The following is a 72,089-nucleotide window of genomic DNA, read 5'->3' as shown; positions in this document are numbered from 1 at the left end:
ATGCGCAAGGAACGTTTTCCACAGCAGAGGCGTTCCAAGTTGCTTCCTCGGGGAGATGGGCCATTTCAAGTATTGGAACGGATCAATGATAATGCATACAAACTCGATTTACCAGGTGAGTATAATGTGAGCGCTACATTCAATGTCACTGATTTAAGCCCCTTTGATGTAGGTGATGTTGTGGATTTGAGGACAAATCCTTTTCAAGAGAGGGGGAATGATGCAGTTCAGAGCAGTGGTCAGGATGCAACGCAGAGCCGAGTTTCGGAGGCTGCACCGAGTGAAGATTGGGTACGTGTGCCCGTTGGTCCAGTGACGAGAGCTAGAGCCAAGACGTTCAAGGCTAATTTGATGACGCTGGTGGAAGAAATCTGGAGGCAAGAGCTGAAAAGACCAATTGGAGAAGGACTGACAAATCAGAGCTCAAAGGTAGTAAACCTTGTTACTTACAGAGCGGAGCCGGACACCAGAACAGCGAAATCGCCAGAGCCGCGTAATCGCGAGAGCAGACTCGATTTCTCTGGCCTTGCCAGCGCAGCGGAATCGGAGCACCCGAGAAGCCTCGATTCCTCTGGCTTTGCCAGAGCAGCGAATTCGAGCCACCAGAGAAGTCTCGATTCCTCTGGCTTTGCCAGAGCAGCAAATTCGAGCCGCCAGAGAAGTCTCGATCCCTCTGGCTCTGCCAGAGCAGCGGGTTCGAACCGCCAGAGATGCGTCGATTCCTCTGGCGTTGCCAGAGCAGCGGAATCTAGCCGCCAGAGAAGATTTGATTCCTCTGACTTTGCCAGAGCAGAGGAATCGTTCCGCCAGGGCAGATTTGATTCCTCTGCACTTTTCCAGAGCCGATGGATTTTCCTGCTAGGGTTTTCTTTTGACTTATTGAACAAGTTTCGTTGTTTCGTTGTTTACGTTTGTTTCCTTATTTATATTAGGGTTTCATGTTCCCTATAAATAGGGTTGTTTTGTGTTGGACGAAGATAGACGATTTTTGATATTATATTGTGAGTTTATTCTCTCTCAAGTTTCGAATTCTTCTTGATTATACAAACAAGAATTCAACCTATCGACGAATCGACGAGTTCTTCATCCCTCGCCGTGTGTCATTCAGCGTCTCCGAGTTGCTGCATCATTCATACGTTGGGGTTAGGGATCCGCTCTCTAGAAACGACGTAGAATAGATTCAGGGGTTTTGAGACAAACTTCCACCCTTTATCATTTACTTTATTTATCATTCAAGTCTTCCGCGCATAGTTATTTATTCGTTCCGGTGAAATTTAAAGGTTACCGGCGAGGTTCATATCAGATTCCTAAACATTCACCATTAAGAGAAATCCGTAGGCAACAATAACGAACTAACGAATCACGTAAATTATCAAGATTCAACGAAAATAATCTCAAATCATCACATTCATCAAAAGCATAAAACAAAGGATTCAAATAACCAAAGGGTTCAAATAAACTAAGAGAATCAAGTGAGTTCTTACAAAACGTAGTGATCCAAGAAAGTAATCCGATGGAATGTTGATTGACATCAATAGTGATCCAATGAATCCAAAAGCAAATGTTAATGTTTTGAAACTCCAAAAACCATGGAAAAAGTGTGGAATTCGCCCTAGAGGCAGCTGGGATCGAGTGTGGGTGAGAAAACCCTAAAAATCGGCTTTATATGGCAGAAAACTTAACTGCCGAAACGCCCGGCACGGCGGCCGCCGTGGGACGGCGCCGCCATGGGTGGCCTTCGCTGATCTTCTCCAAGTATTGCACGGCCCGCGCCGTGGGGCCACGGCCGCCGTCTCGATGGCGGCCGTGAGCCTAACTCCAAAGCTGCTCCAAACGATGCCGAAAACGCTGGACAACTCACGAATCCTGCACACAACAATAGGACACCCAAAAAGATCATCGAGCACGTGAAAGATAGGGCAAAAGGATATGAAACATGCTCGAATGCACAGCAGAAACATACGCAAAAACTACCCAAAAATGAGGTAAACAAGTCAGAAAATACATAGATTTTTTTTTCTAGTTTATATCATGATCTTCTAATTTAACTTCCAAATACACCAATTTGTAAATGGTTCGCAATTTTCCCTTAAAGGTAACTTCGCCCGAATTAAAATTGATGTGGACGTCGAAAATGACAGCGTGCATTAACCGACAATATTACTAAATGACATCACTCTAAACTAATTGCAAAGACGTCTTTTCACTGAAATAAACATTCAAAAGCTTGATTGACTGAAAATTAGGTTCTCTCAATCGTGCTTTGGACAGCGTTCTCCCGTACCAGCAGAGCCCCCCTCCGCCACCAGCAAAGCTGTTGCCCTTCCCCACCAGCAGACCCTCATCTGCCTTTGTTGCCTCAGTCGTGCCCTCTGTCAATTTCGACCAATTTCAAGAGCATAGAATAACTAGGATTTTAAGAAATCAAAGAGAAATTGAATTATAATTTTTTGATTTTGACTCTTGTTCGCAAGTTGTTCCCTGCTTTACAAAATGGTGTTCGACGATGGCTGTTGTTTGCATTGAGAGCATTGGCAATGGCGACGGCTTTCTTGGGTGGGTTGACGATGGGGGATGATGGTGGGGTGTAGTTGTAGAGATCGGAAAGGGATCTAGTGCTCGACTTTAGGGAAAGCGGGAGGGTTCGACAAATGAGGGGGAAAGGCCGAACGGGGAAGGTGTAACACCCCGCACTTTTCCTTATTTAGAAATAGTGTCTTAACACTATTGAGAGTACTGAGATGTCGAGATGCGAGATTACTGTTTTTTATGACCAGATAAGACAAATGGTCTTTTAAATAGAGATATGAGTGGACAAACCAATGATAGAGTTAGAGTGATGAGATTTGAGAAATGAGTTGAGTTAGAGATGCTGATTGAATTGAGTTGAGATTCTATTTTATTTCTGACTACCGGGAATAGAGTTACCGGATACCGAGTTATCAGAGAGATTGACTGTCCTATTAAGAAAATAGGAATATTGAGTTGGAAATAGAGTCAAGAAAGAAAGAGTGAGAACCCTTGATGATAAGAGTCGGTCTGAGAGACGTTTAGTTTGCTCGTGTGTTGCCGATTGCTTTGACGTGATGATATGTGAATTTACGTGACTGATTGATTATGTGATTTTTGTTACGTGTGCCATCATGAGCGAGTTATTATGATTTTTATTTGAGAACTTTAGCGCTTGGAATTTTAATTAAGTTTTCAAAGCAAGTGCGATTTATTTTTACCGAGAAATCAAAGAATGCCGATTTATAAAATTTTCTCCAAACAAAATATTTTCAAATTATTTTTTTCTATGATGAGGAATATTATAATTGAGTGAGTGCACTAATATTAGTGCTATAATTATTTTATTTTGGTCACATGAATAATTATGCTATGACATTTTATTATTGAGTAACATTTCCATGATTATTATTGTTATTATACAATCACCCCTCTCACATAGATGCAGTTCAGAGTAGAGCCCAGTTTCAGAGGCTACACACAGTGAAGATCCGGTACACGTGCCCGTTGGTCCGGTGACGAGAGCTAGAGCCAAGACGTTCAAGGCTAATTTAATGACGTTGGTGGAAGAAATCTGGAGGCAAGAGCTGAAAAGACCAATTGGAGGAGGACTGACAAATCAGAGCTCAAAGGTAGTAAACCTTATTACGTACAGAGCAGAGCCGCACAGCAGAGCCGAACCACCCGAGCAGCGAAATCGTCTCGCCAAGAGCAGACTTGATTCCTCTGCACTTTGCCAGAGCAGAGGAATCGTCCCCTCAGAGAAGACTTGATTCCTCTGCGCTTTGCCAGAGCAGAGGAATCATCCCGCCAGAGGAATCTTGATTTCGCTGCGCTTTGCCCAGAGCAGGGGAATCGTCCCGCCAGAGGAATCTTAATTTCGCTGCGCTTTGCCAGAGCAGAGGAATCGTCCCGCCAGAGGAATCTTGATTTCGCTGCGCTTTACCAGAGCAGAGGAATCGTTCCGCCAGAGCAGACTTGATTCCTCTGCACTTTTCCAGAGCAGATGAATTTTCTCGCTAGGGTTTTTTTTGACATACTGAACAAGTTTCTTTGTTTCTTTGTTTACGTTTGTTTCCTTCTTTACGTTAGGGTTTCATGTTCCCTATAAATAGGGTTGCTATGTGTTGGACGAAGGTTAGACGATTTTTGATAATAATATTGTGAGTTTATTCTCTCTCAAGTTTTGAATTCTTCTTGATTATTCCAAACAAGAATTCAACCTATCGACAAATCGACGAGTTCATCATCCCTCGTCGTGTGTCATTCAACGTCTCCGAGTTGCTGCACCGATCACATCGTTGGGGTCTAGAGATCCGTTCTCTAGGAAACTTCGTAGATTAGGTCAGGGGTTTTGGGATAAACTTCCACCCTTTATCTTTACTTTATTTCTCGTTTCCAGTCTTCCGCGAGTATTTATTGTTCTTTCCGGTGACGTTCAAGAGGTTATCGACGAGGTTCATATCATCTGGTATCAGCTTTTCCAGGTTTCGTAAGGGTTGCAATTTTAGGGTTTGTTATACGTGTTCTTTTACGTTCCATATTCCATAAGCTTTAAAAAAAAAGTACAAAAGAAAAAGGACGCAGAAAGCATCAAATTTGTGTTTGCAAATCTCGAAACTTCTTGTCTCTTAATCCTTCGTGTGTTCTTTAATTCTTTGGGTAATATAGCTAGTTGCGGCGTTTGTTTTCTGCGCAGCACTGACTTTGGGGTTCCAGTCTGCGTTTAGGAGTCTTTCTTTTCTTTTGTCGAGTCCTATCAATTCTGTGTGTTTGCTGTGGTTCTTGTGAGGCGTGACATCGAGTGCTCTCGTCGAGTGCGCTTGTTGATCTCGTTGTGCAGTTAGTACGTTGACTTCACGTGGTAGATCATGGGAGTTTGATTTTCTTGAGGCGAGAAATAGAGCGGAAAAAGGCAAGGGTGGTGAGATCAATAGAGGCTAAAAGCCGAGTTTTGTGTGATACACGAGCGTTGAGTGATCCATCGTTGTGCGATATACACGAGTGTTTGTGAGGCGGTGAGGTTTTCTATGTTTTTCTTTTAATACTATCCTTTTCTGTTTCAGGTTACAATGTCTGGACACGATGAGCAGGAGTCACCGTCGGCGGAGCATCCTACCCTGGATCCGAACACAAAGTTCATCATGGAAGCCTTACGTTCGGAGTTTGGCAGGATCATGCGATCTGAATTCGAAGGCATGCATGAAAGGATGGACCAATTTGAGCAAACTCATTCCAATCCCACTCGTGGTGAGTTTGGTGGACATAGAGGCCGAGGAGGTGGCCGTGGTCCGGGAGGTTGGTGCATGCCAATCCCTAATGTGCACCATCGTGACGAGCACGCCGAAGAGTCCGAATATGAGGAAGATGGAAAGGGGCGTTGGCGTCGAGTGAATGGTCCAAACCATCAAGATGATAACATTAACAATATCAAGATGAATATCCCATCATTCCAAGGGAAGAATGACCCTGAATTGTACCTTGAATGGGAAAAGAAAGTGGAGTTCTTGTTCGATTGCCACAACTATTCAGAGCTCAAAAAGGTGAAACTGGCAGCCATCGAATTTTCGGAGTACGCGCTCGAATTGCCACAACGGTGACTAGTCGGAGATGGCAGGGCAAACCGCCTATCCAAACTTGGCATGAGATGAAAGCAGTGATGAGGAAGCGGTTTGTACCAAACCATTATTACCGGGAACTCTTCAACAAGTTGCAAACATTGAAGCAGGGAAGTAGGAGTGTCGATGAGTACTTCAAGGAGATGGAGATGGCTATGATACGAGCTAATGTTGTGGAAGACAGGGAGGCTACCATGGCTCGTTTCTTGGCTGGATTGCAGTGGGATATCCGCGACAAAGTGGAACTCCAACACTACGTTGAGTTGGAAGACATGGTTCATATGGCAATCAAGATTGAGAGTCAACTCAAGAGGCGAAGTAATTATAGCGGTGGTCAGCGAAGTCCCTTCAGCACTGGAAAGCAGCAGCGGGGTGTCTTCAACCCTGGCGGAGGGCAAAGCAGCAGTGGCAGCGTTGGCAACAACCAGCGCGACACTTCCAGCGCTGGCGGCAACGTAGAGCAGAGCGGACGCACGAGCAGAGCCCGCGACAGAGCACTTTCAGCTCTGGCGGCAGTAAAAGCCACGGTCAGCGCTCTTCCAGCTCTGCAACACAGCCCCGACAGAATCAGATTGGCGGAGGTCCGAGGACCACAAATTCCAGCCCCGCCACCGAGTTCGAGGGAAGATACCGTGACAAGAAATGTTTCCGTTGTCAGGGATTCGGCCACATCATGAGCGAGTGTCCGAATCGGCGCATTATGATCCTCCGAGACGATGGAGATGTTGTCACCGATGGGGAAGAGACAGACCCCGAGATGCCTGAATTGGAAGAACCCGAGGAAGAGGAAGAGCTGGATGCACTCAAGGGACACTTCCTAGTAGCCCGGCGAGCTTTGACCATGCAACCGCAAACGGATGAAATGGAGCAGCAGAAAAACCTTTTTCACAAGCGGTGTTTGGTCCGTGACAAGCTCTGCAGCGTGATTATTGACGGCGGGAGTTGCACGAACGTGGCAAGTAAGCATATGGTGGAGAAACTAGGGTTGACCGCAGTGAAACATCCGAAACCATATCGCTTGCAATGGTTGAGTGACGCCGGTAATGTGAGAGTCACAAGACAAGTCCGTGTGCCGATTCAACTTGGCAGGTATGAGGACGAAGTTTTGTGTGATGTGATTCCAATGCAAGCGTGCCACATCTTGTTGGGTCGCCCTTGGCAGTTCGATCGGCGTGTGACCCATGACGACTTCACCAACAAGTACTCCTTCGAGTTTCAGCATAAGAGAATGTCCCTGGTTCCTCTCAGTCCCCAACAAGTGTACGAGGACCAAGTGCAATTACTCAAGGGGGCAACCACGACCCAAAACAAAGCACAACAAGTGGAGGCCAAGCCGATGGGTGTGACACATAAATCTTTCCTTGCGAGACCGTGTGATATCAAGCTGTGTGTTAAGGAGAAACGACCGATGGTGTTGTTGTGGTTTCGAGAAACCTTGTTTACTGCTAACGATATCTCCTCCCTACCCCCATCTATTCACTCGGTTTTCCAGGACTATGTAGAAGTTTTTCCCGATGAGACACCGCATGGCCTGCCACCACTCAGGGGGATTGAGCACCAGATTGACTTCATGCCCGGCGCTATGCTCCCGAACCGACCAGCCTATCGCACCAACCCGGAGGAGACAACGGAGTTGGAACGGCAAATCGGCGAGCTTCTAGCTAAGGGGCACGTACGGGAGAGCTTGAGTCCTTGTGCGGTACCTATTCTTCTCGTACCAAAGAAGGATTCAACCATGAGGATGTGCTGCGATTGCCGCGCCATCAATAATATCACGGTAAAGTATCGTCACCCCATACCTCGCTTAGATGACATGCTTGATGAGTTACATGGTGCTTGTGTGTTTTCCAAAATTGATTTGCGTAACGGATATCATCAAATCCGAATTAAGGAAGGTGACGAATGGAAGACTGCGTTCAAAACAAAACTTGGTTTGTACGAGTGGTTAGTTATGCCTTTTGGCTTGACTAATGCTCCGAGTACGTTTATGCGTCTCATGAACCATGTCTTACGTGCTTTCATTGGTCGTTTTGTCGTAGTCTATTTCGATGATATCCTAATTTATAGCAAGCATCCTGATGACCATGTTGAGCATTTACGATCTGTTATGGACGTACTTCGCAAAGAGAAGCTATTTGCTAATCTTAAGAAGTGCACGTTCTGCACGGATAGAGTCGTGTTTCTCGGGTTTGTTGTTAGTGCGCAGGGTGTCCAGGTGGATGAAGAGAAGATCCGCGCCATTCAGGAGTGGCCGACACCAACGAGCATTGGTGAGGTACGAAGTTTCCACGGACTCGCTAGCTTCTATAGGCGGTTCGTACCTCACTTTAGCAGCGTGGCCGCACCACTCACCGAAGTGATCAAGAAAAACGTGGAGTTCAATTAGGGCAAAGCGCAAGAGGAGGCCTTCGCGCTATTGAAGTACAAGCTCACTCACGCCCCGGTATTATCTCTCCCTAACTTTTTGAAAACGTTTGAAATAGAATGTGATGCTTCTGGTCTCGAAATTGGTGCAGTGTTGATGCAAGAGAAGCGCCCCATCGCATATTTCAGCGAGAAGTTGAGTGGAGCGACGTCGAACTACCCTACATATGACAAGGAGCTCTACGCGCTCGTGAGGGCCTTACAGACGTGGCAGCATTATTTGTGGCCCAACGAGTTCATCATTCACACCGATCATGAGTCGTTGAAGCACTTGAAGGGGCAGCATAAACTGAACAAACGACATGCCCGGTGGATGGAGTTCATTGAGACGTTTCCATACGTCATCAAGTACAAGCAAGGTAAGGAGAATGTGGTTGCCGATGCCCTTTCTCGCAGGTACACTCTGATCTCTACTCTCGATGCTAAATTACTTGGGTTTGAGTGTATCAAGAGTGTTTATGAGTATGATGAGGATTTCGGTGAGATCTATAGAGCTTGTGCACAGTCTGCTAGTGGTGAATACTTTCGACATGATGACTATCTTTTTCGAAAGAATAAGTTATGTGTTCCTAGGTGTTCTCTACGCAATCTGTTGTTACTTGAGTCACATGGTGGGGGATTAATGGGACATTTTGGTATTGCTAAGACTTTGGCGGTGTTACAAGAGCATTTTTTTGGCCTCATATGAAACGTGACGTCGAACGCATCTGTGGTCGTTGCATTACATGCAAACAAGCCAAGTCTCGAGACAATTCACATGGTTTGTACACACCCCTTCCTATCCCACACACACCTTGGATAGATCTCTCCATGGACTTTGTATTAGGCTTGCCTCGAACCAAGCTTGGGCGAGATTCGATTTTTGTGGTCGTCGATCGATTTTCTAAAATGGCACACTTTATCCCATGTCATAAAACTGATGATGCATCACATATAGCCAATTTGTTCTTTAGAGAAGTCGTTAGGTTGCATGGTATGCCTAGGACCATTGTTTTTGATAGGGATGCAAAGTTCTTGAGCTATTTTTGAAAGACCTTGTGGTGTAAGTTAGGCACGAAACTTTTATTTTCTACTACTTGTCACCCACAAACTGATGGTCAAACCGAAGTAGTAAATAGGACTTTGTCTACGTTGCTTAGGGCCATAATTCAAAAGAATATCAAGTCTTGGGAAGAGTGTCTTCCTCATGTTGAGTTTGCTTATAACCGTGTTGTTTACTCTGCTACTAAATATTCTCATTTTGAAATTGTGTATGGCTTCAATCCCTTGACACCTCTGGAATTGGCACCCCTACCCGAGTCCGAGCACGTCAACATGGATGGTCAGTGCAGAGCAGACTTTGTACGACACATACATGAGAAAGCCAGAGCTAACATAGAGCGCCGCACACGGCAGTATGCAGAGCAGGCTAATCAAGGTCGCCGCAAGGTAGTGTTCGAGCCCGACTATTGGGTGAGGCTTCATATGCGTAAGGAACGTTTTCCAGCGCAGAGGCGTTCCAAGTTGCTCCCTCGGGGCGATGGTCCATTTCAAGTATTGGAACTGATCAATGATAATGCCTACAAACTCGATTTACCAGGTGAGTATAATGTGAGCGCTACATTCAATGTTACTGATTTAAGTCCCTTTGATGTAGGCGATGCTGTGGATTTGAGGACAAATCCTTTTCAAGAGAGGGGGAATGATGCAGTTCAGAGCAGAGCTCAGGATGCAAAGCAGAGCCGAGTTTTAGAGGCTGCACACAGTGAAGATCCGGTACACGTGCCCGTTGGTCCGGTGACGAGAGCTAGAGCCAAGACGTTCAAGGCTAATTTAATGACGTTGGTGGAAGAAATCTGGAGGCAAGAGCTGAAAAGACCAATTGGAGGAGGACTGACAGATCAGAGCTCAAAGGTAGTAAACCTTATTAAGTACAGAGCAGAGCCGCACAGCAGAGCCGAACCACCGAGCAGCGAAATCGTCTCGCCAAAAGCAGACTTGATTCCTCTGCACTTTGCCAGAGCAGAGGAATCGTCCCCTCAGAGAAGACTTGATTCCTCTGCGCTTTGCCAGAGCAGAGGAATCGTCCCGCCAGAGGAATCTTGATTTCGCTGCGCTTTGCCATAGCAGAGGATTCGTCCCGCCAGAGGAATCTTGATTTCGCTGCGCTTTGCCAGAGCAGAGGAATCGTCCCGCCAGAGGAATCTTGATTTCACTGCGCTTTGCCAGAGCAGAGGAATCGTCCCGCCAGAGGAATCTTGATTTCGCTGCGCTTTGCCAGAGCAGAGGAATCGTTCCGCCAGAGCAGACTTGATTCCTCTGCACTTTTCCAGAGCAGATGGATTTTCTCGCTAGGGTTTTTTTTTACTTACTGAACAAGTTTCTTTGTTTCTTTGTTTTCGTTTGTTTCCTTCTTTACGTTAGGGTTTCCTATTCCCTATAAATAGGGTTGCTATGTGTTGGACGAAGGTTAGACGATTTTTGAAAATAATATTGTGAGTTTATTCTCTCTCAAGTTTCGAATTCTTCTTGATTATTCAAAACAAGAATTCAACCTATCGACGAATCGACGAGTTCATCATCCCTCGCCGTGTGTCATTCAACGTCTCCGAGTTGCTGCACCGATCACATCGTTGGGGTCTAGAGATCCGTTCTCTAGGAAACTTCATAGATTAGGTCAGGGGTTTTGGGACAAACTTCCACCCTTTATCTTTACTTTATTTCTCGTTTCCAGTCTTCCGCGAGTATTTATTGTTCTTTCCGGTGACGTTCAAGAGGTTACCGGCGAGGTTCATATCACACATTATTATTTTAATTCCTTAAGCATGTGCCTAAATACCAAAAATTGCCAAGTGGATTTAAGAGTGTAGATATTAGGGGATCAAGGCATTAAATGCCAAATCTCTTCTAAGATTTGCAAATCTTCTCAAAGATCATCCAAATCAAATTCAATCTTGCAAAATTCTCTCTCACTCCTTCACCATCATTTTCGACCACCCCTCTTTCTCCCTCATCTCTCTCTTTTCCTCCATTAACAACCATAGATGAAGACCTTCGAAGCTTCATAGATTCATACCAAAAACAAATCCACCTCTAGATCTAACCTTAAACCCCCTCTATCTCCTAGAATTCAAGAAAATCCTTGGAGTTTGATTTCAAAGTTAGAAAGAGAAAGTTTGATTTTTGGTGTAAGCTTGGGTAAGTGATCTTTAATTTCATAGATCTAGCTTCTATGATGTTATATGTGAGCATATTTGGAAGATTGAAGCAAGAAATCACCCCCTTCTTTTTTTTAGAATTTTCGAAAATATGGGTTTCTACCCTTCAAAAATTTTTCTTTTTCTTTCCTTGAATTAGGGTGAGAAATGTGATCTATGATATGATTGGTGATGATTGATGTGTGTTTTGAAAAGCTATGCCTTGAGATGTAAAAATTGAATGAGTTTAGTTTACCCAAAATTTGGGAAATTTTGAGTTGATGCTTTAAATGATGAATTGATGATGAGAATGAGACTATGAGATGTCTAAGATGATGATTGATGGAGTAGATTGAGGATATGATGTTAATTGATGACTTTGATGTGAGTTAGTTTGATAAAATTAGGGATATGTGTATCTATGCCCTAAATTGTTAATTGATGGTTTATATGCGAGATTAAATGGTTAAAATTGATAGATCTATGATTGGATTAAAGTTTCATGTGTGTTTGTGGAATTTCAAAAAGTTTAGTTTAATAAAAATTAGGACTTTCATGCCTATGTGTTACTTAAGTGATTTGGCTTAGGATAATTGAAATTGAGCATGGTATTAGTGTCTAATTATGTTTGGTTAAGTCAATTGTTAGTTATATAAAATTTTGACTTAGTTTAGTTTATATAAGTTTTTGAGTTCTCATATATTGAGAGGTCGATGATTGGTATAATGAGGTCTAATTGATTTACGATCATTATGTGAACGTTTGTCATGCTTTAATTAAGAGTCTACGTTGATACGTGAGTTTTTCTTCTAGTTTAGTTTGCATGATATAAGAGAATTTGTGACAACCCGCTCTTTTAGTGGCATATAATTCCAGAATTTCGTGTTTAGTTATCTATCTACCAGTAAATGAAGCACCTTATGATTTCAGTTATGTAGCTGAATTACGTATTTTGGAGACAGAGTCACTACACTAGTAGTATGCATGCCTAATTACCTTCGCGTGTTTAAGACCGCGACGAGAATCTTTGAGTCGATGAACTATTAGTACTCAGTTATAACCAACTTAGCAAAGTTGTGTTATTTATCAAGATGGAGTTTATTTCATGATGTTACTAAGTCGTGAATTATTTCCGACTTTGAAGCTAATTAAATCTACGGATTTAATTTGAGTATTAGGATGGCGAACGAATTAAATCTACGAATTTAATTTAGCAAGTATCGATTTTATCAGAAACGCGAAACCAGTATTTCTAATACCGAGAGAGAGCAACACTGAAGGATTTTACTTAGATCTTTTTAGATCACATCACCACCCTATCCGCCGCCTGCTAACGCCACATGTAAGGAAAAGAAGGAAAAAGGGGAGAAAAGAAAAGGTGGATAAGGTGCTCCAGCAGCAGCTCCTCCCATTGGCCGGGCAGCCGAAAGACCTCACGCAAGCTGCAGCGAGCAGCAGCTCTCTTCCCATTGGCTGGGCAGCCGAAAGGCCGCACGTCAAGACTGCAGCAGCAGCTCCTTCCATTGGCCGGGAAATCGAAAGGCCTCACGCTATGCAGTACCAACCAATGCCCCCTCCCCCCCTTCGGCACTCAAGTGCACATCAGCCGAGCTCCAACTATAAATTCACCCTTCAATCCTTGAGCCACCCCTTTCTCCTTTCAACACTTAGAATTTTTCCGCAGCAACAGTAAGAAGTTCATCTCTCTCGACGCCTTGCACGAAGGGGAGTAGAGCGAGATTCTTGCTACCGCCTTGAACAAGGTAAAGACTCGGCTTAATTTGCCACCCTTCGCCATGTTTCTTTCCACCTGTTTTCGGCCTAAGAACAGCAACCAATTCATTTTCAGTTTGCACCTCGACGCTCGAAAAAGTGAGAGAGAAACCATCGTTCTTTACCTAACCAAAGCACGCGAGATACCAAGGTAACCTTCGACCTCTGTTGCTACTCCAATCGACATGCATCACACTCACAGAAATCATGTTTTATAGGCTGTAAACGAATGAACAAAAAGCATGTTAAGTCACGATTTAGTGGAACCTACGACTTGAACCTTGATGAACGACGAGAACTTTAGCTTTAAAACATAGACGAACTTGAATAATCACAGCATGCTCACATAGGTAGAGATTAAGGTCTGTATACGAGTGAGAATCGAGACGAGATAAGGACGGAGATGTCTGGTTTTGAAAACTGGAGTCCCCGTCGCTCTTCCCAGACCAACGAGGACAAGTCCAGAGGGGACAAGTCCAGCAGGGACGAGTCCATCGAGGACAAGTCCAGAGGGGACGAGTTCAGCGAGGACAAGTCCAGAGGGGACAAGTCCAGCAGGGACGAGTCCAGCGAGGACAAGTCCAGAGGGGACAAGTCCAGCGAGGACAAGTCCAGAGGGGACGAGTCCAGCGAGGACAAGTCCAGAGGGGACGAGTCCAGCGGGGACGAGTCCAGCGGGGCCGAGACCAGAGGGGACGAGGCCAGCGGGGACAAGTCCAGCAGGGACTAGGCCAGCGGGGCCGAGTCGCCCAGTCTAGCGAAATCGCCTCGCCAGAGGAAACGCTTCGCCAGAGGAATCGCCTCGCCAGAGGAATCGCTTCGCCAGAGGAATCACCCCGCCAGAGGAATGGCCAGAGGAATCACTTCGCCAGAGGAATCGCCTCGCCAGATGAATCGTTCCTCACTAGAGGAATCACCTCGCCACAGAACTAACTCAGCCAACGCGGACTTAGAGGCCAGAGCGGACCTCCGAGAGAGAGAGAGAGAGAAGAGAACCTGGGGTGTTTAAACCTTTATTATTTCCTTTCCCTTGCTTACACGAAGGGAGATTATTATGTTTTACGGACAGTTTAGAACGCCCTAAGGAGAACGAATCAATGTAGTTAATTACTTGACTTCGTGGGACGGGACCTAGTTGGGTTAATTGGCTAATAAAAAGGAATATGAGCCATGCATAATTGCATTACGCATCCTCATTTATTTTAGAATTTCCGCGGACTAAGACCATACGTTATTTCTTTTCCGAATCAAGGTTGAACGCAAGAGTTTAAGGCTTAGCCGTGAGTCACCACAACCAGGTGAGCTTTCTTACGTATAAACTAAAACCATATTATAAGATTGTTACGACTAGATGCTTATGATTTTGAATGATTTTGTCAATGCCTAAATGCTTTATGTCCTGTTATTAATTGCCTATCTGATGTTAATCGAATTCGGGTCCTGAGCAGTTGATAGTTATCCTGCCAGGACTAGTGTACACCCTTATGATCGTGAGTCATCTAGCGGGTTGGCCGATCATAGTGTCCGTAGAGGGAGGCCTACCTCTCGGCACGAGTTACTGATATGGTGATTAATGATGTTAAGATGCCTGCGCGGGATATTTATGAAAGAAATGATATTTTTGTAGTAAATACGAGTCTTTAAAGGAAAACCCTCATATCTTACTACCGATGAAAGGCTTGACAATAAAATATTATGCATGTATGTATATTTCGGCATGTGTCCACTAAGTACTCCCGTACTTAGCCCTGCATGTATTTCTAAATGTGCAGGTTGAGCTGTGATCGGGGATGTGGTGTGCAAGCGAGTTGTTGCTTTTCCGCTGCGAACACTGATTTTGCTAAGATGTTATGTCATTTGTCAAACAATATGTATCTTTTAACCATGTATTCGAACTCCTTGGGTACCCTTTTTGGATCATATTTTATGCACGGTCCCCTTGTGGCCTTCGTTAATATCTAGTTATTTCAAGAGTTTCCCTTATACAAAGTCGAGTCATCAAGAAGTCAAGTATGCCCCTTTTCTAATCCCGCTCCTAAATCCCCTCCCCTTGTCGCGGTTTCCCCGAGTTTGCTATCCTTAGCAAGCGCGGCCGTGACATAATCTATGTATGTGTAATGAGTTATGTGATGTATGAGGTCATATATGAATAATTGAGTAATTTTGAGCATGAAAATGAGATGAGAATTGAAACGATGCGTTCTTTGAAACGTTTTCTTTGAGATTTGAGTTTGAGATGTAAGAGAAGAGTCAAGTTTGAGTTGTGATGAGTAATATGTTGTGCTTGAATGTTTTTGAGTGCTATAAGTGTTTAAGATGTGTTTTGGGAAGTTTTTATCGAAGAAGTGTAGAGTTGAACATGTTTGCTTGTGAGTTTGAGTTGGGAGTTATTTTCGAGACGCACTGACCTACTGATTTCGAAAGGTTTTTGTTACCCAAAAACCTTGAAAATTTTATGATACGTTTATACGAGTGTGTTGAACATATTGGAAAAAGTTTAAGTCATTTGGACTTCTTTTACTATTTTTATAAAATGGAAAACCAAAACTGTTATGTTCTGCCGAAATGTTCGATGAGTAGCCAATAGAGTCACCTTTTCCAGTATCTTTACCTAACGTTTTGGAGCCCAAATGTTTATTGTTTTTCAAAAATCATTGTCTTAGATATGTACCCACAAAATTTCAGACCTTTTCAGCAATGTTTACTATTTTTCAAAAATCAAAGTTTTCGATTGCTCAAAATTGCCGTATATGGTAGACTGTAGTAAAACAGTCATATCTCCTAAACTAATTGGAGTTTTTAATCCTACTTTTTTTTTAATGAAACTAGACTCAAAGAGGTTTCAAATAGCATAGGTTATGACTCCAGTGGAGTTCTGTTCCGAGTCGGGTGACATTTATAAGTCATGTCAGTGCAGAATGAAGTTTGTTTGTGACATGTCTATGTGTGATTTGATATGCTTACGTGTTTATGCTTGTTTATGTGCTTGATTTCTACGAGTTTGATCCGAGTTGAGAGTTAGGTCAAGAGTAGGACTTGTGAATCCTTAGAAGTTAAGTATACTTAGGGATCAAGATTTAATTGGGTAAATAAACGTTGAGTGAGAAGTTATAGTTTGAGACGAGATTGATTTTAGTAAATGAGTTTCTGACTAAGGTTTGTTTTATCACATGAACCTTCGATGACGATGATTATGATTTATGAAGGCCCGAGCGAGACGAAGAAGTAAGTCGCTTGTTTTCCTTTCCAAGTTGAGCGAAGGACTTCAGGTGGGCAATATTTTGAGTATACGTATATCATACGAGCTTTCTAAAATGATTTGATGATGTTATGAGTTTATCAAATGTTTTGAGATAAATGATGTTTAAGAACTGTTTGAGTTGCCGATTTTTGCTGATAATGACTCGTGTGTTACCCTCTACTGATGAGACGAATTCGGTCCTGCCACAAGCGGGATTTTGTGCACAGAGGTGACTGTGAGCCGTCTTCGGGTCGGCCGGTCACGGTACTTGAGAGGGAGGCCTACTTCTCAGTACCTTTGATGATGATGAGTTGTAGATGTGGTACATACACGATGAGTACTTTGATAGCGCTATCGTTTCTTTATGATGTTTATTTTTAAAACTGCATGCACAGATTCATTTACGCTAACTTATTCCTGTGTATTGCTGAGATGTGGCAAGTTTCAAACCTATAGCTCTAAGAGCACCTTTCTTGTTTTTCGGCGTTTGCCCACTGAGTATTATGTACTCACGTCCTGCATGTATTTCTAAATGTGCAGGCTAAGCAAGGAGCGAGATTGGTCTGGAGCTGGTGGGGGAACGTTTCAATCGACGTGTTTATATTTTCGTATTGCCTTTATGTTAATAGAGTCTTGACATTTGAGATACTTTGCTTTCTTTTGAAATCAAGCAATTTACTCTCGATTTTGTGTCTTCATACATATAATCGGTTCGCCTTTTGCTGCGATACTCTGAATATTATGCTTCCTTATGAAAAATAAGCTATACCTGCTTTGTTTTTTATCTTAAAATTCCTGATATTTATGGAGTTATGACGATGTTGACGTTTATACCCCTGGAGTTGATTTATGATGATTTCCTTAATGCTTTTACATGCGAGCTTCCGCTTGATGTTCAATCTATTCTTCTTGTCTTTTATTATTTTAAAATAGTCGTATCGATACTCGTACCCCGCTATCACTAGCGTCGGGATCGGGCTGCGACAGATGGTCTGCAGGGGGTGGGGGAAGTGGCGGTAGCGGTGGTTCGGCGGAGGTTAGGGAAGGGGAAGGTCTAGGGAGAAGAGATGAGGGATGAGGGAGGAGGAAGGTGACGTGTGATAATTTTAGAGATTTTAATTTATGTTTATTCTTAATTATTCTTTATTATTTCTGATTAAATATAATATGTTACTAATTCTTAATGAAACGACATTGTTTCGTCTAATAAATTGACACGTCAGTTTTAATTTTGCCATGTACGTGCAATGTCAGTTCCGATTTTACCGGAGACCTTCGCCGTGGGAAAAATCAATTATAAGTTGGTGTCAGTTCTTGGTTGTAAAGGGCATCTTCGATATCCGGTGTGGATTCGAATTTTCGTATTCCTCTTTTCTCGTTGTCAGGGCAATTGGTAGAAATATGTCCTTTTGCACCGCACGTCCATCAGTTACAATCTTTAAAACTTTCATTTGTTTTGGCTTGGGTACGCCTGAAAGTTTTCCTTGCCGGGGTTCTCTTTTGAGATGAAAACCGGCTCCTCAATGGTCCGCTCCGTTGACCTGATTTGTAGGAACGGGCCTTCTGTCTGGTCCACATTGTTTTGGGCCTCCAAGATCTTTGCCTTGTTCTTGGTTTTCTTTCATAGGGTTGATACCTATGTTTCTTCCTACTCCTTCGTTGATACAGCAACTCAGCTCCAATCTCTGTTGGAAGATCTAGGTTGTCGCACATCAATGGAGATATTTTGTTGAGCCTTCTCAATTTCTTGAGATTTCTCTGGCCCGCTGCCTTCTGGCGCCATTCGGACAACTTCTTGTGGACATATGACATCCTTCTTAATGCACTATCAAGTGGATAATCTCCCGGTGACACGTACTCGTTGATGAGCATTTCCCTCTATTGACTTGGAAACTTTGTAAAAAATAGGTCCCTGGCTGTCTGATCATCAACTAACCCCACATGGATATATAGGGCATAAAGGCGCAAAAATTCGTCAAGAGCTTTTGGCACCAGCACTACCAATCTTAGATTGTAAAGTGCCTATCGATATTTTTGACGCTTTTCTTCTCCCGATTCTTCGAAAAAACCCATTCCAAGAAAATGGATTTTAATATGATGGGCGACATACTCAAGGATTTCTAGTGTCGCAGCCCGCCCTAGCTAGGCCGAGTGATCCACGACTAGGGATGGGGTTAAAGAAGAAGGGGTAGAAAGGAGGCGTCATTTATAACCGTAAAACTTACTCATTTTAATAAAACTCGTTGTAATTACTCATTAATGCTCAATTGAAAACATTACTCAAACAAGACATAAAACTTAATTAAAACATTAATCAAGTTAATACATCAACAAAATCATCCTTTTAAACTTAAAGTACGACATAACAGTACTAAAAGTGTTCTGCAGCGGAAATGTAGCTAGACATATGTATGAAGACATATTCTAGACAGGTTACATATTTATTAACAACCCTGTAACTTCGCTCATTGCAGCACCATCATCACACCGGCTCAACCTGCACATTTTTAGAAAAACATATGCAAGGCTGAGTACAAAAGCACTCAGTGAACACATACCAAAACATCACATCTCATGCTTATAAAGCTATAAATATTGTCATTGCCATACTTTAAACAAAGCATAAGGGATTTATCTAAAGCCTTATGTTTGCTAAACTTATTTTCGTTTCTCAAAGTTGACTGGCCAGTCTATGTTCTCAAGTAAGTACCATATCTGTTAATTTGTGTACTGAGATGGAGGCCTCCCTCTGCAGCACTGCAATCGGCCAACCTGGAAGCTGACTCACGATCACTGTGTACACTAATTCTACCTCACGTAGAACCGATATCATTATGCTCAGACAGATAGATAACATACTAAAATCTCCAATATTTGGCAATGCAATAACTTCAAAAATATATTTTCAGTTCATGCTTTGAAAGGAAAATAAAATATCAATGCATTTAATATCCATTCAATCATGCATCATACATCAATACATTAATACATAAAACGCGTAAACATCTTGATTTTAGCGTAGAAAAGCCGACCTCGTTGCGTCTCTGCAAAAGGTAACGTTACTATCTCTCTCTCTTCGTCACTTCCCACACGGACCTTCATTGTTATGAAGAATCGATGAGAAGAAAAGTCATCATAACAAAAACTCACTTCCTAACTTAAGCTCAACTAAGGAAAATAAAACTTAACACTTAAACACTTAGCTCCTCTGCCCTGCAGAGTCGAAACTCCCTCTGCAGAGCTGACTCGGCAGAGCTGAACTCTCTCTGCAGAGCTCACTCGGCAGAGCTGAAACTCTCTCTGCAGAGCTGACTCTCTCTGCAGAGCTGACTCGGCAAAGCTGACCACTCGCAGAGCTAACTATGCAGAGCTAATCTGCAGAGCTGACTATGCAGAGCTGAACTGCAGAGCTGACCACTCACAGAGCTAACTATGCAGAGCTGACTATGCAGAGCTGACCACTCGCAGAGCTAACTATGCAGAGCTGACTATGCAGAGCTAAACTGCAGAGCTAACTATGCAGAGCTAAACTGCAGAGCTGACTATGCAGAGCTGACTATGCAGAGCTAAACTGCAGAGCTAACTATGCAGAGCTAAACTGCAGAGCTGACTATACCCGACAGAGCTGAACTTCATCAGTCAGAGCTGAACTCAACAGCACTACAACTGCCAGAGCTAACTCGCCCGGCAGAGCTGAAATCCATACGTCAGAGCTGACCAACCCGGCAGAGCTGAACTGCAGAGCTGACCACCCATCAGAGCTGGATTTCACGCAACAAACTCACAAAGTTCAAACTCACACATGCTCTGCAAAACTCAGGCAAACATCCTACACATTTCTCCAAACATCAAACTAACTCTATCATGCTTAACTCTAACTTAGAACACAAAACTCAAGAAAAACCTTAACATGCATTTCTAAGTTCACGCAAAGTACACCCATCTCTACAAAACATACAACTTAACATGCTTGGTAAATACAATATTAACAAAGAACAAACCTAGCATGCTCCTAAAACACAATCACAAGTTACAACGATTGACTCATCCAAAACACCTAGCGGATGGACTCGAATTTATACGAGGTCGTTCTAGGGCAGTAAGGTGACTCAAGTCGTCTCACACGGAAGGCTTAGCAGGGCTTTAATTGTGTTACTCACAAGAAATGGAAGGAAAACCTAAACACTCTAATCGGGTTGTTGGGTCTGGCACTATCTCGCTCTTCTATTCACCAAAACATAATTGAAAGGAAGCATATAACATTAACTAGGCAGTAGATAAGTAGAAACGAAGAACATAGTGATAAGACATTAAAACTATCAAACTAGGGTTGTAATCTAAAACTCCAAACCAAACGATCATAAAACCATGAACAACAATTAACCACTACCTAGGCATGAGAACAAAATCAATCCTCAAATTCAAATCTAAAGAGAACTTTAATTACCATTAGGGAGATTCCTAAACACACACAATCAAAGAGAAATCCGCAGGAAAACAACGACGAACTAACGAAGCACTTAAATTATCAAGAATCAACCACATCAAGGAAAGTAATCTAAGATCATCTCATTCATCAAGAACATAAGTGAACAAGGAAGTAAAACCAAAGGAAATAATAATCTTCAAATGAGAAAACAAATGAGTTCTTACAAAAGAGTATGAACTAGAAATCCAATTCAACGGAATGTAAACTGCTGTAAACTTTGATCCAATTATTCCACAAAGTGTTGTTGATGTTTAAATCACTCAAAGACTAAGGAAATAAGGTGGAAATCCCCTAGGAGGCTGCTGGGGTCGAGGATGGATCCAAAAACCCTAAAAATCGGCTTTTATATGGAAAACACGTAACTGCCGAAACGCCTAGGGACGGCGGCCGCCGTGGGACGGCGGCGCCGTGCCTTCGCTGATTACTCCAAAAGATGCACGGCGCGCGCCGTGGGGCCGCGGCCGGCGTCTTGACGGCGGCGGCCTTGAGCTTTGCTTCGAAAAACGCTCCCAGCGATGCAAAAAGCTCGACAACTCCCGATTCCTGCACACGACAGTAACACACCCAAATAGTCATCGAGCAAGTGAAGAATAGAGCAACAAAACATGAAGCATGCTCGAATGCACAGCAGTAAAACTCACAAATACTACCCAAAAACGAGGTAAACAACCCCCCATACTTAAATCCTTGCTTGTCCTCAAGCAACAATCACAACATCGAAAGAAAATCCACATGCGATTCTCCTCACCAAGCAAAACACCAACCAGTCCAAGTCTCTCTAGACATCTATGTCCCCAATCAAGTGTTCAAAGCTAAGGTTTAAAATGCAACAACAAGATGATACGACTCAATCCGATCAGACCCAATTCTCCGCTAGGGGTGAATTTCCTAATGTAATTTCCTTTATAATATTCATATCTCATTCCTTTTTCACATTTTTTTTTCATCTTTTCACATTTCACTTCTCTTTTCTGGGGTCAAGTTATTTTCACTCTTAATAGATAGGCCATAATTCACGAGATTGACATTTTTGGAGGTGATCCAAAATGTTCTCGTGTGGTTTCCCATGCTCATAATGATGCCATTAGAGGAACAGAGACCCAGAGCTATCAGAAACTCAACAACCAACCAAACATGTCAACACAGAGAAAGATATTAGGATATTGCAATGAAAACACTCCCCCTAGCATCTACTGGACAAATCACGTCAAGAGTCGCTCATCAAGGTGTTGCATCCAATATTAAACTAATTACACAGCATTGGGAACATATCTGACACAAGAGACACGGACAACAATCAACATAAATCACAAACCAGAATCGCTAGTGAACCACCATCAACGTGCGAGGCGTACTTTAAAAACTAACAAGAAATCAAGACAAGGGGACCATTTGCCCCACACCAATCAAGCAAGCCACAACAATCAAGCATGCAACGTAGCAATTGGGCAAAATAAACCGCATGCACCACAATCAATAGCACGACCCATGATCATCTACACTACACCCCCAAAAACAAAAAAACACCCCTCCCCCATAGAGAAAAACATGCACTGTCCTCAGGGCACAACCAAGAGAAAGTTAGAGAACGTCCCTGAATAGGAGTGCATCCAAACACGGCAGTGGCGGTAAGGAGGTAGGCGACCAAGATCCTGCAAAATAAGCAACCACAAAACCCAACATAAGAAAACAGCATGAAATGAGAAGGCAAAGAAGGGAAAGACTATGTACAAAAGGAAAAAGAGTAAAGGGTAGCTCAGTAGGGGCCCGGGGGATGCCGGAACTGGTTCTGATTCTGCAAGGAGAAAGCGGCCCACTGCTTCTCGAGGTCGGCAATGTAGTCGTTATTGTCGGTGAGGCCCTGGTTGTATTGGGCAAACCGAGCATCATACGCCGACACTTGTTCACGCAAACGCGTTACCTCCCCGCTCATGGTGTTCACACGGCCGTAGACAGCACCCAACTGTTCCTGCATGGGAGTCACTTGGCTACCAAGATTGTCCAGATGACCATAAATGTCATCAATCCTGTCATAGATGCCACCCACCGAGTCCTGCACCGTATCAAAACGAGAGTAGACCTCCTGGCGAAACTGGCCAAAGGACTCGTCGAAGTGAGCCTCGAACTACTGAAAAGCAGCGGAGGAGCCGGCATCAGGATTGTTTAGCCCTATTTTGTGATGAATTTGTGGGTGTTTACGTCTTATATTGACTTTTATTTTGGTCTCTTTCATTCAAGAGTTGATTGATTTGAGCTTTTGCGCTAATTATGTTGTCTCAGGATTTTATGCTCAAATTGATTGATATGTGGACAAAAATAAAGTCATAATTTAGTTGAATGATCTTCAAATGAATCTAATTTCGTCCCGATACGAGTTCGTAGGCGAAAACGGATCTAAAATCTGACTTGAAACGAGGGAGAACGCACCAAAACAAAAACGCTGCGCATTGCAGTGCCCATTCTGCGAAGGGCGTCCACGGCGCCGCCGTCCCTGGGCGTGTTTTTCCATTTAAAAGTCGAATTTTAGGGTTTTGGCCCCCATTCTCGACCCCAGCAGCCTCGAAGGTGATTTCCACCCTTATTCCCTTAGTTTTTTAGCACTTTAAACATCAACAATATCTTGTGGATTCATTGGATTACAATTCATGTCAGTTTACATTCCGTTGGATTAGATTATTTGGATCGTACTCTTTTGTAAGAACTCACTTGCTTTCTCTTTAGTTTATTGAATCTTTTGGTTTGTTTTTCGAATTCCTTTATGTTCTTGGTGAATGATAGATCTTAGATTAATTTCTGTGATGTGGATGATCCTTGATAATTCCAGTACTTAGTTTGCTCGTTGTTGATTGCTGCCGATTTCTCTTTGATTGTATGTTAAGGAATCTTCCTAATAGCAATTAAAGTTCATTTTGAGTTTGATTTTGATGCTTGATTTTGTTTTCATGCCTAGGTAGTGGTTAATTGTTATTTATGGTTTTATGATCGTTCGGTTTGGAGTGCTAGATTACAACCCTAGTTTGATAGGTTTAATGTTTAATCTCTACGTTCTTAGTTGCTACATATCTACTGCCTAGTTAATGCTTTATACTTTCTTTCAATTATGTCTTGGTGAATAGAAGAGTGAGATAGTGCCAGACCCAACTTTCCGATTAGAATGTTTAGGTTTTCTTTCCGTTCCTTGTGAGTAGCTCAATTAAAGCCCTGTTAAGCCTTCCGTGTGAGACGACTTGAGTCACCTTACTGCCCTAGGACGAGTCAAATTTTGGCGCCGTTGCCGGGGAAGGCTTTAGGCGTTTGGTTGTGCTACTTTGTTTTCCGTGTTTATTTTATTTTTATTTTTGCTCGGTTATTTTCTTTCTCCCATTGGTGCGTTTGATCTGTTTTGTTGAGTGTTGTGTTGCTAGGGAGTTGAAGTCTTAACAGGAATTTGACATTCTACTTGACAACATTCACCGTGCACGTGAGATGCTTGAAGCCTAGGAGAGAGTACCGAGTCTCTTTTGTCTAGTGTTGGAGTTGAGGAGATGGCAGGAAGAAATTTGCAGTACATGGGGGATTTTACCCGGCCTGTCATAGAGGCCACGAACTCAGCTATTGTGCTCCCCACTGCAGTCAGTTGTTACAACCTGAAGCCCAATGATTCAAGTCTGCTCCCCCTCTTTTATGGGCTGCCGAATGAAGATGCCCTGCAGTTTATCCGGGACTTCTGCACCCAAGTGCAAACTTTTCCACTGTTGGAGATCACAGAAGATCAGCTGAAGCTTAAATGTTTTCAGTATGCACTTAAGGATCGGGCAAGGACTTGGCTTCTCTCCTTACAGCCTAGTTCTATCACTACTTGGGGAGAGGCCTGTGAGAAGTTTATGTTGAAGTTCTACCCAAATCACAAGACACAAGAGATTAGAACTCAAATCATGAACTTTGTTCAAGGAGCCGAAGAGCCACTTCATGAGGCTTGGGAGAGATTCCAGGAGCTCCTCCGCCAATGCCCGCAGCATCAGTTAACCCCAGTGATGTTGATGTAACTCTTTTATGATGGGTTGCTGCAGAATTTTCAATTTATGGTGGATAGCACGGAAGGAGGCAACATTGCCCAGAAGACAGCTGATGAACTCAAGGAGATCTTCAACATACTTGCCGAGAGTTCCCAACAAAAATCGGTAAGAGGAAGGAGGGTTGAAGCTATTGTAGTAGCTCCAAACAATGAGCTTCAGAAGCAAGTAGCGTACTTGATGAGGCAAGTACAACACCTCAGGATGAACTAGGTGGAGGCTCCCCCCGCTCACGCGCCACCAGCAGAAGGTTGTGGCATATGTGGTGAATATGGCCATGGAGCCAACGAGTGCCATAGGATGGGCGAGCGCACTTATAAAAGTGATGCAGCCCGAACAGAGCCAAGCTCGCGCCAGTGCAGAGCTGAATCCCGCACCAAACCAGAGAGCCAAGGACGCCAGAGGAATCGTCCCGCCAGCGGAATCAGCATCGCCAGTGGAATCGAGCTCGCCAGCGGAATCGAGCTCGCCAAGGACGCCAGCGGAATCAGCTCGCCAGCGGATTCAAGCTCGCCAGCGGAATCGAGCTCGCCAAGGACTCAAGTTCGCCAGTGGAGTCATCTCGCCAGAGGATTCCTTCCGCCAGAGGAATCCTCCCGCCAGAGCCCGCCAGAGGAGTCCTTCCGCCAGAGGCACTACTACAAAAATTAGATATGACAACACACATACGACACTGATTTTGGTCAAAGTCTGTGGTTATGTATTTTGTCTGTGGTCTTATGTTTGTCTGTGGTCTTTTAACATAAAAATACTTTTATAGACACTAGATTTATGTGTCAGTTGTTATAGATGGGATGTTAAAAACAATCTATGACACTAGCCTAAAAGTCCAGGATTATAAGTGTGATCTTATTTTAAAAGGTAAAAATAGGTCTTAAACAAAACTGTAGAAACTTATTAATTCTCTAGAGAATAATGTTGTGAAATAAAAGCCCTTCCCAAAAAAAAACTATAAGTCTATCACGTCGTTAACTCCCTCTTCCACTCCCATAAATTGAAGTCGTCGTCGGACCAGCGCATCACCTTCTTGCTCTGCTGCTGCCGCTGACTAACTTCAACTCTATCGTCGATCACTCTCGCTCACTCCGCCGCCCCTCGCCCCTAATCCCATAAATCTCTCTCCCACCGGCCACACCCTCTCGCAGCCGCCGGTAGACTAGCGCCTGTCAATCGTTGCGAGAGGTAAGGGACTTTGATCTATTTCTATCTTGATATCTCTCTTTCCCTCACCATTTATCGCATAGATTCAGCAGCGCCATCGCCCAGATTTGTGTTGCCGCCACTGTGCCCGAGCCGCCGTCACCGCGCTCTGCCGCCGCCGCCACTGCTGTCGAGCCCTACTGTCGCCGCTGTCATGCTTATAAGGTGAGTTCTCTGCCTCATTTATGATCGGATATATGTCTGGAAACTGTTTGATGAGTTGTTTGAAAGAACAATCTATTAGTTGTGTCCATTATTTGATTATAACTTTGTAATGTCGATGTTATGTGATTATTATCTTTGTCATGCCATTCTGGTTGTCACTTTTTCAATCCTATACAAATTTCTTTGAGTAAACATGAGGGTCTATCATTGAGAAATTTTAAACTAATTTTAGATTTTGATGTAACCATGGGAAAAGCTACAGTACAAACTTGGCATGAATCTGTAACATTTTTTAATAGGTCTGCTTCGCCCGATGCACGGCAGTTCATGGTGAGAAGAGACTCCCCCTTCATGGAGTTTTTTATTTATGCTGCTCATTTTAGCTGATTGGTGAATCTATACCCTTTGTGTTGTTTGATTATAGTAGAGATGGAGAGGTTTATACGTAAGCAAACACAAGAGATGGCAGGAAAAGTAGGGCCAGTGGCAGATTTTGTGGAAAGAGCTCTAGCTTATGAATCAATCGAGGTTGGGAACTATTTGAAGACGGTCGAACTATTGAGCTCACATCAGTTTGGATTCAAGGATGTTGTTGCTCAAACCAAAGCTTAATGTACTTCTTAGCTTGGTCGGCTTGCATTACAGTATCATTTGCTTGAAATCCCGGTAACTTGCTATCCCTATTGAGTCATTTGATTTAGTTAAGTGGAAAGAACATAAATAATGATTTTTTATCGTGCAATTAATTTACCAATGGGATGACTATAGATGGTTGGCATATTAATGCTTCTGTGGTTGTGGTTTAATGATTACTGGGGCAATAATTCATTTTTTTGAACTTGGATGGAAGTGGTATGTGAAAGTTGTGTTTATGCATGGTATGAATAGTTTAAAAATAAAAGGGTGTGAGTCTTGCAGATTTTCTGATATTTTCGTACATTAATTAATGCCGGGTAGGAAAAATTACTTATGTGTTTTGATTGTTGCTTATTTAACATATTTGTAAATTTAAGATGGATGATTCTGTGCCAGAACAATGCAGTAGTGCTTGCTCATGTTAATTGATTTAATGATTTTAATATTTCCAGCAGCGGCTTGTGTTTGATTTTTTTTTTGCTGCAAATGACTTTGCGTCGTTTCTCTCATCATGTGTTGGTCTCCTTTCCCTAGTCTTAATAAATTTTATTTATGGCTTTGCTCTATAATGCATGTGTCTTTACCATCCTGGTTAATTAACATGAAAGATCACTCGCAGGTTCCTACCTACTTTAGTTTCTTTTACATTCTTGATTTTTTTTTTTTTTGTGGCTTAGAATTAAGCGTTCAGGCTTGCCTTACGACATGAGATATGTGTCTCTTGATGCACACTAGAATAAGTTGCTTGAATGGAAATCGAGGAAGAATAAATGCCTATTACTTGAGTTTGATTGATTGTTGTTCATGAGTAGGTAACACATGTATTATTATAATGTATTATTTGTGTATTAATGGAATGGCAACATGTGGTTAATTGGTTTATGATGGTTTTGATTGTGTGAAGTATATATGGTGAAGGTAAAGAAGACAACATTGGACATATTGGTTGATGCATCACATATTGAAGGAACGAAGGAGCAACAAGTGTTAACTCATTTGAATGTTAGGATTGGACTTATTTGGTAATGGATCGACAAATGTTAACTCATTTTAATTATAGTTATTGTTAGGATTTAACTTATTTTGTAATGGATGTGGTAGAATTGATTGAATTGAATTTGAGTTGTAATGAATGTTGAAATTTTAATCATGATTATGTTATAAATGAAAATAATTTTATCTTATTTTTAAATAAATATTTAATTTTAGAAAAAATATTCTTAGAAAAATATAAATATTATAAAAGGGTATGGATTTTTTTGGACTTACGACACCGATCAAAAATTGAGGTAATTTATAATAATTAAAAATAGGATTTTCTACTACAACATCAGACAAAAACTAGTGTGGTATACAGAAAAGACTATAGACAATCGGCACCTAAGACACTACTCGAAAACCATAGTGATACTAATGATACAACAACAGACTATATGCTTTTAAAGACCACATACAATGTCTGTAGTCATAGATATTTATGACAACAGGCAATGCCTGTGGTCTATGAGCACCTTTTTTCAGGCACCTACGACACTACCACTTTCAACAACAGACAATTTCTCTAATAGACAATAGACAATGTCCATTGTCTATTAGCTTTTCTGTAGTAGTGAGGAGTCCTTCTGCCAGAGGATTCCTTCCGCCAGAGGAATCCTCCCGCCAGAGGAATCCTCCCGCCAGAGGAGTCCTTCCGCCAGAGGAATCTTTCCGCCAAAGGAATCCCGGCTTTCCAGAGCAGAGGAGCGGACGTGCGGAGCAGAGCGTACGGAGCTGGTTTTTCTCACTAGGGTTTATTTTAGCTTGCTGATCAAGTTTCTTTTATTTCCTTGTTTTTACGATTATGTCCTTCTTTAAATTAGGGTTTTATTTTGCCTATATATATGGCGGCTGTATGGAACAAACAAGGATAACTTTGATGATATATGAAATTTGTGAGATTATTCTCTCTTGAGAACTTCGAGTTCTTCCTGGATTTTGCCCAAGCAAATCCAACCTATCGGCGTATCGGCAGGTTCATCATCCCTCGTCGTGTGTCATTCAGCGTCTCCGAGTTGCTGCGTCAAATGCACGTTGGGGTCTAGGGATTCGTTCGCCTAGATCATTTCGTGGTTTAGATTCAGAGGTTTTGAGGCTTCCATCTCTTATCTGTAATTTCAATTTGTTCCGTTCAATTTCAGTCTTCCGCGTACAAATCAATTAGATCGGTGAATTCCATACCTTTCACGTTATTATTGTAAATTCCATCGATCTTTTTGTTCACATCAGAAAGGGGAGTAGAAGTCTTCGCTGCACAAGGGTATGTGAGTAGGCAACTCCCGGGTCACATGCAAGGACATAGGCAGAGTTCTCAATACTGTCAATTCCAGCAGCCTATGGGTTATCAGAACCAGCAGTAGTTCTACCCACCTCAGCAGCACCAACCTCCAGGCCCCTTATTTGAGGATCAGATGCAAGCTTTCATGCAAGCTAGCAAACAGGCGATGGAGGCTCAGAGTACTACCATCAAGCGCCTCGAGACTACAGTTGAGCAACTAACGGGGGCCTTGAATCAGTTACAGCAACAACAACCAACTGGGAAGTTTCCAAATCAAGACGAACATCCGCATCAAGCTCATGCCGTGGCGGTAGTCAAGGAAAATGCCCCAATAACCATGGGAAAATGGAGAAGCAAAACCGTGGAAGCAATCAAGGCTATCCAATGCCCCAGTGAGCCACTGCCACCTGTCACTGTTGCACCAGACCAACCACCACCCAAGCAAGGAGATCCAGGTAGCTTTACTTTTTATATTAGTTTAGGTGGGGTTGAAAAGGTTTTGGGAATGCTTGATTTGGGCGCGGCAGTCAATTTGATGCCACTTTATATTTTTGAGAAATTGGGTAATAAAGAGCTTAAATGCACAAATATGAAGATAGAGCTAGCTGACGGCTCTATTAGTAGCCCACGGGGCCTTGTTGAGGATGTTGAGGTTGTTGTGAGGGGGATTAGTATTTTGGCTGATTTTGTTGTTCTTGATGTGGGAAAAGGGATTAGAGGCGAGAATGGGCATCTCGTGCTGCTTGGCCGACCTTTTATGGCCACCACCCATACTCGCATCGATGTGAGTACGGGAACTGTGAGTATGGCAGGGGCAGGTAGAGCTGTAACATTCTCAGCTTTTGATAAAAAAATCTACTACCCCAACTTCCTTAATTCAAAACTGCTCTTATGTTGAAACATTTGATGCTTTGGATGAGGATTGTATTGTGCAGGAATTCCTTAATAAGCTACAGGAGGAGGATGAGATCGTGGAAGAATTTCTTGCTAACTTGCAAGATGAAAGTGAGATTGAGCAAGAATTCCTGGATAAGCTGCAAGAGGAAGATGATAAAGAGCAAGGCCTTCTGTGTGCCTTGCTACTGGAAGAGAAGCTTGATGAGGTTGTGTCACTCGATCTCCTTGGATGTGTGGATAGAAGACCATCTCATGATATGAGCATGGAGCGCTCATTTGGAGGACCCGCAGCTGCAATTCAAGAAGATGTGTTTACAAGGGCGTTAAGGCAGCTAGAGTTTCAATCGGATTTTGGTTAAGGGGTTCTCTTAGTCGGGCTGGCGACTTAAAAACTACCGCTGCATGGGAGGCAACCCATGTTTTCTTGCTTTTTCTTGTTTTCGTTTTTCTTTCGTTTTATTTGTGTTTGTGTTTTGTTGCTTCTGTTGTTTGGTGCAGGTCGATGCGTTGGAGATTATTTATTTTATGGATGAGAGATAGGCAGACATCGTAGGAAACTACGGGCTCGCCACTTGGATCGATATTCAGGGAAGTTTTTCTCTTTCACCCCTCTTTTTGCGAGCACTGAGGACAGTGCTAGACTTTAAGTGTGGGGGGTGTTTGTTGATCCTGTGAGTGCCTTTTTGTTGTGATTTTGGGCTTTCTTGTGTGGGGCAAACGGTCTCCTTTATCTTGATTGTTGCTTGGCTTCAAGTAATAATGCACACTTTGATGATTTGTTCACAAGTAAATTTCATGAATTGTGTTGGCTTGGTTGCTATGTTTGTCTCTCAGGCTATGCATATTCCTCTCTTGATGTAAGTTGTTTAATGTTTTGGATGCATAACCCTTATGAGCTATTCTTGACGTGATTTGTCCGGTAGATGCTAGAGGGAGTGTTTTCATTGTGATAGCCTACGATCTTATCCCTTGAGTTGAATGTTGGTTTGTTGTGAAGTTTTTGATAGCTTTGGGTCTCTGCTCCTCTGACGGTAGTGTTATGAGCATGGAAAACCACGTGAGAACATTTTGGATTACCTCCAAAAGTGTTGATCTCATGAAAGTTGGCCCATCTATTGAGAATGGAATAACATCACCTTTCAAAGAAAGATGTATAAAATTATATTTGGTTTGATTGTTTATCATCTTCAAGGAAAATGGGATTTGATTATAAAGGCAATCACATTAGGAAATTCACCTCTAGCGGAGAATCGGGTCTGATCGAAATGAATTGTATCATGTGGTTGTTGCTTCTGAAAATATTAACAATAAACATCCCGTGAGGAATGTAAATGGCTAAGAGACTTAGATTGGTTGGAGATGTGAATGGTGAGGAAGTTTTCTTGTGAACTATCATTTTGTGTCGTGACTTTGCTTGAGGACAAGCAAAGAATCAAGTGTGGGGGGGTTGTTTAGCCCTATTTTGTGATGAATTTGTGGGTGTTTACGTCTTATATTGACTTTTATTTTGGTCTCTTTCATTCAAGAGTTGATTGATTTGAGCTTTTGTGCTAATTTTGTTGTCTCATGATTTTATGCTCAAATTGATTGATATGTGGACAAAAATAAAGTCAGAATTTAGTTGAATGATCTTCAAATGAATCGAAGTTCGTCTCGATACGAGTCCGTAAGCAAAAACGGATCTAAAATCCGACTTGAAACGAGGGAGAACGGACCAAAATAAAAACACTGCGCATTGCAGTGCCCATTCTGCGAAGGGCGTCCACAGCGCCGCCGTCCCACGGCGGCCGCCATCCCTGGGCGTGTTTTTCCATTTAAAAGCCGAATTTTAGGGTTTTGGCCCCCATTCTCGACCCCAGCAGCCTCGAAGGCGATTTCCACCCTTATTCCCTTAGTTTTTAAGCACTTTAAACATCAACAATATCTTGTGGATTCATTGGATTACAGTTCATGTCAGTTTACATTCCGTTGGATTAGATTATTTGGATCGTACTCTTTTGTAAGAACTCACTTGCTTTCTCTTTAGTTTATTGAATCTTTTGGTTTGTTTTTCGAATTCCTTTATGTTCTTGGTGAATGATAGATCTTAGATTAATTTCTATGATGTGGATGATCCTTGATAATTCAAGTACTTAGTTTGCTCGTTGTTGATTGCTGCCGATTTCTCTTTGATTGTATGTTAAGGAATCTTCCTAATAGCAATTAAAGTTCGTTTTGAGTTTGATTTTGATACTTGATTTTGTTTTCATGCCTAGGTAGTGGTTAATCGTTATTTATGGTTTTATGACCGTTCGGTTTGGAGTGCTAGATTACAACCCTAGTTTGATAGGTTTAATGTTTAATCTCTACGTTCTTAGTTGCTACATATCTACTGCCTAGTTAATGCTTTATACTTTCTTTCAATTATGTCTTGGTGAATAGAAGAGCGAGATAGTGCTAGACCCAACTTCACGATTAGAATGTTTAGGTTTTCTTTCTGTTCCTTGTAAGTAGCTCAATTAAAGCCCTGTTAAGCCTTCCGTGTGAGACGACTTGAGTCACCTTACTGCCCTACGACGACCTCGTTTAAATTCGAGTCCATCCGCTAGGTGTTTTGGATGAGTCAAGGATCATAAGTGAAAGACGGTGGTGGCGCAGGCTCCTCCTCCGCGTCATCATCATCCTCATCGTCGTCATCTAAGATATGGCGCGCCGAGGATGAAGTGCCTTCGCCCCGGTTGAGTTGCTACAAGATGGAACGAACATTGGGGCGTTGGGCCTATGGAATGATTGTGAAATCAGAGGCCACAAACATCTTGAGCTCTGAGCGATCTATCGGCCTTGTAACAACGGCGCAGGTGCGGGGGGACTTCGGTCGGCGGAAAGAGACGGAAGTGGAGGGCCAGGGCGGTCGAAATGGGGCTCAGAGAGGGCTTGAACCCTCCGTGCCGGGCCATGGTGTGAAGCTGGTTCCAAATGAGGGTGGTGGCATCAATCTTCTTCTTACGTTTGGCACACCATAACATATATACTTCCGACGCGTTAACTTGGTTCGCCTGTTCCTTGCCCACAACACAGAAAGACAAGAACTTGTGTAGCACGCCCATGTCGACATCCCGGAGCTGGTTACTCGGGGCACCCTGGCCAGTCCAAGTGGGCAAACCCGTTAACTCCTTCCAAGCATTAGCGGCCATCCAATTATCCGGGAAGCCCTTTAATGGCTTCGGGTGAAAACTAAAGACCTCATGCATCACCCGGTAATCAATCACGAATGGCCTATTAAGCATGCGACAATGGAGCTCGGACTTGTCGGCGGTGAAGTTGAGGGTGCATAAGAACTCCAAGTGCAACGGAAGCAAGCCCGACGGTGAGGTGGTGGCGTACTTGTAGAGGCCCAGATTTTGCAGATGTTTCTCTATGGATTTGTCCAGTTTTAACTTTTTAAGCAATGGCCAAGACAAACAGCGGGGTTGAGTGACTTGCTTCTCTTTGAGGGCCTTCCACCGAGTGCCCTCCCACGCTTCATAGATAGCGAAATGAGCATTGTAGAGGTGGCGGATGTCCGTCGGTGGAGTGGGAGGGCGGTTAGAATGGGCAGGAGAGGTTCGAGGGCTAGGTGGGGCCTCGTCCTCGCCGTCAGAAATTTGAAGACGGCATCGGCGCTTGTAAGTGTTGAGGTTAGCCATAGTAGGAGGTGGACGGAGGCGGCTGCGCTAACGGCGGTGACTGCAGACGGCGGTGGCGGTGCGGACGGCAATGGCTGTGGAGACGGCAGCGGGTGTGAGCTGCGGCGGCCGCTGTGCTTACGGCGGCGGCGGTTGTGCAGGGCGGCGGCGGCTGAGCAGGGCGACGGTTGTGGTAGGTGGTGGGTGATGGTGGTGGGTGGTGGTGGTGCTGGGCTGGAGCTGGTGGTGCTGAGCTCGAGCTGGCGGTGGGTGCAGCTGCGGCGGCGGCGGCGGATGTGTGGCAGCAGCGGCGGTAGCAGCGGCGGATGTGTGGAGCGGTGGTGGTGATGGAGGTTGGTGGAGGTGATGGTGATGTGAGGGAGAAGAGTGAGAGGGAGATAATTGAGGGAGGCGGAAGGGAGATGGTGGGGTGGAAGGGCTAGGGTTTGGTATTTAAAGTGAAGTGGCGGGCTGGGCTGGGCTGGGCGGGCTAGGCTGGGCTGGGGCTGAGGAGTGACGGCGGCCGCCGTGGACTCCTTTCGGCTTTTTGGCTGGTGTAAGGGTGACGGCTGCCGCCGTGGGATAGCGGCGCCGTGGACGGTGCCCCCCTGATGAGCCCAAGTTTGTGCTCTGTTTTTGTGTTTGTTTTAGGTCTAGATCGAGTCTTTTTCCTTTTGTTTGTGTTGTTTGGTCGCCTGGGAGGGCGTAGTTCAGTGGCAGGACCAGCTTGTGGGCAAGAGGTGCTCCAGGGGTCGAAAGTGCTGTCACCTCTCGTGAAAGAGGTATGCGCCGGAAGCAGGGGGAATGGAGGCAAAATCGTCCCTTATGCCCATAAGTACCGCACGAGAGCTGGCAGGCAAGAGAAGAAAGTCAGGGGAAGAAGACGGAGGCACAACAGGCGGGCGAGGGAGGACTGCAAGTGGGAGTTCGATATGGGCCGAAGGCGGCAGCTATCCAAAAGAGACCGATGAGGCCAAACCACCGCCTTATCCAAAAGGAAACATATCTTCATGAAGATTAGGTCTGAAAAGGGATAGGCATCTCCATGCTTGCATGGATCCGGTCGCAACATCATGGGCTGGGCCTTAGGTTGCCCTAATCACTCCTATAAATACCCGAAGAGCTTCTAAAGCCAAGGGTGCTGGAAAACCGACCTGTTGTGCAGTATTTGTGAAGTTGAAGCTAGCCCGGGCGGTGGGCATAATCTGTTACTTTTTCGTTACATGTTTTGCACGGCACTTTTGGCCGTAGGTACTTATATTTCCCTTTAAGTAATTTCAATTTCAGTTATGTTTTCCTTTATATCTTTTGCTTGTGTTATTTACTTTATGTTAGGCTAAGTTTTATATTCTGGTTTGGGCAAGATGATCTAAACATGAACACTCAACTCGAGAGGTCTAATTTGGGCATAAAAATTGTACAAGCATATTTCCGATACACTAGGTTTGATTCCAATAAGGCTGTAACAACTTGGTTAATTAATTGATCACTAGTTAACTAGGGAGTTTTGGTCAAAAGTAATAATTTGGGCATAAGGCGAAACGCCATCGACCTCCAAAATAGTACAACGAGTGTTGGAGCCGTGACTGCTGTGAAATATCGGCGTAAGAGTCAAGTGGGTCTATCTAGTTCCTAAAGCATTCTGGGCAAAGCACAACTAGCGATAGGCCATCGCAGAGAGCGTGGATGTTGCCCGGGGTAGTTGATTTCCATTAGCTGACCCTTCTAAGGGATCATAAACTGAAAGGATAGATTGGGCGAGGGGTTTTTTGCGTGCGTGACGAGTGACAATAGGGGCGCAACAATTCTTATGCCTATAACCACTGGTATGCGAGTATAGTGATTAATCTTTGCACCAATGATCGAGTGTCAGTTCATGTTTAGTGATTCGAACCCAAATCAGAATTGTTTTGTTATTTGATTTATCTACCTTGTTATTTCAGTTTTAGTTGGAAACCCCGTTCTGCCCATAACCACGTTTTGGTCAGAACACTGCAGGATACAAAACCTTTTTAGTGACACCCTTGCAGGAGGAGTTACTGCTCAGTTCCCTGTGGATTCGACTCTGGACTTACCACTAGCTAGTCTAGTTGTGGGCATAGAATATTTTATTTGCGCGAAGCTCAAACGACAGCTTCGTCACCCCCCTACGGTTTTTGGTTGATTGTTTTTTAGGTGAAAGAGGTACGGCCGCCGCCGTGGGACAGCGGCGGGTGTGGCTGGGCGTCCAGCAGCTCATTCTCGCCTCCTTTGAGCCCGGTGAGAGTCCGGTAAGCCTACTTCCTGCACCACCACAATAAAACACTTGTGAAAACCCAAGTTAAACCAACAAAAACGGGAGAAAACACCTCAAGAACACACTCCACACAACACGAAAGAGAAAAGGGGAAAGAAAGAAACGTGGGTTGCCTCCCACGAAGCGCTCTAGTTAAGGTTGAGAGCTCGACACTGTATAGCTTATTAGAACGTCGGGTCGTGGAGAGCTTGAGACTCCACTACAACGGAAACAACTTCATGCTCCAAGTAGGGCTTCACCCTATGCCCATTGACTGTAAACTGCTCATCGGTGCCTTCCTTGGTCAACACCACGACTCCATGGTTGAGTACTTCTTTGATGATGAAGGGGCCAATCCAACGGGACTTGAGTTTTCCCGGAAAGAGTTTCAACCGTGAGTTGAACAACAGTACTTTCATGCCCGGGTGGAAGTCCTTTTGCACAACGCGACGATCATGCATTTTCTTCACTTTATCCTTGTAGATGCGCGCATTCTCATATGCTTCATTACGCAACTCATCAAGCTCTTCCATTTTGTCGCAGCCCGATTCCCGACGCTAGTGATAGCGGGGTACGAGTATCGATACGACTATTTTTAAAAGAATAAAAGATAAGATGAATAGGTCGAACATTAAGCGGAAGCTCGCATCAAAAGGTGTTAAGGAAATCATTATAAATGAACCCAAGGGTAAAAACGTCAACGTCGTCATAACTTTTTAAATATCAGGAATTTCACGAACAAAAACAAAACGGTTATAGCTCATTTTTCAGAAGGAAGAATAATATGCAGAGTGTCGCAGCAAAAGGTGAACCGATTATATGTATGAAGACACATAACCGTGAGTGTATTGCTTGATTTCAAAACAAAACTAAGTATCTCAAACATCAAGACTCTAATATCATAAAGGCGATATGGAAATTTAAAATACATCGATTGAAACTTTCCCCCACCAGCACCAGACCAATCTCGCTCCCTGCTTAGCCTGCACATTTAGAAATATATGCAGGGCGTGAGTACATAATACTCAGTGGGCAAATGTCGAAAAACAAGAAAGGTGCTCTTAGAGCTATAGGTTTGAAACTTGCCACATCTCAGCAATACACAGAAATAAAGTTAACGTAAATGAATCTGTGCATGCAGTTTTCATAATCATAATATCATAAAGAAACGATAGCGCTATCAAAGTACTCATCATGCATGTACCACATCTACAACTCATCATTATCAAAGGTACTGAGAAGTAGGCCTCCCTCTCAAGTACCGTGACCGGCCGACCCGAAGACGGCTCACAGTCACCTCTGTGCACAAAATCCCGCTTGTGGCAGGACCGAATTCGTCTCATCTCATCAGTAGAGGGTAACACACAAGCTCAACATCAAAAATTGGCAAGTCAAACAGTTCTTGAACATCATTTATCTCAAAGCATTTGATAAACTCATAACATTATTAACTCATTTTGGAAAACTCATACGATATATGTATACTCAAGATATTGCCCACCTGAAGTCCTTCCCTAATCCTGGAAAGAAATCAGGAGACTTACTTCTTCGTCTCGCTCGGGCCTTCATATATCATCATCATCGTCATCGTTCATGTGATAAAACAAACCTTAGTCAGAAACTCATTTACTAAAACCAATCTCATCTCAAACTATAACTTCTCACTCAACGTCTATTTACCCAATAAAACTCAATCCCTAGTATACTCAACTTCTAAGGACTCACACGTCCTACTCTCGACTTAACTCTCAACTTGGATCAAACTCATAGCATTTAAGCACATAAACAAGCATAAACACTTAAGCATATGAAAATCACACATAGACAAGTCAAAAACAAACATCACTCTGCACTGACTCAAATTCAAAACCTCACCAGACTCGGTACAGAACTCCCCTGGAGTCGTAACCTATACCAAAAGAAACCTCATTGAGTCTAGTTTCATTTAAAAAAAACTTCAGATCAAAAACTCCAATTATTTTAGGAGATATGACTGTTTTACTACAGTCTACCATATTCGGCAGTTTTTAGCAACCGAAAACTTTGATTTTTGAAAAATAGTAAACGTGGTCAAAAAGGTCTGAAATTTGCTGGTTACATAACTAAGACACTCATGTCTTAAAAATAAAAATTTGGGTTCCAAAAAATTAAGGAAAGATACTGAAAAAGGTGACTCTATTGGCTACTCACCGAACAATTCGGCAGAACGTAGCAGTTTTAGTTTTTTATTTTATAAAAATATTAAACGAAGTCCAAATGACTTGAAATTTTATCGGTGTGCTCAAGACTCTCAAATATACTTACCATAAAAGTTTCATGGTGTTTGGATAACAAAAACCCCTTGAAAACAGTAGGTCAGTGCATCACAAAAAATGACTCCGAACTCCATCACACAAGCAAACATGCTCAACTCAACATTTCTTCAAGCAAACTCATCAAAGTTCATTTTAAACTCTTATAGCATTCAAAAACATTCAAGTACAACATAATACTCATCATACTCATTCTCGACTCTTCTCTTACATCTTTAGACTCAAATCTCAAGGAAAACGTTTCAACGATCGCATCATTAAAATTCTCTTCTCATTTTCATGCTCAAAATTACTCAAATACTCAAACATGATCTCATTCATCATATAACTCATCATACACATATAGATTCCATTTTTATCATGTAAACTAAACTCTAATGAAAACTCATGTATCAACATAAAACTCTTAATAAAACATGACAAACGTTCACATAATGGTCATAAAGCAATTAGACCTCATTTTACCAAGCATCAACCTCACATCATATGAGAACTCAAAAACTCATATAAACTAAACTAAGTCAAAATTTTACTTAGCCAACAAAAGACTTAATTAAACATAAATAGACACTAATATCATGGTCAATTACATATATCTTAAGCCAATTCACTTAATAAACACATAGACAAGAAAGTCCTAATTTTTATTAAACTAAACTCTTTGAAATTTTATAAACACTCATGAATCCTTAATCCATTCATAGATCTATCAATCTTAACCAATTAATCTCACATATAAACTATCAATTTACAAATTAGAGCATAGATACACATATCCCTAATTTTATTAAACTAACTCATATCAAAATCATCAATTGACATCATATACTCAATTTACTCCATCAATCATCATCATATACATCTCATGGACTCATCTTCATCATCTATTCATCATTTTAATCATCAACTCAAAAGTTCCCAATTTTGGGTAAACTAAACTCCATCGAACTTTCACATCTCAAGGCATATACTTCACAACATACATCAATCATCAACAAACATCACATAGATCTCATTTTTCACCCCAAATCAAAGAAAGAAAAATAAAAATTTTTGAAGGGTTGAAGACCCAAATTTTCGAAAATTTTAGAAAAAGGAAGGGGGTGATTTTCTTGCTTCAATCTTTCAAGAATACTCACATACAACATCATTCAAGCTATAACTATGGATTACATGATCACTTACCCAAATTTACACCAAAACTCACACTTTCTCACTCTAGCTTTGAAGCCAATCTTCAATGATCCTCTTGAATTTAAGTAGCTAGGAGGTGTTCATGTAAGATTTAAGAGTGGATTGATGTGTTTGGTATGATTTTTGGAAGCTCCGAAGGTCGCTACAATGGTTGATAATGGAGGAAAGTGAGAGATGAGGGAGAAGAGGTGGTGGTCGAAAATGGTGAGTGAGGGAGAGAGAGAATTGCTTGGAAAGATATGAATTGATCTTGTGATCTTAAGGAAGATTTTGAAATCTTATGGAATATTTGGGCATTAATTGCCTTGATCTCTCTCTCTCTAATCTCTACACTCTCTCTCTAATCTCTACACTCTCTAAATTAATACACTTGGCAAATTTGTGGTATTTAGTCACATGCTTGAGAAATTAAAATAATAGTGTGAGAAGGGTGATTAAATAATAATCACAATAATTATGGAAATATTACTCAATAATAAAATACAATAGCATAATTATTCATGTGACCAAATAAAATAATTATAGCACTAATATTAGTGCACTCACTCAATTATAATATTCCTCTTCGTAGGAAAAATAATTTAAAAATATTATGCTTGGAAAAATTTCCATAAACCGGCATCATTTGATTTCTCGGTAAAAATAAACCGCACTTGCTTTGGAAACTTAATCAAAATTCCAAGTGCTAAAGTCTCAAATAAAAAATCATAATAACTTGCTCATAAAGACATACGTAACAGAAATCACATAATCAATCAATCACGTAAGTTCACATAACATCGCATCAAAGCAGTCGGCAAACACAAACAAACTAGACGTCTCTCTGACCGACTCTTTTCATCAAGGTTCTCACTCTTTCTTTCTCGACTCTATGTCAAACTCATTATTCCTATTTTCTTAATAGGACAGTAAATCTCTGATAACTCGGTATCCGGTAATTCTATTCCCGATAATCGGAAATAAATTAAAATCTCAACTCAATTCAATCAGCATCTCTCACTCAACTCATTTCTCAAATCTCATCACTCTAACTCCATCATTGGTTTATTCACTCGTAACTCTATTTAAAAGACAATCTGTCTTATCTGGTCATAAAAAAAAAGTAGTCTCGCATCTCGTCATCTCAGTACTCTCTATAGTGTTAAGACACTATCTCTCAACATAAGGAAAAGTACAGGGTGTTACACATTTGTAAGGCTCGGTGTTTTCCTGCGGACCGAAGGTCCAAATTTGCAGCCTTGATGGCCCAATAAGCGCGATGCTCGATCTCAACCGGCAAATGACAAGCTTTGCCATACACGAGGCGGTAAGGACTCATCCCAAGAACTCCTTTGAAGGCGGTCCGATATGCCCATAGGGCATCAGAGAGCTTGATGGCCCAATCCTTGCGAGATGGTTGCAAGGTCTTTTCAAGTATGCCCTTGATTTGTCGGTTGTTGGTCTCAGCTTGCCCCGAGGTTTGCGGATGATAAGGGGTTGCAACCTTATGGGTGATGCCATTTTTCCGCATGAGCTTCTCAAATAATTTGTTGCATTTTCCCCCATCACTAATGATAGCACGGGGGAAACCAAATCGGCACAGAATGTTCTCCTGCACAAACTTGAGGACAACATTAGCATCAGAAGTCCTCGTGGGGATTGTCTCAACCCACTTGGACACATAATCAACCGCCAATAAAATATACTCAAAACCATAAGAGATGGGAAATGGCCCCATGAAATCGATGCCCCAAACATCGAAAATCTCCACAACTAAAATGTTAGTTAGGGGCATCTCATTCCTACGGCCAATGTTTCCCACTCGTTGACAACGATCACAAGCTAAATAGAACGAATGGGCATCCTTAAAGAGAGTCGGCCAATACAAACCAGATTGGAGCACCTTATGGGCCGTCTTTTGACCGCCAAAATGGCCTCCGCAATGAGCGTCATGACACCACTGTAAGACGCGTTGTTGCTCCTCATTGGGCACACACCTACGTATTACTTCGTCCTTTCCCAACTTAAACAAGTAGGGATCCTCCCAATAGTATTGCCTGCAGAGAGACAGAAAACGCTTCCTCTCTTGGGAAGTGAGGTTAGGTCGGAGTTCTCCACAAGCAAGATAATTGACAATGTCTGCAAACCACGGGACCGAAGTCAAATGCTCAAATGGGAAAGACTCATGAATAGCAACATCGTTTGACTCAACCTCATTATGTTCAAGTCTAGACAAGTGGTCGGCCACAGAGTTTTCACTACCCTTCCTATCCTTGATCTCAACATCAAATTCTTGCAACAACAAAATCCAACGAATAAGGCGTGGTTTGGCTTGAGACTTGGTCAACAAATACCTAAGAGCGGCATGATCACTATGTACAATTACTTTAGACCCGATGATATAGGCACGAAATTTATCTAAAGCAAACACCACAACGAGCAACTCTTTTTCTGTAGTAGTGTAATTTACTTGTGCATTATTCAATGTCAAACTAGCATAGTAAATCACACGCAACATTTTGTCAACACGTTGGCCAAGCACCGCACCCACAGCTGAATTAGATGCATCAAACATGATTTCAAACGGCATTGACCAATCGGGTGCAACCACAATTGGAGCCGTGCTCAACTTAAGTTTTAACAACTCAAAAGCATGCATGCAAGAATCATTGAATTCAAAAGGCACATCTTGGGCAAGTAAGCGGCATAAAGGTTGGCTAATCTTAGAAAAATCTTTAATGAAACGCCGGTAAAACCCGGCATGACCTAGGAAACTTCTAATCCCTTTCACGTCAATAGGTGGAGGAAACTTTTGAATGACCTCTACCTTGGCTTTATCGACCTCTATACCATTTTTAGACACGACGTGGCCAAGAACAATGCCACTAGTCACCATGAAGTGACTCTTCTCCCAACTTAAGGTCAATCCACTAGTTATGCACCTTTGCAACACCACATCAATTTTCGACAAGCAATCACTAAAAGAGCAACCAAACATGGAAAAGTCATCCATAAAAATTTCAACGAAATCACCTATCATTTCCGTGAAGATCGACATCATGCACCGTTGGAAAGTCCCCGGTGCATTGCACAATCCGAACGGCATCCTCTTCCAAGCGAAGGTGCCAAAAGGAGTGGTGAATGCCGTCTTGTCTTGGTCCTCTGGTGCAATAGCTATTTGGCAGTAACCTGAAAGGCCATCAAGAAAACAATAGAAGTTATGACCGGCTAAATGATCGAGCATTTGATCAATAAAATGGAGGGGAAAATGATCATTTTTGGTAGCAGCATTCAACTTCCTGTAGTCGATACACATGCGACACCCCGTCACGGGGTGGGTTGGCACCAACTCTTGATCGTCATTTAGGATGACTGTGATCCCTCCTTTCTTCGGCACCACATGCACCGGACTGACCCACTCACTATCGGCGATGGGGTAGATGATTCCCTCCGCCAATAGCTTGAGAATTTCTTTGCGTACCACCTCCATGAGGACAGGGTTCAATCTCCTTTGGCCATCTCTCTTGGGCCTCGCTCCTTCCTCAAGGTGGATCCTATGCATGCAAGTGGCGGGGCTAATGACTTTAATGTCGGCAAGACCCGGGGCTAATGACTTTAATGTCGGCAAGACCCCATCCGAAAGCTGCCTTGTTTTTCCGCAATACCTCCATCAATGCCAACTCTTGCTCGTGCGTGAGCTCGGCAGATATGATCACTGGCTTTTCCTCCTCTCCTTCCAAGTATACATACTTGAGGTTCTTGGGGAGCTCCTTGAGTTCCAACGTCGGCTTACTCTTCGTGGCATAGTCAATCACCACTGCCTCATCGATGGGGAGCTTTTAGCCTTACGGGCCCGCTCTCTTTTTTCGGCTTCTCGGGCAAACTCCTCCATGTCCGCGGACCCTGCAAAAACCTCAACAACTTCCTGCTCCTGCACAAAGAACATCTCGGCCAAGCCATCAATAGCATCAATATAAGAACATTCATTAGTGAGTGAAGATGATGGCATGGCTCGATTATGATGCACGGAAAAAGACACTGACTCTCCTAACACGGTCATTTTAATGGTGCCATTTTTAACATCTATCAACGTGTTAGTAGTTTCCATGAATGGTCTTCCTAGCAGTAGAGTATGTTCTTTACCATTTTCATGTACCTCTCCAATTTTCAAAACAACAAAATCAACGGGCACAATCAAACCACCCACTCTAACAAGGATATCCTCAACTACCCCATGAGGATACCTCACCGACCTATCGGCTAATTGCAAACACATACGAGTGGGTTTCAAGTTTCCTAACTCTACTTGCTTGAAAATAGAGTAAGGCATTAAATTGATTCCAGCCCCCAAATCTAACATCCCCGAGGCCTCCTTACCATTTCCCAAGGAGATATTAATCACAAAACTACCTGGGTCTCGTTGCTTGGTCGGTAAGGGCTGTTGCATTATGGAGTTTGCAACCTCGGACACCAAAATCTTCTCGTTGTCCTCGAACCTCCTCTTCTTGGAGGCCAACTCCTTAAAGAACTTCAAATAAGCTGGGACATTCCTGATCACATCCAGCAAAGGTAAGTTCACATTCACCTTTGCCAACATGTTGTAGAAATCGGTGAATTGTTGGTCCAGCTTTTCATTCTTCAACCGGCTTGGGTAAGGGACCGGTGGCTTATATGGCTTGGCAGCCTTGTGGAGCTTCACTTCGGACTCCTTCTCCTTCTCTTCCTCTCTTGGCTGCAGTGGCTCCTTTTCTTGCTCCTCCATGCGGGCTTCCTTGGGGGGTTCTTCCATAGGAGCTTCCACTTTGTTGTCCACCATTTTTCCACTGCGTAACACAGTGACTGCTTGAGCTTGGTGGGGCTGCAATCCTTGGCCATGGAGCTTTCCTGGCTGTTGCTGCTGTTGCATCTGGTTTAAGGTCCCAGAGAGCTGCCCAACGGTTGTCTCGAGACGCTTGATTGTAGCAGACTGGGACTCCATGCTCTGTTTGGTCATCTCCATAAAGGACTGCATAGTGTCCTCGAGAGACGGCTTTTGGGGTGGCACTGGCACTGCTTTTTGAAACTGTTGAGGTGCACTCTGGTGCTGCTGCAGTTGCTGGAACTGTCCTTGCTGCATCGTTGGTTGCATGGGAAACTGCTGGTACTGCTGATACTGCGGGGGTTGCTATTGCTGATAAGCTTGAGGGTAATTCTGCTGCTGGGGAAAGGAGAACTGTTGTTGAGATGGGTAGAATTGCTGCTGGTTCTAATACCCAAATTGCTGTGGAGGTCGGCGGAATTGATTGCCTTGGTTTGATCCCGACCCTTGGCCATGAGCTTGGTTCCTCCATCCAGAATTCTGCTGAGTTCTCCAACCCAAGTTGGAGCTTTGTTGCCCTTGATTAAACATGGGCCTCTGCTCAAATTGAGGCCTCCCAGGGTAACCCTGAGCAACATAGACTTCTCCCAGGCCTCCCAAGCCAAGACAAATGAAAGTTTTAAAGATTGTAACTACTGGACGTGCGGTGTAAAAGGGCATATTTTTACCAATTGCCCTAACAACGAGAAAAGAGGAATACGAAAATTCGAATCCACACCGGATATCGAAGATGCCCTTTACAACCAAGAACTGAAACATGTGTATCAATTCGAGGACATATCCTCTGATGAGAGTATATACGAGCAGGAAGAAGTCCTTAGTTCTGAAAATTCAGACATGACGGATGGATCATCCGGAGACGAGTCAGACTAAAGAAGACGAGGTTGTTACCCACCTGTAGAAGGACGATCAGAATGGATATACCAGCCATTCTCTGATCCCGCAGAAAAAGGTGGTGGATAAACTCGTGGAAAAAATCAAGAATAAAACCGTGGATATACAAACATTCCAAGGGTTTTCAAGAGGAAGATTGGATCAAGTCCTACAAAGCTTGAGTCCATTCAAAAGAAAGCATCATGCTTTCTTCGGCACAACCAGCCGGGAGTTGTCACTTCCGATAGAATTGACAAACAACCAAGTAAAGATCCAGTTAATTCCAGCCGAAGACGTGCGGAGGGATCTCTCAAAAATGAAGCCAGAAGTCTCTAATACGATGAAATGGATTCATATCGGAGCAATTCAACTGGTGATCAAGTCTGCTCTTTATCCAGGAACAGATACACCAATTGACATTGCGATTTGTGATAAGAGAGTCACAAATGCAAGAGATTCAGTACTGGGAGCCTTCTCAGGCAATCTTTATGCTAAGCAGATTATAGCCGAGTTGTACCCACAGATTGCTTATAATCTTCAAGATGCAGCCTTCAGCCGAGCCCTGACACTATATCAGGACTACAAGAGGAAGGATCTTTTAACAGGAGAAAATAGGCCATATTCGATTACGTATCAAGTTTCATATGCCCTATCAAATTCCCACCACACGAATCTATTTTTGGAAAAAGATTTTATTGAAATCCCAAAAATATGCAAGGAGGTGGCCAAGGCAATTAGCCCTGACCAAGTCGAAATCCCACAAATAAGGAAAATTGACATCCAAATCGGAGACAAGCAGGTGCTGAAATACGATCAAAGTCTCAGATTGAAAGCGCCCAGGTTGTCATTCCAAGGAGAAAGGCTTACATCAAGGCATTTGGAAAGAAGCTTTTCTCATTCCTACGAGAGAAAAGCAATACAGGAAGCACAAGTTCAAGGCATAAAGGTAAAACTCAAATGCCCTGAAGGATGGAGAAGTGTTTCCACAAAGTTTGATACAACCGAAAGGAAAAATCAATTTCCTTGCAACATGTTGTATTACTTGACAAATTCAGAAAGCAATCGATGCATTGGAATTCTGGAGATTGGAGACTTTGAGATTCAGATCGAAGGCAAAGCCGACGAGCGTAATAAAGAATTCATTAACAAGGCATTAAGCAATTTAAAGAATCATTGGGTATTTGCTTAATAAATTTTAAAATGGGGTCATTTTTTGAATATTCAAAACTTTGATGATGTCAAATTTTAATAAGCTTAAAAGTTCATGTATTAATTTACACCTTTTAAAGTTCATGTTAAAAACCAAATTACCCCAAAATTGGTGTATTTAGGTGCTAATAATCCATTTAAAAATTGATTTTTAAAAATGAGAGTAAAAACCAATTCTAAAAAAAAGTTATGCTCCTAATTTTATTCCGCGTAGGAATTATACTCGGCGAAGCGTAGCAGAAGACAAGCAGAGCCATTTCCTCGGCAAACAAAAAACACAAGTTTAAATCCTTTTTCCACTTCGGTAAGAAAAAGAAACTCCAATTAGACAGCGCACCGACGTTTTAGCTGAGGAAGTACGGTTTAATAATGGCGCTGTAATTTGTTTATTTCTTCGTCAACTTTGAAGTACAGAAAGAAATTTAAAAAGAAAAACAGAGAGAGAAGAGAGAGAGTGCAGTTGGGTTGGGTGGGCGGTGGGTCTATTCTTCTGTTCCTTTCTTCTCAAATTCCACATTACCACTACTCCTACTTCATCTTCTTCATCAATTCTTCTCCTCTCTCGCATTCCATTTCCCATTATACACGTTCACGTATACATATTAATCACAGCCCTTTTTCGTGTGCATATCTATTTGTGTGCTAGCCACATTTTTGGAGCCCCATTGCTCTAAAAGAACTGTCATCCGCAGAATTGCTATCATTATAGTGATATGTTATTTTCAGTAAACTATATATTTTGTAGACTTTCAGTAAACTATATTTAATAATTGCTCCCGCCTTATTCATTTTGCTTTCATTTTTTGACCTTTGTTAACACTTCGGAGTTGGTGATTTCCAGCGAATATTTGGGCTTCTGGATCTGCTCTTAAGCTTAATAGCTGAAGATCTCACTCTGCTCTTTGTTTTAATTTTAATTTTTGGTTGGAAATTGAGATGGGATATGATTAAGTTGAGAGATTGAGAGATTAATTTGAAGAGGGCAGGATGTCTTGGAAGAGCAGAGGAGTAGAGTCACCTTCGAAGAATCTAGTTTCGAGAAATCTCGCCCTTCTTCTCTGTGTTGGCTGCTTCTGCGCTGGAATGCTCTTCACCGACAGGTTTCGTATTTTATTTTTTATTACTTCATATTTTGATTTATAGAGCGTTAGGTTTTGTAGGGATACTTTATGGTGACTGTTAAATATAATTGGCTAAAATGATCATAATTGGTCTTCAACTCATTGACGACTTTCATCATATTCAGTTGATCTGCAATCCAATTGCAAACTGTACTTCACTTTTTAGTATCTAATGATGAAAGTTGATTAAAATAGCAGGGGTTCGATGTAATTTACTCGATTAAGTCAATTGAGCCTTTTTCCATCCTAGGATGTCGGCAAGCTTCATAACCATTTCAAGGGATTATAAGTAAACTTTATTATTTACAAACTTTGTGGAAATTCAGTTACGGGGAACATGATTCAAGATTAGCCAATTATTCATGAACTTAAACTTGAGTCTCCTTCTAGGGGGGCTCTAACTTGGCATTGCAGATGTGGATTCAGTATGAACGAGAGCTGCCGAGTATCTGTTTCTATTGTAAAAAGTCTTGGGCACGTTTCTGGCGGCATATTTGATTTCCTTTTGGGTTTAATGTCACCCAAATTAATGATAATAGCCCTACAGTTGAGATTTGCCTCAACTATAGTTTAGGGACTGATATGTTGTTTATGGATCATTTATATACCAAAATAAGCACGCTTGTATCTGCCATATTATCTTCTTGATCATTACTTTCTGTTCTGAAAGTAATGGTGTATTATGTGATACTTGCAAAATCATTCTGGAGAACATGATGAGATTTTCCACTTAAGTTAGAAGTTCTTTTAGCAACCTCCTATGAAGACCTGAATGTTTCAACATTTTGCTGGCAGGATGTGGGCACTTCCAGAAGCTAAAGATATATCAAGGTCAAGAGGGATTGCTGACGAAAAGCTTCAGTTAGTCTCAGATGGTTGTGATCCAAAAGTTGTGAGTACTAAATTACTGTTACCACTTCACTCACATTAAACATTGCAAGGTTTAGCCTAACTGTTGATATCATAAGCATGACGAATAAAGTATATTTTGCTTTATGTCTAAAAGGGTTTAATTGTTTATTTGGAGATTAGGATATAATATCAATTCTTTGCTTTGTCAGAAGGATGTGAAATGGGGTTCCAAGGATGTATCAAATACAGCGTCAAGGACACACGACACGGTTCAGTAAGTACTTCAGGTTTTAGGATGTTTATTTTATCAAACAAACTGCATAACTCATAGTTACCTGCAACAATGCAGGACTCTTGATAAAACAATTTCAAATTTGGAAATGGAGCTAGCTGCTGCTAGGGCTGTACAGGATTCCTTACTTAGTGGTTCCCCGATATCAGAAGACCTGAAAATACCTGAATTGACCAGAAAAAGAAAATACTTGATGGTCATAGGCATCAACACTGCTTTTAGTAGTCGAAAGAGAAGAGACTCAGTTCGTGCTACTTGGATGTTACAAGGTGCTCCATATTTCTTTCATTTGTTTTCCTATTTATGTCTATAGCAAATTTGTCTGGATGTCATAATCGATGGAGAAATTATTTCTAATTCATGACTTCTGTTCTTTGGGAAAGTTCAGGTGGCAAACGGAAACAGCTCGAGGAAGAAAAGGGAATTGTAATTCGATTTGTGATTGGTCATAGGTAAGTAATAGTAAATGTTTTGGATTCTACTGTGATGTCTGAATTTATTGTGCAGTTTCTTGAAATGATTTTTTTTAACATCAGTGACTTGATTATATAGACTCATTTTATCTTTATGTAATATCCGTTCATAATTCAAGGTGAACAAGTCTTCACCGTTTGCACTTTCCCTGGGTATATTGCTGGTGCTTCTTCATTGATGCTCTATAGTATAATTTAATGCATTTAGTCGGCTAAACCATGATTATATCGCTTGTGCACGAGCTTCTGAGCAACCATAAATTTAAGTTCTAAATATTTGTATGGATCATAATTATCTTTCAAGCCTCCCTGAGAATCATATCCCCAATTATTTTATTGCACGCTATTTTTGACAAAGCTTGATATGTAGTCTTTGGAAACTGCCTGTGTATAAATTTTTTTCCATTGCAAGTGTGTGCAAGTATGTTTTTGACAAAGATTTATGTCTAATTTCAACTTTGCTTATCTGATCCTCGAATCACCAGCGCAACATCAGGTGGAATTCTTGACAGAGCTATTGAAGCTGAAGATAGAAAACATGGAGATTTTCTAAGACTGGTAATTTATTTTCTTTCTGTGTCTTCTTTCTGCACTTCATACTTGAAGCTATGAATATGATTGTTCCTCTTACGCAATTTAATACAATTGGAATGCTTAAGGTTTTGACCTAATACCACTACCTAATTTCCAGGATCATGTTGAAGGATACCTTGAACTATCAGCAAAGACGAAAACTTATTTCACCACTGCAGTTCAACTTTGGGATGCTGATTTCTATGTCAAAGTCGACGATGATGTGCATGTAAACATAGGTAAGAAGAAACTATTGGCCTCCAAATGATTGTGAATCCATGTATATCCATGAGATCAATGTGCGTATAAGTTACATATACACATAGGTGTGAAGGGAATATTTATAGATAGACAAGAAAAACAAATCTCCTCCTGGAATTAAGGACTTGAAGCAGTTATAAACCAAAAATATTCTTTTTCCCTGAAGTTGTTTTTGTTGGCTGACATGGTTTATGGGTGAACCCATATGATATATGTACAACTGAAAAGGCTACTCATGTCATGTAGTCTGTTTTATTATCCAGGAAAGAAACTTTCCATCTTAAAAGATAGTTTCTAGGACTTGCAAAAAACATATTGTTTTTTCAATACCACAAGAATAATTTCATCTAAGTAACAACTCAAAACTTGAAGCGCAAACATATCACAAGTAATTCTTGCTTTAAGAGCCTGCTCAACTTAACAAGTATTGCTCTTGGGTTAATATGTTTGAGGTTGGGTGAGGACTGAGGAGGTAACAAGCTTTACGAAATGATTGTAAAACAATTTTCAGTATGACATTCTTTTTCATATTAACTTATATTCTTTTAATTGCAGCAACGTTGGGAGCGACTCTGGCTAGACATCGTTCTAAACCTAGGGTGTACATAGGATGTATGAAATCTGGTCCAGTCCTGGCTCAGAAGTAAGCATCTGGCATTGTTATCCCGATTTTGTCAGAGAATATTATACTTCACGTTTTAGCACTAGGTTTTGTCCCGAAGGTTTCCATTTCTTTCCCTTACTTGGCCTTTGTTTTGTCATTCTGATTCACAGGGGAGTAAGATATCATGAACCTGAGTATTGGAAGTTTGGTGAGCATGGAAACAAGTATTTTCGTCATGCTACAGGCCAATTATATGCTATTTCTAGAGATCTGGCCACGTATATATCAATAAACCAGTAGGTTTTTTGCACCTGTGTTCCCTTTATTGTAAATATAAATATAGATCTATCAGTTAATCTAATAAACTTTATTGTGGTAGGCACGTACTGCACAAATACGCAAACGAGGATGTCTCGCTGGGATCTTGGTTCATCGGATTGGATGTGGAGCATATAGATGACCGAAGATTATGTTGTGGCACACCACCTGGTATCTGTTTTTCCCCCTAAGGGCCCCATCTAGCACATAACTCTACACGATGGAAAATATATTATATATATCCATTTTATGAATGAAACCTTAAATGATTGTTTTAAGTATTTTGTTCTTATCGTGAAGGTCTTTTAGAGAAGCGTCTGTAGTAAAAGCATGACAAGAACCTGATAGAATATATATTTGAATTGTGATATAAGTTAGGATATACAACGAAGAAAGTAAAGAGACTCATTACAAACGCCACATTTTGCAAGTACTAATATAAAGCAATGTTTTATAAATGCCACATTTGAGCTCTTAATTATGTTTGAGAAATTGCAGATTGTGAGTGGAAGGCCCAGGCAGGCAACATATGTGTTGCTTCATTTGACTGGAGCTGCAGTGGAATTTGCAATTCTGCCGATAGAATCAAGGAGGTGCACCGCCGTTGTGGAGAAGGCGAGAGTGCTGTGTGGAATGCGGCTTTTTGATTTGTGTTGCTTCTTTTTCGACCAGTCACTGAGGCTGCATCTAATGAAGGTTAGAATGCTCCACGGCTTGTAGTTACCGGATAAAAGTGAGACATCCTCATGTCCTATCCTAGAGGCCCTAGAAATTTGCTTGTTATACATAATTCTTTCTATATTTCCACGTAAAATCTACCTGTAATATATGTGTAAGTGAGGGAGAAAGTGGAAGAAAAGGTTGCTGGCAAAATCTGCTCTGTTTTAGCCGAGGAGATAGGTCGTTATAGCAACTATACATAGAAATTAGTGTGTTTAGTATTAGTGAAACTTATAATAAGTGTATGTTTTCTGCGAGGTTTTGTTGCCTTTTCTTTTATGGTGCAGTTAGTTTTGCCGCCGAATTGTTCAACAATTTTCTTAATACGATTTTTCTTCATCTTGGTTAACATGTCATTTTCGAGAGTTAAGAGTTACTGGATCATATTTTACTTTTATGTTGATATATACATTTCATAATTGATAAGGATGGTTAATTGTTCCCCTAAAAAAAAGGATGGTTAATTGTTGACGTTAAATCTAATTTTGTTCTCTCATTTTAAGTACAATAAAATTGTCTAATAGTAATAGAATTTAATGATAATAAGATAAGTTTTACCAAATTTTACATTTTTCGTGTAACAAAATTTAGTTACATTTACATACTCCCTCCGTCCACCAATCAACTACCATTTGATGGTCGGCACGGAAACTAAGAAAGCTGAAAAAGGTGGTGTAAAAGTAGTGTAAAAGACTAAAAGGGTAGTGTTAATATATTTTGATTACTTTTGCTAATCTTTCATTAGCTATTTGACATTATTTTAATGCCTTGACTTATTAAAGTGTTCATTTTTATTTTTTTTATAAGCTATTTCTTTCTTTTTTTACTCTTTAATTAAATAAACTGAAAACTGGAAAACAAATAAATTGAAAATTCGAAAATAAATAAACTGGAAATAAATAAATAAATAAACTGAAAATTTGAAAATTAATAAATAAATTAATTAAAAACTGGAAAATAATTTTTTTAGAAAATAAATAAACTTAAAGTTCGAAAATAAATAAATAAATTGAAAATTCAGAAAATAAATAAACTGGAATTAAATAAATAAATAAACTGAAAATTCAAAAATAAATAAATAAATTAAAATCCGGAAAATTATTTTTTATAGAAAATAAATAAACTAGAATTAAATAAATAAATTAAAATATGGAAAATTATTTTTTTTACAAAATAAATAAACTTAAACTTCGAAAATAAATAAATAAACTTAAAATTCAGAAAATAAATAAACTGGAAATAAATAAATAAACTGAAAATTCAGAAAATAAATAAAATGGAATTAAATAAATAAATAAACTGAAAATTTGAAAATAAATAAATAAAATAAAAATTCAAAAAATAAATAAACAGGAAATAAATAAATAAACTGAAAATTCAGAAAATAAATAAACTTAAAATTCGAAAATAAATAAATTGAAAATTCAAAAAATAAATAAATTGGAATTAAAATTTTCAGAAAATAAATAAATAGATACACTGAAAACTGGAAAATAAATATTTTAGAAAATAAATAAACTGAAAATTTGAAAATAAATAAATAAATATACTGAGAATTCCGAAAATAAATAAATTGGAAATAAAATTTTCCGAAAATAAATAAATTAGAAATTTAAAATATCCTACTCCATTTAATTAACATCAAAATTGGATTAAGTAGACAAGTAATGGTAGAGTGTGGTGGGTCCAATTGGTAAAGTGTAGTAATTGAAAAAGTAAGGGAGGGTATATATGTCCAAAAAGCAGAGTAGGTAGTTAATTGATGGACAAATTTTTTGAGGCAAATGGGTAGTTGATTGGTGGACGGATGGAGTATTATTTAGACCATCTTGAGTCAATATTTGACTAATCCATGTTTTGTATCACTCATGAGTTTTGTAACATTGATTTGATTCATTATGTTGACTTATATACATTAGTTCAAATTTTTATATTTTTGATTTAATTTAAATAACACAATTCCTTAAATTAAAATTACATTAATTTAAATACTAAAATTTAAAAGGGTAATTATTGTCTAAATACACCAACTTTCCTTCTATTTTGAAATTAAACATGAACTTTCAATTTTTCATCAAAATACACCAACTTTCAAGGTTTGTCTAAATTTGACACCATCCAAAATTTGATATTTACAGACTTGCCCTATAATTTGTTTAACTGCACATAGACCCAAAATTTTCATGACTTGGACAAAAAACCCCAAATCCAGGCTTATGATCACAATTGAATTTTCTTCTAAAATTATAATGCCAAAAATTTCATGATTTTCACGCTCTCGCCTAAAATTATATCAGAGCGGGTTTTTATAGATGAATTTATTTAATTTATTTTATGATTTATCTATGGGATTAACCTATGTGGGAGGAGACTCCATAAGAATTGGAATGGATCCGGACGAATGTCCGAGATGTCTTGTATACAGGATATCTTTCCAAATCTTGGAAAGAGAAACTAGTCACCTTATGGGTGAATTACGATTGTCGCAGCCCGATATAGTCAGTGATAGCGTATACCAAGTATCGTACGACTAATAAAAGAAATAGTGAAAGAAATGGAATTTGCATCTTGTATTAGCGGAAGCATTTGCAATTTATATTCATTTCCAAGAAAGATTTTAAGACCAAAAATAATTACTCGCTTGGGTGAAACATAATAAGCAGTTGAAACTTAGCAAGGGTTTGAGAAGTATTTTCCCTTATGGGATATTACAGGCATAAGCAAATTTAAATAAGAGTTTCATCAGAGTTAGGCAGCGAGATGCGTTACTATATGTGTGAAGACATATAACAGGGAGTTCAAATTCTTATAGAGTCAAAGCTTATAAAGATAAGTATGAGACATAGGAAAGACACAGCCAACTGACAATTCCAACAGCCTTCTCCCATCCTCGCGCCAAGCCAGACCTGCACATTTAGAAAATACATGCAGGGCTGAGTACCAAAAAGCACTCAGTGGACTCATGCCGGAAATAATTGAAATGTTGCTCTTAGAGCTATATGTCAATCTTGCCATTTTCAATGCATCAACAGGATTTAAGTGAGATTAAAAAAACATGTTCATGTTTTTCTGTCATAAACTCATTTGCATCATCATAATAATATCATTAGTCTGCAGACATTATATTCAGGGTATGTGCCAACTATGAGAACTCATATAACATATATATACTAGGTGAAGAGAAGGAGGTCTCCTTCAAATCACCATGACCGGCCGACTAGAGACGGCTCACGATCACCTCTGCGCACAAAACCTTTACTGTCATATAAATCAGTTAAAGGCCGATATCTTGCATCATGATCATAATCATGTCTTTCATAGAGGCAACATACCATACTTCATTCTCATCAATAATAAATATGGCAAGTTGACAATTTTCATAATACTCATCAATAATGCTTCAACATGCTTCATTTTCATAAGATTCATCAATAATACTTCAACATGTATCATTTTCATAAGATTTTGCATTTGAACTCATTATCATGGTAGCTAGCCATAATAGAGTTAGAATAAAGCCCACCTGTCTCAGGGGTCGATGACGTAACGCTCAGAGTCGTACTAACGCCGGCCGTCACTCGAACCTTTGGTGGCGCACGTGGTTTAGATTGCCATGTGACAAAATAAACTCTAGTTAGAATTTCATCTAACTAATATCTAATACTTATACTTGCATCAATGCTTAATATCATCTTATAACTTCTCTACTATTACCCAATTGGACCTCCCAATTTAATTGGATATCTTATCCAATTAAAAGACTATCAATCCTAGGTAAATAGCATTCAAAATAAATCACTTAGTCATTCATACTTCAAACTAATCACTCATTCCACATAATACATTTAGGAATTATCTCAATAGTCAAATGACTTGAAAATAATCCTATGAACTTGAAATCTTTTTCCTTGTAAGTAAATTCTCAAAAATTCATGTAAGCTTTGGAAAATATATAAAATTTTCTAGTAGCATTTTCATGTCATAAATGGTGTATTATTCCACCAAAACTTTAAAATCCTCAAAACAATTTCAAAGTAGAAATTTTCGGACTCCTACAGTTTACCATTCTGCTCTGCCTCAACTTTAAATAATAAACTGCTTTAACTCAGAAAACTCCTGGATTTGAGACTTACACCGTTGAAAACCTCTTTGAGTCTAGTTTTATTTAAAAAAAATTAGAGTGAAAAACTCCAAGTGGTTTAAGAGATATGGGTGTTTTCCCACAGTCTACCAGATTCGGCAGTTTTGCACGACTGGAATCTAGAATTTTTGAAAAATAGTAAACGTTGGCCAAATGGGTTGAAATTTTACATGCATCTGTATAACACATTTATCTTTCTGTCATAAAAATGTGGGAGGCTGAATGTTTTTGGAAGTCACTGAAAAGTGTGACTCAAGTGACTGCCTTTCTAGATTTCCGGGGGAAATGTGCAGTAAACGTTTTATATTTTAAAAAGGTTGTAAACGAAGTCCAAATGACTTGAAATTTTACCATAGCTTACAAGACACACATATCTACACACTGTAAAATGTTGAAGATTTTTGGACGAGAGAAACCTCGTCGACTGATCAGTTCAGAACGTAAGAAAACTTCTCAAAATGGTTGAAATAACAACATTTATACATATCACTTTAGATCTATAATTTCACCATTATTCTCATGCATTTTCTCACTAATAACTCATCATGCTTCAATTATCATAACATATAACCCCTTCAAGGGTTTTCAAGAAATATATCTTCCTTTCTCATGCATCTAACATGTAGAGGTGTATGAGCATATGAGGAGTAGTGGAAAGTTTGAAGGAGTTCATATGCTTTCTTTCACCAACATTTTCGAAAATCATAAGAGTAGAGAGAAGGGATTGTCCTGCTTCAATATGCTTCAATATACATGCTTATACATCATGAAAATATATACATAACATAAGAGGAGGATTGAGGTTGCTACCAACAAGATCAATGGAGGTGGAGTAGAAGATGATGCGTAGTATGCTTGGAGCTTGTGCTTGAAGATTGGAGCACACTTGATGGCTTTAGTGTGAAGGTAGAACACTTTTGGCTTCCTTAACTCTTTCCAAAAATGGTGAAACAAGGAGAGAAGTGTGGTCGAGTGAGGAGGGGCTGCCGAATTAAAGAAGAAGAAGAGAGGGAGAGAAAGCTTGGCATTGATGAGAATTGATGGTGTGATCTTCCCATTAATGCCCAATCTTGTAGTAAATGTGTGAGGATGTCATGAAGTGAGGGGAATAGAGAGTGAGAAGAGAGAAGATGAGGAGAGAGAAGAGTGAGGGACGAGAGGGAGGGAGATGAGAGAAAGATTTGCATGTGATTGTGAGGGCTTAAAAATGGGGATTATGTTGGCTAGATAGGTTAGACCTTAGATGGCTCATCATGCTTACATATGCCTCATTTAATGGTGGAGAAAGAGAAGAGTGAGAGAGAGGTAGAGACCAAGAGAGGGAGATCGAGCAAGGGGGGAGAGAGAGGTGTGAGCATGTGCATGTGTGAGCTTAAGAAGGGGGATTGTGTTGGCTAGTTACATTAGCCTTTTAGGGGCTCCTTAATGGTGCATGTGATCTCCATTTATGGGGGAAGAGAAGAGTAATGTGGGGGAGAGGGGAGGGAGTGTTGCGTGAGGGTGAGAGGGATTGAGAGAGATCGAGAGAGGAAGAGAGATCGAGAGAGAGTGAGAGAGGGAGTGAGAGAGAAAGAGAGATCGAGAGGGAGTGAGAGAGGAAGAGAGATCGAGAGGTATATATATAAATGCTTGGATAATTAACTCTTATTTAGTGTGTAGGAATATATCCCAAGAAAATATATATATTCATGTGAGGAAAATTTCTCTCAATTATGATATTACTAATATCATAATAACAATGCGTCAATAAATCATATGTGAACATTTTACCACGTAAAATATTAATATCACATAGACATTTCAACTAAAAATATAGGGCGAAGATAGGTTTCTCGAAAATAAATTTATAAGACCCGAGAAAATAATATCGCCTCCTAATAAACTCTCAAAATAATTCTTATCTCAATTATTCGCCCACGTGCATAATTCCTCTAGCTACTATTTAAACTCAATTTAAATCGAGCTAGGGCACAAATAGCTTCTCAAAATACGGGGTGTTACATCCTTACCCCCTTAAAAAAATTTCGTCCCGAAATTTGAAATCTCACCTTCGGAAAACAATTCTGGATATTTTTCCTTTATTTTATCCTCCAATTCCCAAGTTGCTTCTTCTTGCCCGTGATGTCTCCATTGTATTTTGACCAAGGCAATTGACTTATTTCTCAATTGTTGGATCTTTCTATCCAACACAGCTTCGGGCCTTTCTTCATATTTCAGGTCCGGTTCAAGAGATATATCCTCTCGATGAATAACATGCTTCGGGTCAAACACGTATTTTCTCAATTGCGACACGTGAAAGACATTGTGAACATTCGCGAAATTTGGAGGTAACGCGAGTCTATAGGCAACAAGGCCTACTTTTTCCAATACGTCGTATAGGCCTATAAATCTAGGCTTGAGCTTTCCTTTTATACCGAATCGGTGAATCCCTCGAGAAGGGGAAACTTTCAAAAAGACTTTACTTCCCACTTCAAATTGAACCTCTGTGCGTCTAGTGTCGGCATAAGATTTTTGGCGATCTTGAGCTTCTTTAATTCGTTGCCGAATTTGTCTCACAGTCGTGATCATTTCTTCCACTGCGTCAGGACCTAACACTTTTCTTTCTCCTACTTCATCCCAATAAAGCGGAGATTTACATTTTCTTCCATAGAGGGTGACTCATCCAAAAACACCTAGCGGATGGACTCAAATTTATACGAGGTCGTCCTAGGGTGGTAAGGTGACTCAAGTCGTCTCACAAGGAAGACTTAGCAGGGCTCTAATCGTGTTACTCACAAGAAACTGAAAGGAAATCTAAACACTCTAATCGGGTAATTGGGTCTGACACTAACTCGCACTCTAATCACCAAGACATAAACAGAAGGAAGCAATAACGTTAACTAATGCAGTAAACATATAATAACGAAGAACATAGAGATGGAACATTAAACCGAACATAGAGATGGAACATTAATCTAGAACTCTAAATACGCGATCATACTCATAAACAACAATCAATTTGAAACCAAAGCATGAAAACTAAATCAAGCATCCGATTCAAGTTCAATAAAGACCTTAATCACCATAAAAGAATTCTCTAAACATTCACCAACAAGAGGGAAAACGTAGGCATCAACAACGAATTACGAGTAGCGTAAATTATCAAGATTCAACACAAATGATCTCAATTCATCACATTCATCAAAGGCATAAAACAAGAGATTCAAATAATCAAAGGATTCATATAAACTAAGAGAATCAAAATGAGTTCTTACAAAACGTAGCAATCCACGGAAACCAATCCGATGAAATGTAAATTGACATCCAAAGTGATCCAATGAATCCACAAGCGAAAGTAAATGTTTTGAAACTCAAAAAACCTTAGGAAAAGTGTGGAAAATCGCCCTAGAGGCTGCTGTGTTTGAAGATGTGAAGAAAAACCCTAAAAATGGGTTTTTATACGAAAATCCGTAACTGCCGGATTTGGCCAGGGACGGCGGCGCCGTGGGACGGCGGCCGCCGTGGGACGGCACCGCCGTGAGGGTGCTTCGCAGAATCCTCCAAAAAGGGGCACGGCCCGCGCCGTGGGGCCGCGGCCGCCGTCTGGACGGCGGCCGCCGTGGCACGGCGGCGGCCGTGAGCATGCCTTCGAAATTTGCTCCAAACGATGCTGAAAATGCTTGACAACTCACGAATCCTGCATACGACAATAGCACACCCAAAAAGATCATCGAGCACGTGAAATATAGGGCAAAAAGTCATGAAACACGCTCGAATGCACAGCAGAAACATACGCAAAAACTGCCCAAATACGAGGTAAACAGAGGGCCTCATATGGTGCCATGTTAATAGTCGTTTGGAAACTATTATTGTAGGCAAATTCAATCAGGGGTAACACTTGTTCCCATTGAGCTCCTCTATCTAACACTACAGTCCGAATCATATCTTCCAAAACTTGTATAGTTCTTTCGGACTGTCCATCCGTCTGTGGATGAAATGTTGTGCTAAAATTCAACTTAGTACCCAATTCCCTGTGTAAGCTCATCCAAAAACGTGAGGTGAATTTTGTATCTCTATCGGAGGTAATCATCATTGAAACTCCGTGCAAACGTACTATCTCACGAATGTATATTTGAGCTAACTTTTCAGAACCACGTGTGACAGGAATCGGTATGAAGTGAGCACTTTTTGTCAATCTATCTATGATCACCCAAACGGCGGTATTTCCTCTATTTGACTTTGGCAAAGCAGTGACAAAGTCCATGGCAATGTGGTCCCATTTCCATTCTGGGATCTCTAACGGTTGTAATTTGCCATAAGGCCGTTGGTGCAACGCCTTCACTTGCTGACAAGCTAAACATCGTTCTACAAACGAAGCTATGTCTCGCTTCATGCCTTCCCACTAAAATCTTGCTTTTAAGTCTTGGTACATCTTCGTACCTTCCGGATGTGCTGCGTAAGGCGTGTCATGAGCCTCACTCATGATTTTATTTCTTAATTTCTCATCATTGGGTACACAGATTCTTCCCTCAAACATCAATGCATTATCTGCGGCTTCTTGGTATGACTCAAGCTTCTCGGTACGGATTTTCACTCGCAATCTTTCCAATTTTTCATCCTCTCTTTGCATACTAACAATCCTTGATCTTAGGTCGGGGGTAACACTGAGTGTCGCCATGATCAAATCTGTGGTTTGCGGTAGAAATACCACTTCCAACCTTAACCTTTCGAATTCCCTAACCAAGTCATTTTCTTTGGTTAGGATACACCCTAACTTGGCTCGTTTCATTCTGCTCAAGGCATCTGCCACGACGTTGGCTTTGCCTGGATGATAATTGATTCCACAATCATAGTCCTTGACCAATTCTAGCCATCTTCTTTGTCTCATATTCAGATCCTTCTGTTCAAAGAAATATTTGAGACTCTTATGGTCGGTGTAAATTTCACACCTTACTCCATAAAGGTGGTGTCTCCAAATATTCAATGCGTGCACTACTGCTGCTAGCTCTAGGTCATGTGTCAGGTAATTTGCTTCATGTGGCCTCAGCTGTCGCGAGGCGTAAGCTATTACCTTTCCCTCTTGCATCAGTACACAACCTAGTCCTTTCTTTGATGCGTCCGTATAGATAGTGTATTCCTTGTTTGCTTCTGGAACGGCTAGTACCGGGGCAGTGGTCAACCTCTTCTTCAATTCTTGAAAGCTTTGTTCGCATTCGTCTGTCCACAAGAATTTGATTTCTTTCTTGAGCAGATGAGTTATAGGCTTGGCTATTTTGGAGAAATCTTGTATAAAACGACGGTAGTAGCCTGCTAATCCTAGGAAGCTACGAATCTCGTGAGGTGTCGTTGGTGATCTCCATTATTGCACTGCTCGAACCTTGGCAGGATCCACTTTGATTCCTGCAGCTGAAATGACGTGGCCCGAGAAATTGACTTCTCGTAGCCAAAACTCACATTTGCTATACTTAGCGTAAAGCTTTTCAGCTCTTAGCTTCTCTAGCACAGTTCTGAGGTGCTCTTCATGATCCTTCTCATTCTTTGAGTAAATCAAGATATCATCTATGAATACCAACACGAATTGATCCAAATATTCGTGAAACACTCGATTCATGAGATCCATGAATACGGCGGGGGCATTTGTTAATCCAAAAGGCATCACTATGAACTCATAGTGTCTGTATCTCGTGCGGAATGCTGTCTTTGGAATATCCTCAGGTCGTATCCTCAATTGGTGATACCATGTCCTTAAATCTATCTTTGAGAAAGCGCTTGCTCCTCGAAGTTGATCAAACAAATCGTCTATACGTGGCAAAGGATACTTGTTCTTTAGGGTCACCTTGTTCAATTCCCGATAATCGATGCATAATGTTAAACTTCCATCTTTCTTTTTGACAAATAGGACCGGTGCTCCCCAAGGCGAAGCACTGGGTCGAATGAATCCCATATCCAACAACTCTTGTAGTTGCAACTTCAGTTCTTGCAATTCTGCTGGTGCCATCCTATATGGTGCTTTGGATATTGGTGCTACTCCAGGTTCCAAATCGATCGTGAATTCCAATTATCTGTTTGGGGGTAGACCTGGTAGAACATCAGGGAAAACGTCTTGATACTCCCGCACTATAGGTACATCTTCAATCTTTATTTGTGCTTCCTCTTCTTGGTTCAAGTATACTAAATATGTTGTCGCGCCCTTTTCTTTTAGTATCTTGTTCGCTTGCACTGCAGAGATGATAGGTGTCTTCTTCCATTTTCTATTGATGGCATAAAAACATGTAGGTTCCTCGCCTAGTGGCTGGAATGATATCCGTCTCTGCTCGCACTGTATCACCGCATGGTGTTCTGCTAACCAGTCCATTCCCAAAATGATGTCTGTGGTCCACATGCGCATAAGTCTCAACGTCTTAGCCTTAAGCTTAAGAGGTCCTAATTCGAATTCCAAGTTAGGACACACATGTGTAACAGTGGTGATCTTCCCTAAGGGAGTGGCTATCTTTAAGTGTAGTTGGGCTGGTTCTATATTCAGCTCTAACGTATCCACACAGGTATATGAGATGAAAGAATGTGATGCTCCCGTATCAAAGAGAATAACAATGGGTACACCTTTCAGTTTCGCAATACCTGTTAGGTTTCCTTGGTTCTTATCCTGATTCTTCTGATTAATAGCATACATCATTTGATATTGTGGTGGTCTTCCTGCTTGCGGTGCAGGTAGCTGCTTATGAGGCTGGTTTGGACGGCGAAAAGGTTGTTGCTGTAGTGGTTGAGGTAGAGGAAGAATTCCTTCCACTGCCCTGAGCTGTGGGGTTGGAAACTGATTGGGTCTTCCTCCACTCATCCCCTGCTGTCGGTTGGGGCACTGGCTCGAGTAATGCCCTGGTTTTCCACAAGTGAAACAATTTGGGTTTCCAGCTCTGCACACTCCTGTGTGTAACTTGTTGCACTTAGGACAAGGGGGTATCCCTCGGTGTCCGAGGTGTGATGTAACTGGTCCACCATAAAATGATTTATCGCTCTTCACGAATGGAGGCTGAACATTCTGGCCTTGCCATGGCTTTTTACCCTCATTTCCACGATTTTCCCATTTGCGTTTTCCTTTCTGTCCTTGGTTAGAGTAGGGAGTGTTTGATGCTTGCTGTATTGAGCTGATGGAGGCGTTGGTGCGTGTGTTGCTTTCTCCGGTTGCATTGCTAGCTCCATATCTAGAGCTCTGTTCAAGGCCTCGGCGTAGGAAAGTGCCGTTTGACTAAGCCAATACAACTCTTATCTCTTGTCGCAGTCCGGCGCAAAACAACTCGGACATCTTCTCATCCGTATCCACTCTATACGGTGCATAGCGGGCCAGATCGCAGAATAGTCGATCGTACTCTACTACAGTTCTATTCCCTTGCTTTAAGGTGGTAAACTCCATTTCCTTCTTTATCCTATAGCTTCTGGGTATGAACTTCTCACACAGAGCAGTCTTAAAAAGATCCCAAGTGATTTCATCTAACTGTTCCGGGGCCATAGTTTTCTGCTTTGCTTCCCACCAATAGTCGGCGGTTCCTTTCAGCTGGTAAGACATGCACATAAGACGTTCTGCGTCGTTGCATCTCAAAAATCGAAAGATTCGTTCCATAGCACGAATCCATTCTTCCGTTTCAGCAGGGTCTCCCGTGCCTGCGAAAGTCGGTGGGTTCTGTCTTAAGAAAAGTTCTTCCACTCTCCTATCTTGAGGTGGAGGTGGCGGCGTAGGTTCTCTGGGTTCTTCCTCATTCACGGGTACATTTCTGTACATTCTTCGTGGAGGCATTATGACAATCTACAAGTTTGGGTCAAAAGATAAGTTTCTCTATGTGACAAGGCTTCTCATACTCTAGTCTCATAGCTGAGTAATTCACAACATATCATGCATCTCATATATATATACATATACATTATCACATAGAGTATACTCAATGCATCAAAGTACTCTGTTTTCAATCAATGTATACAAATTGACAATTACTACATAACAATGCATCAAAACACGTAATCACATTTCTCATTTAGTCAAAAATGGCCACTTTGGCCCATCATGTATATATCGTGAAAATTGCCTCAGCGAGGTCTTCTTTTGTACAAAATGTATACTATGATCTATAAACTGCTATAGGTCAGTACAAAGTACTACTCTGTTAAAGACCTAGCTACTGCGTCAATACTGCGTCTATGTACAAGCAGCCCTACCACTGGGTACAGATACTATCCGTTACCCGTGTACTATAGGGGCCTAACAAAATAAGTACAAGCCCTGGTCTGGGATGGAACTATCCATTGCCAGCCAAAACTATGGGCTATCTAAACAAAGCTACCATATACATATGCATCTCTACATAATACTATCATATCAGAACCATATCCACCCATGACCTCTACCATCACCACTACCCTCGTCGCTCTCCTCCTCCATAGCATCATCACCGTCGTCCTCTCGAGCGTCACCCAAACGAGGTATACGAGGCACGCCGTCCTCACTGTCAGAATCGGCACGACGGAAAGGGTCAAAGGCGGCTCTCTCTCGAATCGGGTCTCCTCGAGGAACGTCTGTCTCGAAGGCCAAGCCCATGCTAAGAAGATCCAAGGGCTGTGAGGTGAGAGTCCCAACAACCGGGACTGATCCTGCGTCGTCCTCCGGGTCTCTAGCTATCCCCGGGGGTCGTGAAGGCCCTGGTGCGAATGGATCAACATCGGCCATAGCAATCTCACCCTCTCCAATAGTAAGGAGGGGAGGAACAGGGAGGGTCTCACGGATGGGGCTCATCAGCTGCTCAGTAGTATCGATGGTCATCGGGGTAACAAAGGATAAATATCCAAAAGTCGGGGAGTACATCCCGGGAGAATACATGGGGTAGTGAGGGTCCAAGACATCAATAGGAGAAATCTCTTCCTCGGGCAGAGTGCCCTGAGGAAGTGAAGGAATAGGGTCATCAATCGGCTGGGAGCTAAGGAGATCTAGTCCCAATGCCATAAGAGGATCCTCAGTCTCAGGAAGACCCTGAGGCTGACTCTCTGCCTCACCCTCTCGGGTGTTACTCTCCGTCAGGTAAAAGTAGGGTGGGTTCGCATACATCACGAACCGGCTCAACAGAATGGTTAGGTACTCCGGGAATCGCACCTCAAAACCTCCCGGTGCCAACGGGCTATAGAAGTCTGGGGCAATGAAGTGACACCAGGCCTGCCAGTGGGGTGGCATCCTATGTGGTAGTATCTGCATGGCCTGCTGAGACGTGACCCCGTGCTCTATGGCATCAATCCACCTGTGGTGGAAGCGAGCCAAGAACTCTCTTATAGTCTCGTGGTGCTCCAAGGTACAGTCATAGAAAGCCTGTACTATGTCGTATCCGTCTGCCATGCTATTAGAAAAAAATAACAACTCGTGTTACTCAAACTAAGTCAAGAATGACTTACTCGTTTAGTATTCAATAACATACTTGTCAGTCGGTGTTCCTCTAGGATTCTTGTAGTGCATTGGTATCAACATTGATTCCGATAAAAAAAATTCCACCATCTTACTTATTCAATCAACCAAAACAAGGTATCAATAAAATTGCATCATGCACTAATCATGCTTCTTTCTCAACTTATAAATATTGCTTTCTCAACAACTTCATCACTTGCATGTAAATAACTCATGCTCATAAGTAACTTTAAAACTTTAACTTGCATACCTCGTCAAGCTGGCGGAGATGGGGTGTTGGCTCTTGTCAGTGACATAACTCTTTTAGTCTAAGACTCTAGCTTAGACTCAATCAAGAAGAGACTCTATAAGAGATTATACTCAGAGCAGACAAGCTGCTCTGATACCACTCTATCGCAGCCCGATATAGCCAGTGATAGCGTATACCAAGTATCGTACGACTAATAAAAGAAATAGTGAAAGAAATGGAATTTGCATCTTGTATTAGCGGAAGCATTTGCAATTTATATTCATTTCCAAGAAAGATTTTAAGACAAAAAATAATTACTCGCTTGGGTGAAACATATAATAAGCAGTTGAAACTTAGCAAGGGTTTGAGAAGTATTTTCCCTTATGGGATATTACAGGCATAAGCAAATTTAAATAAGAGTTTCATCAGAGTTAGGCAGCGAGATGCGTTACTATATGTGTGAAGACATATAGCAGGGAGTTCAAATTCTTATAGAGTCAAAGCTTATAAAGAAAAGTATGAGACATAGGAAAGACACAGCCAACTGACAATTCCAACAGCCTTCACCCATCCTCGCGCCAAGCTAGACCTGTACATTTAGAAATACATGCAGGGCTGAGTACCAAAAAGCACTCAGTGGACTCATGCCGGAAATAACCGTGACCGGCCGACTAGAGAAGGAGGCCTCCTTCAAATCACCGTGACTGGCCGACTAGAGACGGCTCACGATCACCTCTGCGCACAAAACCTTTACTGTCATATAAATCAGTTAAAGGCCGATATCTTGCATCATGATCATAATCATGTCTTTCATAGAGGCAACATACCATATTTCATTCTCATCAATAATAAATATGGCAAGTTGACAATTTTCATAATATTCATCAATAATGCTTCAACATGCTTCATTTTCATAAGATTCATCAATAATACTTCAACATGCATCATTTTCATAAGATTTTGCGTTTGAACTCATTATCATGGTAGCTAGCCATAATAGAGTTAGAATAAAGCCCACCTGTCTCAGGGGTCGATGACGTAACGCACAGAGTCGTACTAACGTCGGCCGTCACTCGAACCTTTGGTGGCGCACGTGGTTTAGATTGCCATGTGACAAAATAAACTCTAGTTAGAATTTCATCTAACTAATATCTAATACTTATACTTGCATCAATGCTTAATCTCATCTTATAACTTCTCTACTATTACCCAATTGGACCTCCCAATTTAATTGGATATCTTATCCAATTAAAAGACTCTCAATCCTAGGTAAATAGCATTCAAAATAAATCACTTAGTCATTCATACTTCAAACTAATCACTCATTCCACATAATACATTTAGGAATTATCTCAATAGTCAAATGACTTGAAAATAATCCTATGAACTTGAAATCTTTTTCCTTGTAAGTAAATTCTCAAAAATTCATGTAAGCTTTGGAAAATATATAAAATTTTCTAGTAGCATTTTCATGTCATAACATGGTGTATTATTCCACCAAAACTTTAAAATCCTCAAAACAATTTCAAAGTAGAAATTTTCGGACTCCTACAGTTTACCATTCTGCTCTGCCTCAACTTTAAAGAATAAACTGCTTTAACTCAGAAATCTCCTGGATTTGAGACTTACACCGTTGAAAACCTCTTTGAGTCTAGTTTTATTTAAAAAAACGTAGAGTGAAAAACTCCAAGTGGTTTAAGAGATATGGGTGTTTTCCCACAGTCTACCAGATTCGGCAGTTTTGCACGACTGGAATCTAGGATTTTTGAAAAATAGTAAACGTTGGCCAAATGGGTTTAAATTTTACATGCATCTTGTATAACACATGTATATTTCTGTCATAAAAATTTGGGAGGCTGAATGTGTTTGGAAGTCACTGAAAAGTGTGACTCAAGTGACTGCCTTTCTAGATTTCCGGCGGAAATGTGCAGTAAACGTTTTATATTTTAAAAAGGTTGTAAACGAAGTCCAAATGACTTGAAATTTTACCAGAGCTTAACCGAAACACATATCTACACACTGTAAAATTTTGAAGATTTTTGGACGAGAGAAACCTCGTCGACTGATCAGTCCAGAACGTAAGAAAACTTCTCAAAATGGTTGAAATAACAACATTTATACATATCACTTTAGATCTATAATTTCACCATTATTCTCATGTATTTTCTCACTAATAACTCATCATGCTTCAATTATCATAACATATAACCCCTTCAAGGGTTTTCAAGAAATATATCTTCCTTTCTCATGCATCTAACATGTAGAGGTGTATGAGCGTATGAGGAGTAGTGGAAAGTTTGAAGGAGTTCATATGCTTTCTTTCACCAACATTTTCGAAAATCATAAGAGTAGAGAGAAGGGATTATCATGCTTCAATATGGTTCAATATACATGCTTATACATCATGAAAATATATACATAACATAAGAGAAGGATTGAGGTTGCTACCAACAAGATCAATGGAGGTGGAGTAGAAGATGATGCGTAGTATGCTTGGAGCTTGTGCTTGAAGATTGGAGCACACTTGATGGCTTTAGTGTGAAGGTAGAACACTTTTGGCTTCCTTAACTCTTTCCAAAAATGGTGAAACAAGGAGAGAAGTGTGGTCGAGTGAGGAGGGGCTGCCGAATTAAAGAAGAAGAAGAGAGGGAGAGAAAGCTTGGCATTGATGAGAATTGATGGTGTGATCTTCCCATTAATGCCCAATCTTGTAGTAAATGTGTGAGGATGTCATGAAGTGAGGGGAATAGAGAGTGAGAAGAGAGAAGATGAGGAGAGAGAAGAGTGAGGGACGAGAGGGAGGGAGATGAGAGAAAGATTTGCATGTGATTGTGAGGGCTTAAAAATGGGGATTATGTTGGCTAGATAGGTTAGACCTTAGATGGCTCATCATGCTTACATATGCCTCATTTAATGGTGGAGAAAGAGAAGAGTGAGAGAGAGGTAGAGACCCAGAGAGGGAGATCGAGCAAGGGGGGAGAGAGAGGTGTGAGCATGTGCATGTGTGAGCTTAAGAAGGGGGATTGTGTTGGCTAGTTACATTAGCCTTTTAGGGGCTCCTTAATGGTGCATGTGATCTCCATTTATGGGGGAAGAGAAGAGTAATGTGGGGGAGAGGGGAGGGAGTGCTGCGTGAGGGTGAGAGGGATTGAGAGAGATCGAGAGAGGAAGAGAGATCGAGAGAGAGTGAGAGAGGAAGAGAGTGAGAGAGGGAGTGAGAGAGAAAGAGAGATCGAGAGGGAGTGAGAGAGGAAGAGAGATCGAGAGGTATATATATAAATGCTTGGATAATTAACTCTTATTTTGTGTGTAGGAATATATCCCAAGAAAATATATATATTCATGTGAGGAAAATTTCTCTCAATTATGATATTACTAATATCATAATAACAATGCGTCAATAAATCATATGTGAACATTTTACCACGTAAAATATTAATATCACATAGACATTTCAACTAAAAATATAGGGCGAAGATAGGTTTCTCGAAAATAAATTTATAAGACCCGAGAAAATAATATCGCCTCCTAATAAACTCTCAAAATAATTCTTATCTCAATTATTCGCCCACGTGCATAATTCCTCTAGCTACTATTTAAACTCAATTTAAATCGAGCTAGGGCACAAATAGCTTCTCAAAATGCGGGGTGTTACAACGATGGTGTTGGAGAGCACTTGTCCTTAACATTACCGAGGACGAGGAGACTGTTCGTGAAATCATTACGAACATCCAGTAGCATCTTGATGCCCTACTGGAGAATGCCGTGACCAAATCGGCAAACAGACAAGCCAGAGCCTACCTCCATCAATATCATATATGATGGAACAGAAGGACAAAGCAGGAGTAGCTTATCCAAGCTACACTAAGATCGGGCCTAACTCTTCCGACAACGTCAACTTGCGGGAGATCCAACGAACGGTGGAATATTACGGTGTCAAGATGTATGAACTACCGATGGAAATGAGCAAAATATCACTCAAACAAGAGGAAATTCTAAATCTCTTGTGTGATATCAAGAAGAAGGTGGAGGACATTGAACGGCAAAAACCATGTTCCGGAAGAATTCAGAATAAATGGTCCAAAGACCCGACGTATCCACTACCACTCAATGCAGCGCCCAAGGAGTTGCAGCCGGAGGATATAATTCGACTCGTGAAAGGGAAACAATATGAATAATCTTGAACGAATCGGATTAGAGGATCTACAAGAGTTAGCAGAATCTTTTGCTAACCTCAATATGGTTGATCTAAAGATGAACCAAGGAGGAGAGGTGCCCAAAGCCGAGCATCAGCAAGCAGAGTCGTCAAAGAGGGATGGGGCTCAAGAAGATTCGAGCCAATATCAACGAACCAAACGACGATGGCCTCAAATGCGGGATACCCCTGTAGGAAAGGCTACACTTGAACCAATCCATCCATACGGATTGATTCTCAACCTCGATGAAGCCAGTTTCAAAGATTGGGAAGGACTCATCGACGAATGGGCTTCAACAATGAAGATCGTGATTGCCATGATAGAATATGATAAAGAAGAATTTATCAAAATCTTCGAGGCAAGTTTTGCAGGTATGGCAAAACAATTCTGGGATAAAGCGGCAACCAAGGAGAAGAATGAGTTGTTTACTAAAACATCAGTTTCTGAAATCCTTGAGGAGGCCACCCATCAGATTAAAATCCATTTTCTTGGAATGGGTTTTTTCGAAGGATCAGCAGAGGAGAAGCGCAAAAAATATCGACAGGCACTTTACAATCTAAGATTGGTGGTGCTAGAGCCAAAAGCTCTCGATGAATTTCTGCGCCTGTACACCCTATATGTCCATATGGGGGTAGTTGATGATCAAACCGCCAAGGACCTCTTCTTCACAAAGTTTCCGAGTCCATGGAGGGAGATGCTCATCAACGAGTACGTGTCACCAGGGGATTATCCTCTTGATAGTGCATCAAGGAGGATGTCATATGTCCACAGGAAGCTGTCCGAATGGTGTCAGAAGGCAGCAGACCAGAGAAATCTCAAGAAATTGAGAAGACTCAACAAAAGATCTCCATTGATGTGCGACAACATTGATCTTCCAACAGAGATTGGAGCTGAGTTGTTGTATCAACGGAAGAGCAGAAAGAAGCATAGGTACCAACCCTATGAGAAAAGATCAAGGAGAAGTTCTTGGAAGCCAAGAACTATGTGGACCAGACAAAAGGCACGCTCCTACAAATCAGGACAACGGAGCGGACCATCAAGGAGCCGGTTTTCATCCCAAAAGAGAATCCCGGCAAGAAAAACTTTCAGGCGTACTCAAGCCAAAGCAAATGAAAGTTTCAAAGATTGCAACTGCTGGACATGCGGAGCAAAGGGGCATATCTCTACCAATTGCCCAGATAACGAGAGAAGAGGGATAAAGAAATTCGAATCCACACAGGATATCGAAGATGCCCTCTACTACCAGAAATTGATACTCGTGTATCAGTTTGAAGATATATCCTCTGATGAGAGTATATACGAACAAGAAGAAGTCTTTAGCTCTGAAGATTCGGATTGGATCGATGGATCAACCGGAGACGAGTCAGACTAAAGAAGAGCACGAGGTTTTCCACACTCAGAAGGAGGATCAGAATGGATTTTCCAGTCATTTTCTGATTCCACAAGAAGATGTGGTGAAAAAGCTCGTGAAAAAACTCAAGAAGGAAACCGAGGAGGTACAAACATACCAAGGGTTTTCTAGTGAAAGAATGAACCAAGTTTTACATAGCTTGAGTCCATTCAAAAGGAGGCATCATGTCTATTTCGGCGTCACCAGCCGAGAAATGGCGCTTCCAATCGAGATTACAAGCAACCGATATATCGAAATTCTGGAGGTCGGAGGCTTTGAAATTCAAGTCGAAGGCAAAGCCGGACAAGAAGCTGACGTCTTGATTTTAGGACGTGATTTCCTTGACAAATATCAACCATGGTCATGGAAAGCAGGTGGAATGGAGATCACAATCGAACGCAAAAGATTGATGATCCAATGACAAGTCCATTCTCGATATACATCTCTGTAGGGATGTTATACGAGAAATTCAAAGCAGAATATTTTGCTGCTTATGTGGATTCAGGAGCAAGAATCTGTACAGCAAAGCGAGGAGTCTTTCCAGCAGAAGTTGAAGAAGAACTACCTCGAACTGCGGGAAGGGATTTCTCCAAAAAGATTTTGCTCATATCAAAAGGAATAAAATAGACGGAAATATTGATCGGCGGTGCAGGACAAACGCCTTGGTACAAGGTCAAGACTCCACCGATATATTTTTCCATGATACTGGAGCAGATATATTATTCGGTAATAATTTTCTGCAAACCTTCAAGCGGTACACGCAGGACAATGAAGCCAGGAGGCTGGTGTCCACAACCAATTGTGACCACAAGATCATTGTGCAAAGGCTCGAAGGAGCTTTTAATCGCTCGATGCCATTAAAATTCCGCAGCAAGCATGGTGATGATGGCAGACTTCGACGACCACAAATGAAGGATCAACGGAGATTCGGAGAAGTTCTGCTCAAATGCAGAATCGAGGGATTCCCAGATCTCTCCAAAGAGGAAACACAAATCCTCAAAGTCTCTTTAATATCACACAAAGATATTAGGGAAGAAGAACAAGTGTCCCTAGCCGACGTCAAAAGGAGGATCCAGAAGTGTTACCATGAGAATCCTTTGGCATGGTGGGACAAGAACCAGCTCAAAGCTACCTTGAAAGTTAAAACTGGAAAGGAGCATGAGTTC

General features: G+C 41.3%; 3 protein-coding genes and 2 long non-coding RNA genes across 9 annotated transcripts; 3 read left to right on the top strand and 2 right to left on the bottom strand.

Annotated features, from left to right (window-relative positions):
• The first annotated feature begins 25,686 nt into the window (after nt 1–25,686).
• On the top strand, nt 25,687–26,587 carry LOC131024302 (uncharacterized). Of its 4 annotated transcripts, none has more exons than XR_009101747.1 (3): nt 25,687–25,964; nt 26,027–26,147; nt 26,572–26,587. It is a non-coding gene; the product is annotated as an uncharacterized LOC131024302 (long non-coding RNA). The 4 variants fall into 4 exon arrangements; XR_009101748.1 differs by lacking the exon at nt 26,572–26,587 and adding an exon at nt 26,447–26,483; XR_009101749.1 differs by lacking the exon at nt 26,572–26,587 and adding an exon at nt 26,410–26,477.
• A 7-nt stretch (nt 26,588–26,594) lies between these two features.
• LOC131024301 (uncharacterized) lies at nt 26,595–27,957 on the top strand. The gene is made up of 2 exons (XR_009101745.1): nt 26,595–26,813; nt 27,688–27,957. It is a non-coding gene; the product is annotated as an uncharacterized LOC131024301 (long non-coding RNA).
• Nucleotides 27,958–36,098: 8,141 nt separating this feature from the next.
• On the bottom strand, nt 36,099–36,446 carry LOC131025871 (uncharacterized). The gene has a single exon (XM_057955657.1). The coding sequence runs from the start codon at nt 36,444–36,446 to the stop codon at nt 36,099–36,101; it is 348 nt and encodes a 115-aa protein (XP_057811640.1).
• Nucleotides 36,447–43,209: 6,763 nt separating this feature from the next.
• Nucleotides 43,210–44,376, bottom strand: LOC131025870 (uncharacterized). Its single transcript, XM_057955656.1, has one exon. It carries the CDS (start codon nt 44,374–44,376, stop codon nt 43,210–43,212), a length of 1,167 nt encoding a protein of 388 aa, XP_057811639.1.
• Nucleotides 44,377–46,710: 2,334 nt separating this feature from the next.
• On the top strand, nt 46,711–51,901 carry LOC131024299 (probable beta-1,3-galactosyltransferase 2). 2 transcript variants are annotated; one of them, XM_057953815.1, is made up of 11 exons: nt 46,711–47,438; nt 48,255–48,351; nt 48,521–48,585; nt 48,661–48,872; nt 48,992–49,055; nt 49,562–49,634; nt 49,768–49,888; nt 50,466–50,553; nt 50,685–50,810; nt 50,894–51,003; nt 51,331–51,901. In XM_057953815.1, exons 1-11 carry the CDS (start codon nt 47,326–47,328, stop codon nt 51,477–51,479), a joined length of 1,218 nt encoding a protein of 405 aa, XP_057809798.1. In that variant the 5' UTR covers nt 46,711–47,325; the 3' UTR covers nt 51,480–51,901. The 2 variants fall into 2 exon arrangements, with proteins under 2 accessions (XP_057809798.1, XP_057809799.1); XM_057953816.1 differs by having other exon boundaries at nt 46,722–47,438; nt 48,524–48,585.
• Nucleotides 51,902–72,089: the final 20,188 nt, after the last annotated feature.

Source organism: Salvia miltiorrhiza, chromosome 5 (assembly GCF_028751815.1).
Source record: "Salvia miltiorrhiza cultivar Shanhuang (shh) chromosome 5, IMPLAD_Smil_shh, whole genome shotgun sequence".
In the NCBI taxonomy this organism is placed as follows: Eukaryota; Viridiplantae; Streptophyta; class Magnoliopsida; order Lamiales; family Lamiaceae; genus Salvia; species Salvia miltiorrhiza.
The sequence above is the reverse complement of the archived record's forward strand: the minus strand, read 5'-3'. Positions and strand labels throughout refer to the sequence as shown.

Bases quoted from the DNA above. Each gene is read 5' to 3' on its own strand.
- LOC131025871 (XM_057955657.1), bottom strand. From the start codon at position 36,446: ATGGAAGAGCTTGATGAGTTGCGTAATGAAGCATATGAGAATGCGCGC.
- LOC131025870 (XM_057955656.1), bottom strand. From the start codon at position 44,376: ATGGAGTCCCAGTCTGCTACAATCAAGCGTCTCGAGACAACCGTTGGG.
- LOC131024299 (XM_057953815.1), top strand. From the start codon at position 47,326: ATGTCTTGGAAGAGCAGAGGAGTAGAGTCACCTTCGAAGAATCTAGTT. The intron at 49,635-49,767 runs GTAATTTATTTT...CCTAATTTCCAG, and splicing joins ATGGAGATTTTCTAAGACTG to GATCATGTTGAAGGATACCT. The intron at 50,811-50,893 runs GTAGGTTTTTTG...TTATTGTGGTAG, and splicing joins ACGTATATATCAATAAACCA to GCACGTACTGCACAAATACG.